This window comes from Homalodisca vitripennis, chromosome 6 (assembly GCF_021130785.1).
Source record: "Homalodisca vitripennis isolate AUS2020 chromosome 6, UT_GWSS_2.1, whole genome shotgun sequence".
Taxonomy (NCBI): domain Eukaryota; kingdom Metazoa; phylum Arthropoda; class Insecta; order Hemiptera; family Cicadellidae; genus Homalodisca; species Homalodisca vitripennis.
Window position 1 is genome coordinate 141,655,152 of NC_060212.1, and position 72,089 is coordinate 141,727,240.

Genomic DNA, 72,089 nt, shown 5'->3' on the forward strand with positions numbered 1-72,089 from the left:
GCATTATTAAAATCTACCATTGCAACGTCTCACTGACTCACCCATTATTGTGCAAAACATTCTGACGCCAGTAACTTTTCCATGAATATTTACATACACTATGATTCATTCAGACCAATGAACTGTAATCAACAAGTTATTCGATTCCGCACGAATTAAACAAGCCGGACAATGTAGTTAACATGCTTAATGTGTGTTACAGTCGTCTTTCAAAATACAAATATCAAAGGAAACAATCTAAAACGGCTCTAAGTCTCATTCGGTCATGCTTAGATCTAAGATTATTTATATACGGTGACCATAAATTACTCTATCTAACACCATCCTATGCTTTGACAAATAAATAATATGAAATATGTAAGAAATGTAATATAAAGTAACATTCCTTTATTGCTAAGTTTACCGCTTGTCTATGTTTTTAGTAATAGAATATATCTTAGAGTTAAATAAATGTATAGCCTATAATTCCAACTTTGCAACATTTGTAATCCAATTAACATCTGTTTCAAGTTAGTACAGAGAAGTATCTGTGATTGGAAACTGGTGAGGAATACAAGATTGCTAATCTGTAACAGCTCAAAAACAGGAAATTTGTGAGGGATTTATGAGAATATTAAAATTTCAATTTAATTTCGTTACGGCAAACAGTAATGGAGTAATACAGGTGTTACATATAGTGTCATGTGCCATTTAAAATAGACTAATCGAGTTATTAATGTGTTTTAACTGCTGATACAATGAACAGAGAGCTGAAATTATTAGCTCATTGTTGTGTGGTATGGATGGACACCCTGTATTTGTTTATATGTCAAAAACCGCACGGAAAATGGTCAACAATGAGACAGGAAAAATATTGATAGAAATGGTGCTGGCAGTGTAAACAGTACTGATAGTCTGATAGTTTTTTAATTTACTGAGTTTTTAAAACGACGGTTGAGTGTATTGAATGGCTGATCCTGTAAAAGTTCCGGCAGCTCTGATGTATAGTTTCTTCAGAGAATAATGTCTGTACGGTCGAGACAAAAGACCTGAGCCTACTAAGAACCCGGCTTGGAAGTGACTAATTTCCGTCCCAAGTGATGGTGCATGAACAATAAAAAACTGTATACTTGACGTGAAAATTGCACTTCAGAGATAAAATCACAAATAAGTTTTCGTCATGATATTTAGCCACGTTATATTGATATTTGGCCATGTTATCCTGATATTTAGTTACGTTATTGTGATATTTATCAGCATCATCCTGATATTTTATTGCGTCAATTTGATAATTTGTCCACGCAGTTCCTGATATTTACCTGCGTCAATTTTATATTTATCTACGCAATCCTGATATTTTGCTGAGTCATTGTGATATTCTGATATATATTAGGATATTCACATCATCCTAAACATTTAACCGCGTAATTTTGTTATTTAGTCACGAAATCCTGATATATTCGACATTCTGACATGTCAAGTTATTCTGATACCTGTTGTCTTCTTGACGCCCAGAACCCTCCTCGTAGAATCACCATCCACTCACGACCAGAGTATCAATAAAATAATGGTACTTGCACTGTTTTATTGTAGTACATATTATGTAGGCCTTATCGGGTTAACGGCGATCTTTGTCAGCTTAGAACAATTGCTATGCTGTAATTGTCAAGTCGCCGTAGGCAAAACAAGTAGCATATTTTGATCACCATACGTTATTAAAGGCGTTGTAATTAAATTGTTAGAATAAATTCCACAAATACAAAATGTTTCAATTAAACCGTGTAATTAAACCTGTCCAGGTAACGGAATCCTAAGCTGAGGCAAGCAATTAAGTTTTAGATACATATATCGCGTTTCCTTTCGATTTCGCTCTTAGAAAAATGAGCACCTATTAAGCTCATCTATCCGATGTATTTATAATGTGATATTTTTCCGACCGGGCATCTGCTTTATCACCCGGTTATACAACACAGACGAGGAACAACTACCGTTATTATTCCACCACTAGCGGTTTCTCCTCTCCCAAGATGCAGTAAATGTGCGGTAAGAGTCTCACACCTTGCCGGAAGTAATTCACCCAAGGTACAAGTTTAGCCTCTTTACGCCGCGCTCATTAAGTGCGTAATTCATTGAGTCCCGAGCATCGCCTTTGTCACGAGGTCGTTAAACCCATAGGCCCTACCTTAGACCTCGCAACATTAAAGTGATGTACGTGTTGCAAATTGGAGCCTAGCAATTTTTGTTTTCTTTCGCCGTTGAAAAGAATCATGATGCTAGCTATTTTGATTTGGTTAACAAGTTTAAAAACATTACAGGAATTTTGTGTGTGCATGAATTTGCTTTTTAATGCACTAGATTTCCTACAAGATAAATCTTATTAAAATATGCTAAAGGCCAAAGCTCTTCTTTATTGGGGTTCATCGACTTGGCAAAATGCTTTTGACTCCTTAGATAGACACATTTTGGTTAAAAAATCTTGAATTAATTGGTGTCAAGAGACCAACGCGCTGAAGTGGTTTAAAAGTTATTTATGTAATAGGCGGCAAATTGTTGGAAATTAAACGGTATTAAAAATGCGAATCCAAGCAAAATAAATTTTGGGGTTATCCAGGGGAGTACACTTGGAACCTTTGCTTATCTTAATCTATACAAATGATATAGGAAAGATCATTCTTAATAATGGTACGTCTATACTTGTACGCAGACGATACTGTAGCGGTTATTTGATGGTCATCTGTTGAGGAAGTCTATAGGAATGCTGATCGAGGACTCCACACCATTAAACAGTGGTTTGACAGTAATCGACTGACTGTAAATATATGAAAGAAGAAGCACTATGGCTGTGTCCCTGCGCGCAACGCGCGACCCAGTGGGTCTACAGCTGAAGATGCACAGTGGGCAGTGCGGGTGGCCGCCTGATACCCTGTCAGTGTAAGAGTATCGAACGTGTTAGTACTTTCAAATATCTTGGAGTAAAGTCTAATGGTTTGATAATAGACTCGCTTGGGCAGCCCATGTTAGCTATATCAATAGGCAAAAACTACGGAAATGCATTTATATGTTCGTTACAATTATCACGGGTGCTAAATTTCCGCCATATCAAAATTGTTTATTTAGCATATGTTCAATCGAATTCCCCCTTTTCAGTATGGAATCATGGCGTGGGGAGGGGCTTCTAATACAGTAATAAAACCATTACAAATTTACTCAAATGTCTATTATGAAAGCTGGTCTCAAAAAACCAAGGTGGTTCCCATCAGATAAATTTGTTTCGTTTATTTATGATTCTTGTTATTAGTACAACTATTCCTTAAAAAGTTTTGATTTTGTACGGTTTCAAACATAAATTTTTTTTATTTTTAGAGGAACAGTGGAACATGCATTACAACACAAGGCATAGATTGAATATTGGTATCGCCACAGCACGTTATACTAAGTCTATAAAATAAACAAATTCTTTCTACGTTCTACACATAATCTACCAAAATGTACCATTTGGAACTGGAGAGAAGATTGGTACATTAAAGTCTGAAGCGTACAAAAAGAAGATTAATGAACTGGTTAATTGCAATCTGGGGAGGAGTGGTGCAAACGCTATACTCACTTCTATTCTACTCTGAGTGATCTGTTCGTGCCGAGTGATAATTACTGCGATGATATTCTTTATATAGTTGTGAATTTACCTTGGTGACGGACGATGTGCGAGCATTCTTAATTTATCTCTCTCTCTCTCTCTGTGTGTGTGTGTGTGTGTGTGTGTGTGTGTGTGATTGTGTTTGTGTGTGTGTGTGTGAGTGTGCGTGTGTGTGTAGTGCGCGTGCGTGTTGTTGTGCGCGCGCGTGTGTGAGATGTCGTGCGCGGCGGCCGTGTGTGCGCGCGCGTCGTGTGTGTGCGCGTGGTGCGACCGTGTGTGTGGTTCGTGTGTGTCGAACAACAATTAAAATGATTCGTTTCTGTTTAATCTTTTTGTTTTTCTTTTCTTTTCCCTTTTTAATAGGTCTTTAAATAAGGTTTCTTGGGCACTCTTTAAGCATATCCCGTCTACTGTTGTCTTACTTCTTATAGCCATAAAACTTCATTATACTAGAATTTGTTGCATCTTTGTCATGTCGTTCCATTATCATAACTGATTGAAATTATTACCTTTTTACACTGCTTGAATTTAGTTAATATGCATCCAAACAGAGTATGTTTACTATTTGAGTTATCTTTAAAATCATAACAATTGTAATTTTGTTCTAATATTTACATTTATATATTAGCATTATTGTGATTGCAAAAACTCGAGTGAAGATGGACTCGGTTCTCACACACAGGCTTTTGCCCCATGTGGGTACCGTACTCTTGTAATATTATTATCACTTATTTGTATTATTTGTAAATGAGATAAATATAAATGTAAAAATGAAATGAAATGAAAATGATACTAAAGTATTTGTAAAAAATTATAAAGTTTAGGTATGTTTGTTCCTGTTGAATGATTTCATTGATTTATTGCAGTATGAATGGAGCGTGTACTCACTCACGTCTTAGCAACGAAAGCCGGGAAACTTGACATTGTGGTTAATTATGAATGAGCTGGCATTACCGTGATAGCTGCGATTGTTGCCATTGAAAATAGGTGCTCTCTGTTTGAAGTGAATGTGCTGAGTCCCACGTAACATCTCAGCAAACGGAAAGCCGGTGAGACTTGAAATTGTGTAATTATGAATGAGCTGGCATACTGTGATAAGCCGTTAGTAGACTTGAAATAGTGACTCCACTGTTTGATGGAATGTGCTGTGCCACGTAACGTCTCAGCAACGAACCCCCCCCCCCCCCCACCCCCCCCCCCCCCCACCCCCCCCCCCCCCCACCCCCCCCCCCCCCCACCCCCCCCCCCCCCCACCCCCCCCCCCCCCCACCCCATTATAATGTCACGTTTTAAAATAGGACTTAGTTGCCATGGCTCATGTAACACTTTTACAAGAGTTAATCTAAGCGTATATATATTACATGATAACCCTTGTCTAAAATGATATTTTTAAACACCCTGAGGCTCGGTTATGCCTAAGTGGACGATGCGTGCGTACGGCCGACAGTTACATTACTCTTCAGGGGAGCATGTAATAGTGCCGAATCGGATTAGCGCCGAAACGTATTTTCCTCAATTAGCGCCTAAAATCGCTTGAACGACGTTTAAAGTGTTTTTTCATAACAAATTTTAAGAGTACACACCGACAAGTTGTGTAAGTCATATACCAGTTTTATTTTAAACAATATGTATTTGTATTCATGGGATACTTGCAACTTCCAAGAGTCCTTGCTGTGGGAAAGCGTTATAAAAAAATAAGCTACTAAATAGATTCTGTTCGTAGGAGTAGCTAATAATAAGAAAAAGTTTTCGTGCTTTACATTTTAATGAAAAAGTCAACCATTCCTCACTTTTGTTTTCAGTTATTGTAGTGATACTTGTAGGTGTACCAACATCACTGCTTTTAATGTTTTGCTACGTATTTTAAATGGTGTTTTAAAGCTTCACAAAGTACTAATCCTCATTCCTACTTGTATCATTTAATTCACCTATTATAGCCTAATATTGGGGCTTGTGCCTTGTGAATAAACTAAAGCATGCCTGTTTAGTGAAGTCAGGTTTATTCATGAATATGACAAATGATACGTCTAAGTTTCTAATTCACTAAATACGAGTGTTACTTAATATTGGCCTGACTGTGAAATTATACCGTGTTAAGCATTTACTTCAGGAGGATTATGAGTCTATACGAATCTGTACATTTCTATTATGAAGCTCTTAAGTAAAGTGTTTAGTTAGGGTACACAAGAAGGTTCTACAAGACATATTTCTTATTTAATTTTAAAGGCTAGACATTATCAAAATAGTAAATTCTGTACATAAGGGGGGAGACCTCCACTTCGACATAATCTTGTACGTTATTATATCAAAGTGTATTAAACGCATATACAGGGTGTCCCACGAGTAACCCGACAAACTTCTCAGGCGGGTTTCCTCTCATCGAAATAATGAAAAAGTTCATATGAACATATGTCCGAAAACGCTTTGTTACCGAGCTCCGAGTAGCAAAAGATTCGCCCGATTTTTTTAAGAAAGGACGGAAATAAAGCGAAACTTATGTTTTTATGGCGTAAAGATAGTTTGTTAAATTTATTGGAGTTTTTATGTAAAATGAAGTGAAAAAATTGTATAAAATTCGTTCCAGACCTGTTAGACCACCCATTTCTGAGATATCAGACAAAATATGCAAAAGTCGGTCACGAAAAACGCCCTTTGTTTGGATTAGAAGTACATTAATTTCATGAAATGGGTAATAAACACGAGTCTTAAGACAATTTTCATTGATCTTATCACCACATATTCAAACAATTGTAAACATTTTTTCTTCTATATATATATATCTATATATATAAATGAATGTTTGTATGTTTTGTCCTTTATGGAATCGTGAACTATTGGACCGATCATGATGAAAATTTGTATGTATATGTATTTTTCCACGTAGAAGGTTTATATGCTATGCCCATTGATGTAACTCACCACCAGGAGGCGCTGCAAAATATATAAGTTATAAAAGCGCCTGCACATTGTAAACTACAATTACAAGATAGTTGTGTATAATAACCACACATTATGTGAAGGCGCTAAGTTTTTATGGGTCTTTCAAAAAATTTCTGTTTGGCCTTATAGCTTGAATGTTAGACCACTTTATTATTAAGTACATGTACGTGTACAATGGCTATAAACATACACTTTTGGCAGATTTTCTTGATAGTGTCAACAAGGTAAACTCTACATCGGCGTTGGCAATATAATTCACTTGAACCAGAAGTGCTCATACACGAGCAAAGCTTACAAAAAGCGTGCGAAGCCGCGGGGGAACAGCTAGTAGTCTATAAAATTTAAAAGCGTATCTTTAAATCGGCTTCGAAATGGCAAAAAATGAATCTCTTTACCTTGAGCACCTTGAATATGTAAACTTAATCTGTTTATTATTTATTACCGATCATTTTTATGAAACAGGACTACAATTGTGTACACCAAATATTATAAAAAAATTACGATCCTTAAAGGATTGTGTGGTGAAACTGTAGCTCTTTCTGGATTTCCGCTTCGTAAGTCCTTTGTCTTGTATATGCCCACTTGTGAAGACAATATAGGAGGCTACAAACAAGACCAGGCACCTGAGACACAAAGACACTTGCGGGAACAATGCGGACTGCTAGGTCAAGTGCGGTGACTGGCTACTGGCGAGTGAGTGAGGCGGTCCTTGGACAGTAGTACCACCGTGGTAAAACAATTACACGCCGCGCCGTTTGTGGCTACTGTTATATATGCCTCTATTAGAACAAAAGTTAATAGTCGAGTAATCTATGTAGGCACCTTGTTATTCGTTTATTTGTCTTGTGCTATTGGTGTTAAATTTGATTAAATTATTTGGTAATCTTACGAAATACAGTAATTTTAATTTGGGTCGACTAAACTGCTTTAATTTGTTGCAATTGAATGCAATTTTTTCTGCTCGTGAATCGAGGATTTGTTTTTTCTTAGACGATTGGTGAGGGAGCAGTCCTCCCCCCCTCCCCAACAACAAATACGCCGCTGTGACGCGAGGAAGGTGCGCTAAAAACCGACAGGAAGGCCTGGTGGGCGTCTCCTTCCGGTATCGTGGTCATATTCTACAGCTCACGTTGGCCTATACCGGTACAATACCCTCGCCTCGCGGTACCCTGGCTCCCTGGACACAACTCTGCATGCACGAAGCAAGCAGGGAAAGTTGTTTTGAATGCAGTGATATTTTTCCGGGAATAAGTTTTATAGATCTAATTAGTGCCACTTACACAAGTGTCTAGAGGCACTTCGACTTTGAATAATTTTTATAAGTGGCTTACCGTCAATTGGACAGTATTATTTATGCAACTTAGGCCCATATCAAAAATTTTCTGGCTCTAGGACAGACCACTTAACCACAGAAACAAAAGTTTTTGTTTTTGCGTATATTGTAATAAACTTCAAATATAGGTAACATCCATCTTTATGGAAGGCTTCTTGCAAAAAAGATGAGACAATTTTGGAACTTTTTCTTTTATTGAAAATAAGACGGATTTTGCAATTAAAAGTATATAAGATTCAGCGATTTATATCACTGTAACCGGTAGTATTGGTCGGTCCAGCGCAAGGACCAACTTTGTAGGTTTTGGCTCCAGGACAAATTTTAGCTCTTTCCTCCCTTCTCCTTACTAAGCGCTTTCTGTAACACACACAAAGAGCAACTGAGCGTTAGTTGCTGTTATATAGAAAGAACTATTTAATACAAATTATTTACTTACATAGATTTTGTGCTGGAAAACAATGAAACTTTTGGTGATCATTGTGATTGAATAAGAATAATCATGTTAAAGCGGTTACTGCACGATCTAAGGCGTTCGAATGTGATTGCTTTCTTCAGGTACAAATCCTGTCTTTTACCGAATCACTTATCAGTACTGATATCGACTCTTGTCCTGATAAGAACCTGAAGCCCTTTGCACATTACACAATTTTGCTTGTCCCGGAAAAAACCGGAAAAGCAATTTTTCTTATTGTCTGTAGGAGACTTTTACGCATTGTACGGTTACAACAGAAATGTGTGTGTGTGAAACTCAACAGAACACGATTTAAAACAGTCTGGACATTTCCTGTCTAGGTGGAATTGTGCAGTGTGAAATCAACAGAACACGATTTAAAACAGTCCGGATATTTCCTGTCTAGGTGGAATTGTGCAGTGTGAAACTCAACAGAACACGATTTAAAACAGTCCGGATATTTCCTGTCTAGGTGGAATTGTGCAGTGTGAAACTCAACAGAACACGATTTAAAACAGTCCGGATTTTTTCTTGTCTAGGTGGAATTGTGCAGTGTGAAACTCAACAGAACACGATTTAAAAACAGTCCGGATATTTCCTGTCTAGGTGGAATTGTGCAGTGTGAAACTCAACAGAACACGATTTAAAACAGTCCGGATATTTCCTGTCTAGGTGGAATTGTGCTGTATGAAACTCAACAGAACACGAGTTAAAACAGTCCGGATATTTCCTGTCTAGGTGGAATTGTGCAGTGTGAAAATCAACAGAACACGATTTAAAACAGTCCGGATATTTCCTGTCTAGGTGGAATTGTGCAGTGTGAAAATCAACAGAACACGATTTAAAACAGTCCGGATATTTCCTGTCTAGGTGGAATTGTGCAGTGTGAAAATCAACAGAACACGATTTAAAACAGTCCAGATATTTCCTGTCTAGGTGGAATTGTGCCGTGTGAAACTCGACAGAACACTATTTAAAACAGTCCGGATATTTCCTGTCTAGGTGGAATTGTGCAGTGTGAAACTCAACAGAACACGTTTTAAACAGTCCGGATATTTCCTGTCTAGGTCGAATTGTGCAGTGTGAAAGTCAACAGAACACGATTTAAAACGGTCCGGATATTTCCTGTCTAGGTGGAATTGTGCAGTGTGAAAGTCAACAGAACACGATTTAAAACGGTCTGGATATTTCCTGTCTAGGTGGAATTGTGCAGTGTGAAACTCAACAGAACACGAGTTAAAACAGTCCGGATATTTCCTGTCTAGGTCGAATTGTGCAGTGTGAAAGTCAACAGAACACGATTTAAAACGGTCCGGATATTTCCTGTCTAGGTGGAATTGTGCAGTGTGAAAGTCAACAGAACACGATTTAAAACGGTCCGGATATTTCCTGTCTAGGTGGAATTGTGCAGTGTGAAACTCAACAGAACACGAGTTAAAACAGTCCGGATATTTCCTGTCTAGGTGGAATTGTGCAGTGTGAAAATCAACAGAACACGACTTAAAACAGTCCGGACATTTCCTGTCTAGGTGGAATTGTGCAGTGTGAAAGTCAACAGAACACGATTTGAAACGGTCCGGATATTTCCTGTCTAGGTGGAATTGTGCAGTGTGAAACTCAACAGAACACGATTTAAAACAGTCCGGATATTTCCTGTCTAGGTGGAATTGTGCCGTGTGAAACTCAACAGAACACGATTTAAAACGGTCCGGATATTTCCTGTCTAGGTGGAATTGTGCAGTGTGAAAATCAACAGAACACGATTTAAAACAGTCCAGATATTTCCTGTCTAGGTGGAATTGTGCAGTGTGAAAATCAACAGAACACGATTTAAAACAGTCTGGATATTTCCTGTCTAGGTGGAATTGTGCAGTGTGAAAATCAACAGAACACGATTTAAAACAGTCCGGATATTTCCTGTCTAGGTGGAATTGTGCCGTGTGAAACTCAACAGAACACTATTTAAAAACAGTCCGGATATTTCCTGTCTAGGTGGAATTGTACAGTGTGAAACTCAACAGAACACGATTTAAGACAGTCCGGATATTTCCTGTCTAGGTCGAATTGTGCAGTGTGAAAGTCAACAGAACACGATTTAAAACGGTCCGGATATTTCCTGTCAAGGTGGAATTGTTGCAGTGTGAAAGTCAACAGAACACGATTTAAAACGGTCCGGATATTTCCTGTCTAGGTGGAATTATGCGGTGTGAAACTCAACAGAACACTATTTAAAGCAGTCCGGATATTTCCTGTCTAGGTGGAATTGTAATTTAAAAACAGTCCGGATATCTTCTTGTCTAGGTGGAATTGTGCGGTGTGAAACTCAACAGAACACGATTTAAAAACAGTCCGGATATTTCCTGTCTAGGTGGAATTGTGCAGTGTGAAACTCAACAGAACACGATTTAAAACAGTCTGGATATTTCCTGTCTAGGTGGAATTGTGCAGTGTGAAAATCAACAGAACACGATTTAAAACAGTCCCGGATATTTCCTGTCTAGGTGGAATTGTGCCGTGTGAAACTCAACAGAACACTATTTAAAACAGTCCGGATATTTCCTGTCTACTTGTAGGTGGAATTGTACAGTGTGAAACTCAACAGAACACGATTTAAGACAGTTCGGATATTTCCTGTCTAGGTCGAATTGTGCAGTGTGAAAGTCAACAGAACACGATTTAAAACGGTCCGGATATTTCCTGTCAAGGTGGAATTGTGCAGTGTGAAAGTCAACAGAACACGAAGAAGAAGAAGAAGAAGAAGAATGATTTTATTTCTTGAGAACACATTTTTACAACAAATACAAAATACAGCACTGATCAAGAATTAGTTACATTTGAGTATTTAACTACACACTAATAACAATGTATACTTATAAACTACTAATACGTATTTTTTAAAAACACTGCAATTTTTCTCAAGAAAATATAGGGCCTCTAAGGCAGAGCCTGATTAGAGGTTCCTTCTGCTCACATTAAACATTGAAAATTGAGCGTTCAGAAAGCAATAGTTTACAATGTTGTCGGTTTTTCAAAAAAGCCTCTAATTACTAAAGATATGGCAATAATATGTGTTCTTTACTTAAACTAACTTTAGCTTGAACAAACTGTTGCATTTGTGTGTAAGAAAAACTTTGAGCTAAATTGGTTTTATTAAATAAATTGTGACCAAAATATTAACTAGGACAAACCTATTGTTGAATTGCAAATAGAAAACTTATATCTTCTAATTTAATAAGCCATTTTTTTAATCTGAACTGAAAAAAAATACTTGTTTTTTGCAACCTTAATTTTTTTAGGTAGCAAATTGAACATTCTAGGCGCAAGAAAACTGTAGGTTTTAGTAAAAAAGACATTTCTAGGTTTAGGTACTATGAAAGTATCAACATTTCTTAGTTTTTGTTTATAAGCATTGTCGTTTTGGGGCATGTTCCCACTTTTTTAAATAAAACAGTTTAAGAACTTTATATACAAACAAATACTTAAGAGGCAATATTCTTAGGGATACAAACAAAGGTTGTGTGTGTGTTCAAATTTAGACTTGTACAAAATTAATCTTACTATATGTTTTTGTTGAATTAAAATTGGGTTTTAGATATGTGTTAAATGTGTTACCCCCATAGTATAATTCCGTACTCTAACCTACTTTGCACCAAAGCAAAATACAAAGTTCGTAAAACATCACTCTTACTTAAATGTTTCAAGAAATAAAAGTACCTTAAAATATTATTGATTTTACCCTTAAGTTTATTCAAATGAATTTTCCAAGAAACCTCCTTGTCCACAAAAACCCCTAGGTACTTGATTTCATTGGTTCTACTTATGTATGTACATTTATTATTCACACAAACACCTTGTTGATCGAGGCAATCAGCACATGAGTATTTTACTTGTTCAAAAGCGTTAAAACTACCCTTAAGACTAAATAAAATGAACTTAGTTTTTTCTGCGCTCAGCAGCATATGGTTTGTGGTAAACCACCACTGCAAAGCCCGAAGGTCGTTTGTCATATCTGACTGCACTAAGTCCCAGTTGGATTTATCATAGCAGAAAGCAGTATCATCTGCAAAGGAAGTTAACTTTCCTTTAAGCCTAGCATTACACAAATCGTTAATGTATATGATAAACAAAATGGCTCCCAAGACCGAGCCCTGGGGCACGCCACTCTGTATATCACCCACCTCACTAAAAACTGAGCCTATTTTAACGCATTGCTTTCTTCCTACTAAATAACTTTGAAACCACTTAAATACATTGCCTCTGATCCCACAACTATACAACTTATCTAGTAAAACTTTATGATTGACGGTATCAAACGCTTTCTTGATATCGAGAAACAGACCCGCAACACATTTACCTTCATTCAATCCAACAAATACATTAGTCATGAAATTTATCAATGCATTTTCTGTATTCATCCCAGATCGAAATCCAAATTGTTTATTCACTAAAAAAGTTTGTGCTATGTAAAAATTTAAGGAGCCTAATGTTTCATAAGTTTTTCAAAAACCTTCGAAAAACATGACAGTAAAGAAATTGGTCTATAGTTATTGCAAAGGCTTTTGGATCCATTTTTATGAATAGGTATTACAACAGCAACCTTAAGTTTTGCAGGAAAAAACTCCACTTTTAAAACTTAAATTAATAATGTAAAGAAGGACGCCAATTATTTTCAAATAAACTCTTTTAACTAACTGCGTACTGATACCATCAATGCCTGGGGCTGTGTTACTCTTTAAACTATTTACTACAGCAATAAGTTCTTCAGATAAAACTGGCTCAAGAAAAATTGATTTTCTTTCTAATTTTACAGAAAAATTGGTTTTATACTGCAATTCTAAAAACTGATTTGTAACATTACTGCCTAAGTTTAAACTATTTACTATACCTAAGAAAAAAGTTATTTAGCTCATTGGCTACTTCTTTATGATCAGAAATTATGGTATTATTAACCTCTATTTTGACTTGACTATCTACTTCTCTAGTCTGACCTGTTTAAGTCATTAATCAATTTCCACATAGTCCTTGAATTACCACTACATTGTTCAAACCTTCTTTTGTAATAGTCTTCTTTTAACTGAGCGATACTTTTCTGTAATTTATTTCTGTATGAGTTGTAATAATTTCTTAAATTTATATTAGCTGGGTGTTTTTTTACAGTTTTAAATAAATTATTCCTTCTTTTAATTTTCTTACATATAAAATCATTAATCCAAGGTTTGAGATGTTTGAATGTGCAATCGTTTTCAGTGATCAATGTCTTGCTCCGTTCAATCAAGTTTAAAAATATTTCAAAGAAAGTGTCGAAAGCAGACGACGCGTCATTATTTCTATAAACAGCTGTCCAGTCAGCCGTATCTATCAGCTGTTCCAACAATGTATAGTCTGTGCGGAAGCGCGGAGTGGGAGGGGGAGGGCACCCACCCTTCCCCCCATCCACACGCTCCACGACACCGACTGTGATTTGACAAAGACTATGATCCGTTATACCCAGATGCCTTACATGTGCATTTAACGATACGCAACTTCTATTTGCTACTCTAGCAAACACATGGTCAATACATGTTTCAGACTGCTCTGTTATTCTAGTTGGCTCGTTAATCATACTTTCCAACCCATAGCTTGCCATTAAAGATTTATACTCGTCAATTGTGGTATTATTTCCATCTAAAATATTAAGATTTATGTCTCCATAAAAAGAAAATTTGGTGTATTCCCGAAAAACTCTTTCCTTAAATAATTTACTTATTTCATTATTAAATAAATTACCAGAGTGTGAATGTAACCTGTATAAGGCCAATAAACTAAATTTGTGTCCGAATTTTTCAAAAAATATATGAAGTACGTCTGCGGTTTCAAATTGCAAACCTTTGTTTTCAACATTATTCAATGTGTTTTTGACGAAAACACAAATTCCACCACTCCTCTGGTCTGAATTACATTTAAAAAACAAATTAAAATCTGGTATTTTATAGAAATTTACTTCGTCTGTATCTATCCAGATCTCAGACAATATAATGATATCAGGATTAATTTGAATTGTTTCTAGTTCAATCAAAAATGCATCAAAATTTGATCTGAGACTCCTTATGTTTTGATGAATTATATGTAATTCTTTAGCCATTACATTACTTTTGTACTTAAATTTTGTAGCCTTTTTACACACGGAAAGCATCTAAGTGATAAAACAAAAACCAAACAATTATTTTCGATACATGCTATTTCAAATTTACAAACTTGCAAAATCAGCTTTGCAGGTCACCTGGATTGATGTAGATTCTTCGTCTTTGCGCATGAAAATCTTGCCTCCACGAACCCACAGGAACTTGTACATCTTCTCCTTTTTGAGTTGCCGAGCCTCTGCAAACAGCCTCCTCTTTGCCGGTGACAGCGCCTCATTTATGTAGACAGGTTGGTCGGTCCCCATGTTCATGTGTCTTGTTGAGAGGTTATTCTTGACTCGTCGTTTCTTGAGAAGTTCCTCCTTGTCCAGGCGTCTGACGAATTTCACGATGATTCCTGGGGGTGGTCTGTTTGGGTCGGTTCTCCTCCCTAGTCGGTGACAGGCGTCAATCATGGTGTCGGAGATCGTCATGTCGAGCGCCTTCCCCACTTCCTTAACGATGCTGATAACATCTTCATTTTTCTCCTCAGGGATTCCATGAATTTCCACTGCATTGAGCCTAGAATATTGCTCCATGTCGTCTACTCTTTTCTCAAGCTCATCAACTTTTTTCTGAAGTTGTATGTTTTTTTTGTGTGAGATCATCAATAATTTTCAAACATCTTTCTATAGAACTGTTTTGATCAGTTACAGCTTTCGTGTTTTCGTCTAGTTTTTCACTGAGAGACTCGTAGCTTTTGTTAAAGCTAGCGTCCTGCACTTTCTGGGCTTCAGACATTTCGGTTATTTTTTTCATGATATCAGCCAATGTAATCTTACCCTCCTCCACGCCAGATTCGAACTGCATACTCTTTCTTCTTGTATCTTGACAGGGTTTACATCTCCACGACAGTCCATCCGCAGTGACACAATCCACATCAGCTTTCGTCATTTTGCAGCATGACGCGTGAAACTCACGGGCACAATCACTACACACTAACTTCAGTTGATTGGATTTAATTACTTTAACACATACACCACAACTAGCCATCTTCGTATTATATTAAATGATTTTCGAGTACAAAAATACAGAAAAACAACAAGCTTAGATTGCCACAACTATAACTGCTTTGAATACGCAGGCATAAACAGGCGAGTTTAAACTACTAGCATAACCGGTGCACAGCTCTCTTATCAGTAAGGTCCGTCTTCTCTGAGCGCTGACTCATGACGATTTAAAACGGTCCGGATATTTCCTGTCTAGGTGGAATTATGCGGTGTGAAACTCAACAGAACACTATTTAAAGCAGTCCGGATATTTCCTGTTTAGGTGGAATTGTGCAGTGTGAAATTCAACAGAACACGATTTTAAAACAGTCCGGATATCTCTTGTCTAGGTGGAATTGTGCGGTGTGAAACTCAACAGAACACGATTTAAAACAGTCCGGATATTTCCTGTCTAGGTGGAATTGTGCAGTGTGAAACTCAACAGAACACGATTTAAAACGGTCCGGATATTTCCTGTCTAGGTGGAATTGTGCCGAGTGAAGCTCAACAGAACACTATTTAAAACAGTCCGGATATTTCCTGTCTTCTGTAGGTGGAATTGTGCAGTGTGAAACTCAACAGAACACGATTTAAAACAGTCCGGATATTTCCTGTCTAGGTGGAATTGTGCAGTGTGAAAATCAACAGAACACGATTTAAAACAGTCCGGATATTTCCTGTCTAGGTGGAATTGTGCAGTGTGAAAATCAACAGAACACGATTTAAAACAGTCCGGACATTTCCTGTCTAGGTGGAATTGTGCAGTGTGAAAATCAACAGTACACGATTTAAAACAGTCCGGATATTTCCTGTCTAGGTGGAATTGTGCAGTGTGAAACTCAACAGTACACGATTTAAAACAGTCCGGATTGTTTTCCGGACGGGTAGAATCGTGTAATGTACAAAGGGCCTGGCAGTGCCTTCTTCAAATCGTGACGTAGTCGGTCCGTCTGTCCGTCTTTGCAATATGTTTTTTGTTACTATCTTAGTGTTCCTTCGGTACTCCGTTTTTCTGGTATGTTCGGTAAATAAAATCATAGCACTGGCCAATGGCCAAGCCCCAAAACTAAGGCTAAATAGGATTAGTTCCTTCTTTGCAAATAGATTAAAGTAGTGAGACGGCTTGGGTAGACTAAAGATGAAGTCGTCATCAATAACTTATTGACTTTCCTGATAAATAATGAGAATCTAAGGAAGATGTAAGTTTCTAAATCAAGTTTACCGTAAGTTTAGTTTTATAATTTTTTCAACCAACTCGATTATTTTAAATTTTTTGTATGTTTATTTTTACAATGTGTAAGCTATATTATTCTATTAATTAATGCAAGATTAATATGATTATTTATCAACATAAGTTAGACAGAGCTGTGTCCTCGTAATCTCGAAGTGAAGCCCACTTGTGACGGTGGAAGTATAAAGACATGAAACCCGACTTAAGAGTTTCCATCAAATAAAGCAGCCCCTGTTAAACAAAATCCCTTATTCATACCATAAACCGCAACCTCATTCCGACTTCATTTCGCGACTTGCCCGGTTTTCTGGCACTGATTTGCATTCTTTTTATTGGCAAAGTACTTTTCATCAGGCTTTGGACAATAAGCTGTGTTATTGTGAGTTTTCATGATTAACTTGGACTTAGTTCTCTGGTTGTAAAAGGATTATGATTTTCACGGCATTGTGATACGTTTTAAAGATGTAAAACCGACCATATTCGAGAATTCTCTACCACATGAATATACAAGGTCATGCGTTAAAATAGCGCTAATGATGTAATGATGTGATTTTGTCTTTGGAAATCTATTAAAAGTAACTTTTTGATTGAATTCCTGTAGGTTTCTCCAAAACATAGGTTTGACCTTATTCTGTGTAACTGACTAATAACACACATCTATGTTTTTGGTACTTCATATTCTTCTTTTGTGAGTGCTTTAAAATTTTATTGGTAATTCATTAATAATCCTTGAAGTGAAGTATACTGAAATACATTTGACTAAACTAACCACTTCTTTGTGTAAATTTTGTTTATTGATGATGGATGATTTGGAAGGATGGTAGGATTTAGGACATTTGCCGTTGTTGAAGATTGAAATCTTCTCTCTTCTTCCGGTGTAATAAACCACAATACAGTAAAAAAAACTTATAGCCTACTAAAAAGTGCACTATAAACACAGTGTTCTACCTTCTGTAGTTTGAGTGTTACATGTTTGTGCCCTTGACTCTTGTACAATTTCATCGCTGGGGTTCATTCTCTCGAGTCTGGACTTCATCCATTCAAGTACCAGTCAGGTATCACTTAACTATTCCTATACCATTGTCACAATTTGTAATTTATATATTTTTTTTTAATGTACTATGTGTTTTTACACCTGAAGGAGAGGGTAGATTCAGTTCACGAAAGTGTGAACAGCAGTTTAGTAGTGGAATACTTTTTAGTAACTTTCGCATTGATGAGAAATGTCCGAAATCTTACTATCCTTTCAAACTAATCTCGTTAATATTCACTAATATTTTATTAAAAAATATTGTGGGTTTCGACAAAATGTCATAACACTTTGTCATTTGATGGTATAAAACCTCGTCACACACGGCGATGTATGGTGTGCACCTTGTCTTGGCTGTAAGGGACAGGAGATTATTACCGGACTCTGATGTATGGCTGGGTGGAGCTGTTCTGGCCTGGATGAAGTGCAGGAACATAGCTCAATCAAGCTTTTTGTGGTCGCTTTTTTGTCAACGCTGTCAGTGACATTGTGTTTTTGTCACTACTGTTTTGTGTACAAAATTAAAACCCTTTGTTCGTAGGCGTCTGTGAAACTTTTTCACCAAGTTGTGTTACTATGTAAAGTAATAAAGTAAGCCCTTTTTAGATATATTTGAACTTAAATAACACAGTATATTATGTAATATACAGTGTTGTGGTTGAGTGGAAGAGGTGGCTAAAACCAGCCCTAACCTTAGCAATACAGATATTTCACTTCATTTAATCCATAGATTAGTTTTATAAACAAATCTTGGAGACTAAATATCATAAACGACCTTTGAATAGATTCTAATGTGTTTGCAAAAACATGTTTTCAATATCGTTTGTAAAGTAATCAGTAGTTTACTAAAGTAAAATTAAAAGATTTATTCAGTTTTCAATATTAATTTTATATTTATATCTTTATTATCTAAAGTAAAATATTCTCTTCTAATTAGTAATGTAATAATGATTAATTGGAACAACTAGTCTAGAAGCCAATAGCCAATTTGCAATATATAAGCACAAACCTGGTTATTCGTAAAATCAATGGGGAATATCTCGTAAAAAACCATTGGTAATCTGCCTTAATGGTTTTGGTAGGAGTCAAAATGTAAGGGTATTAAAATGTAAAAAATGTTAAATGATATATTTTCTTAAATCGTATTTTCTTAGGTTAACTCACAACCAATCAGTACACCACTAGATAAAAGCTAAACGTAACCTGATGCTGATATAACATTTATCAATGTGTCTAAAGGTTGTCTTTTAAATGTGTCAAGTAAGAAAAAAAAATCTTAATTCATATTTTAACCCTTTTGAAAACCTCTAATTTCGAACCCCCCACTGAAAATAGTTTGGTTTATGATCAGTTTTTTTTTTTTTTTTTTTTTGTAGAAAAAACTCTCTTTTAATTGCAAGAATGAAAAGATTGTTTGCTCTCGGTTCTTCTACTAAACAGGGTCATCCAACAAACACAGCTATAACATTGACTGGAATCATCCAGTATCAGTATGCACAACTACAACAGTTGTCTATTCAGAGGCAGGAGGGGGTCTCCATGACAGAGAAAGTAGTAAAATCCTCAGATACACTATACTTTAATTAATATCTTTGGTATGAAATTACATATTTCATGAAGGTTTATTCTTGAACCCAAATAAACTTAGAAACATTTATTTATTTTGATACATTTGTATTTCATACTTCCCCCTAACCTTAAGATTTGACAAATCCCTGGTTCGATCATCGGTGTATTTGTAGTTTTATTTGGATATATTAGAAGCTGCATGATTGTGATCATAATGTAAATTCTTGTATTTAATTATATGCTTCCCTTTCATTTTGTTATTAACATGTCTACAAATACTGTAGGAAACTGGAAACAAGAATAGGCATTAATTAAATCAGGCACTCATTACCCATTGTCTGCTTGATCAGTATATCTTTTTCACTTTAATTTGTATTGTATCTTACTTTCTGTTATTATTGGGAATCTAAATACAAAAATTGTTGTTATAAAATCCAAACTCAGAAAATATACATTTTGTAAGATGTGGGTACATATTATATTTGTCATATGTGGAACAAATAATCATGAAACCAAGCTTAGGATGTAAGATAATTTGGATTTAAAACGATTGTTTGTGCAGATCAAACCTCTTATTATAGCCAAATATCCCTTCAGAGTGTTCCTTTCATTGCCATTGATTTGTGTTGTTGGTCGTGTAAGCCCTCTTAGCACTAGCCTCCTCTGCTCTCTGTTAGAATTGTTTAATTACAGGGATTTACCTCAGCCCTATTGTAATGATAATTTATGTATACAAAGGGAATTAATATTTAAAACTTCAAACCTATTATAATTAAGTTAAATGAGACAGGACAAAGTAATGTTCATCTAAATCATCTCCTTTAATGATTATCTGGATGACATTTGATTTAACTAACAAAATTTGTTAATTTTCCAGTACTTGTTATTACCCCAAAATAAACTGTGTGGTGTTATAAAGATTATTTGTCCTTTGTCCTTTGAAATAAACAATTTTGGAAATTGTGTGTACCTTAAAAACATGCTTCATGTTTGCTTTTTTTAGTAACAAAAACTCTTGAAGAGTACTGTAGAGGTTAGGATGAATAGTTTAACTGATGTTATGGTATTGTAGGGCACCAAGTTATGGATCATCATGGAGTACCTGGGAGGGGGCTCTGCCCTGGACCTAATGAAGGCTGGCAGTTTCGAGGAGATGCATATCGCCATTATCCTTCGAGAAGTGCTGAAGGGGTTGGACTATCTTCACAGTGAGCGTAAACTCCATCGTGATATCAAAGGTAAGTTTTTTAAAAATAGTTTAAATCTTTTGAAACTAGTTAAATAAAGATTTATTAGTAAATGCAAAGTTAAATAAAGATTTATTAGTAATAAAAATGATTCGTTTCTGTTTATCTTTTTATTTTTCTATTCTTTTCCTTTTTTATAGCTTTTAAAATAATGTTTCTTGGGCACTCTTTAAGCATATCCCGTATGTTGTCTTACTTCTTATAGCCATAAAACTTCATATACTAGAATTTGTTGCATCTTTGTCATGTCATTCCATTATCATAACTGATTAAATTATTACTTTTTACACTGCTTGAATTTAGTTAATATGCATCCAAACAGAGTATGTTTACTATTAGTTATTTTTAGTTATCTTTAAATCATACAATTTTAATTTTGTTCTAATATTTACATTATATATTAGTATTATTGTGATTGCAAACTCGAGTGAAGATGGACTCGGTTCTCACACACAGGCTTTTGCCCATGTGGGTACCTTCTCGTGTATATTATTATCATATGTTTGTATTATATGTAAATGAGATAAATAAATGAAAAATGAATGAATGAATGAATGAGTAATGCAGATCTGTAATTTAGAAGGCTTGAAAGATTTTAAATAACATATATATATATATATATTTATATATTGTATATATATATATATATATTGTATATATGTATTTATCTTGGGACATTATGTAATAAAAAATGTCTTTTGTTAAGCCAAGTACAGCTTTGAATATAAATTTTGTAACTTTAGTTTTAGTTTGTGTCATATATTATAACTTTTATATGATAACGTTTTACCATATTGAGTTTTGTAATATCTAATATGTACATGATTGATGAGGTATATTGTACAGAGTAGTTTTAAAAATCCATTTGTTCAACACCTAGAAAATGTTTTTGGTGCGTTATCAGAAACAGAGTTATTTCCTAAGTAAATTACCATTTTAGTACCGTAACTGTAAATAAGATAAAACTTCTAGAAAGTGTTAACTTTTATGAGGTTCTAAAATAAGTGTTGCTATTAGTCTAAAGTAAATTCAAGTTATTCTAGCATATGTAGTAATAATGTTTTTTTGTTTTCATTCATTAAGTTAAAGTTATTGCAATTGTTTAATTTTTTACTATTGCTAAGACTAGTCCATTTGAGTAATGAACTGATACAATAAGGTAAGAAAGGACCCACAAAACGTAATGAAGTTCAAATGTTCCTTCTTTAATTGTAATTCAAGAAAAGAAAGCTGGAAAAATGAGATAGGAGATTTAATTTTCTAACCTTTATGAAAGTGAAAACCTTAGTTTAGATGGCGATAAATTTTATTCTCTGCATTTGTAGATATTGGGCTTCCACTTAATTTGAATAAACGTACAAGTTTTTAGTAGTATTATTGCTACTATAAATACTTCCAGTTACTTTGAAAGTTGTATATATATATACAGTTATATATACATATTAATTTTACTGTGGAGAAGACTTTAATCACTTTTGACTGTGAAATTGAGATGGCTTTTAAATAAACAAGCTGTGGGCCTAGAGCAATCTTCTGACATAATATTGTAGCGTAGATTTCGCTGAGAATCAATTTTAGCCCAGTAACAATGTGGCTTCTCCCTGCCACTTGATTGCAATCTCAGCCCATTCTGTAGGCAAACAGTTTTTTTTTACCAGAATGCCAAGAAGGCAGTGATTTTTATTGTTTATAAATAACTAATGGTTGTGTTCATCATACTCTGAATCAGATAAAATATGTACACTTTTTAATGTTTATTACTACTACTATTATTCTGCAACTACAACTACGACGTAAATTCTGCAAATATGTTATTAGTTACATGTTCGCTACCACAACTTTAGTAACAGGCTATTGTAATAGGCCACTGTTAACTATTGTATACAGAAGGCATTCACTATCACAGCTTACAGTAGCTACTGTTGTAACACATGATTATATGTGCCACTTGGTAATCAAAGTATTAATCAGCCTTGAGCTACAATCTCTTGTACGTACATCAGTAAACAAAAATAATCAGTAAACAAAGTGTCATCAGTTCTAAACAGTAACTTTAATTCAAAACATTGAAGTCGTTCAGTTTTAAACATTTACAAAACAACTTCTGTTGAAGTAAATATTAATGCAGACAAAATTTATTAAATTAATTCTTGAATAATCATTGGTGTACACTAAAAAATCTGCATTAAAATTGATTATTCAGTTATTTACTTGTGTAAGCGAAAATGTTTAGTTATATACTAAAAACCAAAAGTAAATTTAAATTCATAAAATGTAAGTATACTTAATAGTTTTAATTAATTTTAAATTGTTATTAGGGAGAAAGATTTCATTTTTAGTCCTAAAGTATAGTAAATGATTAAACATTGTAAGTACTTCTTTTTTTATTTAATCTAATTCAATATTATTTGATAGTAAAGTTGCTAGTTAAATTAAAACATTTACACGCACACAGACTTCAAATTAAAAAATATTTCTTTCTATTGCCACTGCGACTGAAAGGTTTTATTTCATTTAATGTAATGGACTTTATTGTCAAAGGGATCGCTTTTAGGGCATTATAAAGGGAAGCTATTTAATATTATTTACTGTACAATACGTCCTAAAATTAAGTTGAAAAACTCTGATCTCTATGAACGTCATTTGTTGTAGAAAGTGCTTGAAGTGAATTTCTAGTGGATATTGTTCATTAAGGAAAGGTCTAATTAGTTTAACCGAAAAGGTTTTCCTTTTTCGTCTGCATGAGATGTTTTTTCCCTTTATTACTTTGTCAACTTGTGTGTCTGAAGTGGTTATTCTTTCCACAGCAAATGAAACTTTTCTCGCCTTTTTGAGAATTAGCCAACTTTGTTTGAAACTTCAAAGAAGTCTGTGAAATATGTTTTTCAGTTTCCCTTCGGCAACTTTACATTCAGCTTTGTATGGCTTTTAACATAAAATAAGAAATAAGCGCTTATCATCTCTTGTTTTAAAATATTTTAACAGTGCATTTATTTTTATGAATAAAATTGACACTGTACAAAGTAAAGGCGTGTTGATAGTTTTTTGAGTTGCTTGCATTTTTTTTATAACATACATACACTCTAGGGAACTAAATATTAATTATAGGTTAAACCCAACAAACCTATCACTTACTATTACAGAATGGTTCTGGAACTCCTATCATGGTATAATTTCTAAATACATAGATACAGAGTGATTCAAATATATTTTTCAGCCTTACTGTGGCCAAATCTTGACATTATTAATGCATGCAAATTGATTAAACACGATTATGTCTCCCATCCATGTATGCAAGTATGTGAAAAATTAAAATCTCAATACAAATTTGTCATCATTTATGTTTTGTACTATAAATTGTTGACTTTTTTGTAACAGTAGTAATGTTTAGTTACTACGCTTAAGTGGTTGGTGAAATAATTACAATCTAAATTTTCCGGTTCACACCATGTTGAAACATTGCTTACACCATGTTGAAACATTGCTTACACAATTAAATTCTTAATCAAGCAAGATATATTGTGATTAGGAATGATTTGAAGCGGTCTGAAGTAGAAAATTTACGTTAGTTACATTACGTAATACGTTAGTTATATTGATGTTTTATTTTGTAAAACCTTTAATCTTATGTTTGGATATTTTTTGACAGATCTTATTTTTGTATTATGATTTGTGAATTAAGTATTGGTGAATAAATGCTTATTTTTCTAGACATTTGCCATTGTTCAGTGATACAAAAATCATTATCAACTGTAAAATAATATCACTAAACAATGTGGCAAATATCAGGAAAAATCCTGTTTCCTTTACAATCCTTCCATCGTTGAAAACAAATTTCAAAGAAATGCTTGTTGTTGTGGTTGTGTTAGGTGAGTAATATCTTTTTAAATGGAAATTGCTGTACTTAACTCTGTGTAAGGCTTATTAACACTCTAATGTTTGATAGTCGTGAGATTACTTAATTAGTTTAAGTTTCCTATGATTACATATAATCTGTGTAAAAAAATGTAAAATTTGTAATAATTTAACGCAGTACAATTGTTGCACATGAATAAGAATGTTACAAAAAAATTAATCAGCAAATGCAAAAACTTTTGTTTTTGTTTATAAAATACAACTTACTCTAAACATTGATGAAAGAGTTAATTAATTATTAATTGCTTTATATAATACGTATTTTGAGAAGTTTCGGTTGATCACTTTAATACCTAAATATTGACCATATTGAAATTGTAAACACAATTTAGTTAAAATGTATTAATCGTTATTGTTGCTTAGAAGAAAGCAAATAGGTGTCTTGAAGGAGAATGAAATGTTCTAGTGTGTATTTAGACATGCTTTGCACAATGATCAATGCCGACACATCCTAAACAATTCTGATACTCTGTCTCAGCAACTAATCCCCAACAACTCTGATACTCTGTCTCAGCAACTAATCCCCGTGTCAAAGCTGAACATATCTGCCATAACACAGCACTAATGATGATAACAAAATCATTATATCTATACATATAGACTAATGATGGTGGGACATAATGGAGTTGTGTTTGTTGTCGTTGTCATTGCTGTGCAGGTAAATGTTGACAGGCTCTAGATGTTTGCTTTCTGTTGGCACTGTCTAATGAGGCAAACAAACAAACAAACATCACTACGTCTTACAAACTTTGATTGTTTGCCTACCATTTACAATATAAAATGTTGGTGGAAAAGGAAAAGGAGCTAAATTTGTGGATTTGAAGATTTTATAAGTAGTATTGTGGTTTTGTTTAAGTTTAAGTAGCCCATTAAAGCACAAAATAGAAAATATAACAAGAAATGGACACAAACAGGTGTTTTTTTAACCTCCAAATTAGGATAAAATCTTTTTCATTTCATTAATTTTGTAGAAGACTTGAAACATATGCTCTTCAGTGCAGTGTCTGAATATACCAATGTTTTTATTATGACCGTTTGATAACTAAAATGTTTTATTTGCTGTATCTGCTACTAAAAATCTTTTAAAAAATAAATCTGTGTATACTTCAGTTAAATTTGTATTAACTTAGTAAAAAAGAATGAAACTGGAATAGGTTCAGTTTTTATTTAAACATATTTTAGAACAGTATTAGCAAAACTATCTATTGTTTAGAGGTATATTCCAAAATTTTAAAACTTATGCATCATACTGACCACATTTTGTTAATGTGTTTTTACAGTGTAATAATATGTGAAATTTTAAGTTGTCAGTAGGAAAAGTTAAAGAAACATATATTGAACAATAACATGTTTAATGACACAACTTACAAATTATGCCCAGTGGATGGACTCCTACAAAACAACCATGTCGCATAGCACTGGTAGCAGTGTTGCTTCTATGTAGATATTAAATTAATATCTATATTATAGTTTTCTTTATTTATAAAATCAATGGAATCATGGTTATGTTTTAAAATTTAAATACATTTTAACAAACATAACCATAAATAATACCCAAGTCTAGAAGGTCTGGGGAAAAACAATTTGATAGAGAAGAAGAAATATTATAATACCACCTAATTATGTTTATCAACAATATTGTAATAAACTATATTTTTTACAATCATAACTATATTATCTTTCATTAATGTTTTTTTTTATAAACAAGCAAAAATTACCTAACCATAACTTTTTACAAATCCTACATCTACTTAGAACAAAGTACCTAAGTGTGGTTGATATAATGCATAAATAAGTACCAAAACTTCATATAATTTTATATTTTGTATTAAAAATTTAACTTATTTAATATAAAAGATGTTGATTTTCTGTCAATACTCTTATTCAAATATAAAATATTGTAGGTATGAATAAAGAGTAAGGCATTTGCTAAGAGTTTTGGACTAATGTCTGTCCTTTCATGAGCTGAGAGTGCGTTAAGTGTCCACAAGCAGCTATTCTCTATGATTGGCCGCCCTCATTGGTTTGCAGGTGAATGGGGAGTGTGTGTCTTTCACATATCGTCATCAGTTTGTAATGTTACATCAAATAAATCCTGGTTATAATAATTATCCTCTCTCTCCTCACTCACCTTAGAGGTTAGGTGGAAGAGAGGACTTTGAAATCCTAACTTTGCCTCTACAATAAAAATATTTTTCATTTCACATGTATATTAGATTAGTAAGTTTCCAAGCTGCTAGTTCATTTAGGCAGGCCTCATCACAGATTTATTATCTTTTTCGAGTGGAGTGGTCCATGTGTACTGTTTGTTTAAATATGGCATTGGTGATGTAAAGTAGTTTTTGTGGTTTTAATTAGCTGTAATATCAGGATTCTAGATAACTGTTCCCTTGTAATTGGTGTCCATAGTAATAAAAACAATCATAAACCAGTTATAGCATAAAACAAGGAAAGAGTAACTCTAGTACTGGTACTGCTTATGAAAATTAACACTGGTACACCACAAAAAGCTAATGTTAAGCGTTTGGTTATTGTTGATTTTAAGAGTCCTCAGCTTGCTTTAAACCTCATAAAAACAATGTTAAACCTCTTAAGACTTTTGTAATGTCTTTAGTTTTGATAGTTGAATGATGAGAGATGTCTCATTTTCACGATATAGTTATTACACATTCAAACGCCTTTTAGTTTTTTTTTATAGTTTGGTTGGTCTATCCAGAATGTTAAACTTTCTTATCTTTATTGTTTAAATTCATAAAAAATATAAACATTACAAGAAAAGTTAAAAAGATTTGGATGAAGATAGATGAAATGAGACATCTCCTATAGCTCTATGGCCAAAAATAAGGGCATAACATTATTTCAGGTTTAAACACTGTTCTTATGGAGTATAACTCTAGGTTGTTTTCAATACAGCTGGTCTTATCTGCTTAAGAAGCCCTGTTGTATTGGTGGTCATCTTGATGTTAGCACCCCAAAAGAAGAATATTTTTGCACACCTCGAAACATATTTACACTCTCATTTTTGGTTTGAAACTTATGTGTGATGTATTTTTCAAAGATATAATGATTAGCATCCAAACGTTTTTTCAATATATTTATTAGTTATCTAAAACACATGCTTACTTCTGTTTCTAAACCACATAGACCCGCTAAAATAGTTTAGGCCTTTTTTTTTACTGAAATCGTAGATACGTTCAATCAAATATAGTATGTTATAGAGAAATTGAGACTTATTTCATGGGTACTTATAAAAACTGTTTCACTCTTCGACTTCAGGGTCCCAAAACACTGTTTTTTAAACTTAAATCTAAAATGGCTCTAGACATTTAAATATCTTTGAGTGACTGTGATTTATCTCAGGAATGTAATTTTGGATTATCTTTGAGTGACTGGGACTTATCTCAGGAATGTAATTTTGGATTATCTTTGAGTGACTGTGACTTATCTCAGGAATGTGATTTAAAAAGAAATGCCCATGGTTTTCTTGTTTTACAACATCAAATTGCATGCAAAGCCGCGGGTAAACTGCTGGTTTATAAATAAAATATCAGATTATTTTGTATTTCATATTTTCAGTGCTGAATTTACAGAGAATAACAAAAACTCATTTGGATATGTATTAGTCATTTTTATAAATGAAACATCTATAATTTTACATAGAAATTATTAAGTGTTTAAAATTTTTAAGTTTTATCATTTGTAAGAAACAAGGTCATTTTGATGCAACTAGATCTTAAAAATGTACTTAACTTAATGTAATAAATCTAAAAGTCAGTCACAATGTTATATATCACATCTGAATTTTAGTATTCTAATTAATTAACTAGTAGTGGAAGAGGATATATTGTCATAGTTTGATTTTGTGTGTTGCCAATCAAAGAACTTGAAAATGCATTTGAACAACCCACCAAAAACAACACCAGCACTTCTTGTGTTGTGAGTTCTGGTGGGTCAGATTTTCTCTTCAAGAACATGGTTGGGGTCCAATCTTTTTCTTTAGTTTTGGATGGATGATCTTATTTGTTATACTATATTAATTATACATGCAATACCAATTGTAAATGTTTAGGGAAACCTCAGCATGTGTTACCCTCAAATGATTTTGAGAATATGAAGTGGTAGTTTTAGTACTAAGAAATTACTTAGAATTTATGGTTTTTACAAGAAAACAAGCTTTCATTTAGTGTTATTGGGCATTTTATAGTGTAGCCAAGGAGTATGTTAATCTTATATAGTTTGGTATTATATATATATAATTATATAAGTTTTGAAAATCTTAAAAATATTTTCTAGAAATTAAAGATTGTCACTTTCTGGGGGTTACACATTCAATTTTGAATAAAATTACAACATACAATTTTTGTTTGTGCTTAAGCTACTACTTTTTTATCTAGATGTGTGGTGGTGGTAGACTCTAATCCTTCAGTTGATCTCGCATATTTTTATAAACTTGATATCACGTTTTATAGCGGCGAATGTGTTGCTGAGTGAGATGGGTGATGTGAAGCTAGCGGACTTTGGAGTAGCGGGACAGCTGACCAACACCACCAGCAAGCGGAACACCTTCGTTGGCACCCCTTTCTGGATGGCCCCTGAGGTCATTAAACAATCGGCTTACGACTCGAAGGTGAGCCTGTTAATCTTCCCTGAGCCCTTGGTGATGTTGGGTTGACAAGTAACATATCAGTAGTTAAATGCTTTTTCTGAGCAGTTTCAGGTTTTCTTCAGTAAGTGTTTTATATTCGTAATGATTTAGACCAAATTATGAACTAATTTTATATGATTCAATTCAATACAATTTGATTTTAGAGAATTAATATTTAAATAATAATTATTGCTACTGATTGCTGTATATATATAGTGCTTGATTTGAGACAAATCGCATGCAAATACAGTCTGATATCCCTCTTTGAAGAAATAAGTAAGTGGTTTGCCCACTAAACAAAAAAAAAACCCCTTCTCTTCAGAAATTTAAAAAAAAAAAACACTGTTTAAAAGACCTAATTTTTTTCAAAAATTTCTGGAGAGAACCCCAAACTCCTTGGAGGTTCCACTTCTACTTTTCAGTCCCTTCACTTCTACTTCTACATATCAAGCACTGTATATACTTGTTATGTGATCTAAATAATCTTCAAACTAATAAAAGTAAACCAGTGCCTTTCTTGATTCTCTGTATTATATCATATATTCAGCATATTAACCATCTCTCTTCATTCAAAACTTTAAAAGTCGCAATTGATGGTTGAAACTAAATTTCCTCTTTTTTGTTGTAATGCAGGAAATAAGCATATCTCCACTAGGAAGCTTAATTGTCTTAGAAATTTATGTTGCCAAGCAGCGGGTGAGTCACTTATATTTTTCCTCCCCATTTACTGTATAGTCGCTCCCAGAAGTGGGTCTCCAACAGCAGTTGGTTCTTTCATTACTGTCACCCATATTGGTTTAATATGTTCGTATTGTTGGAGATATTTTACTTTTGAGGCTTCTGGATGACTCTCCAGCTTTGTAAAGAATTTTCTCCACTTTGGTTTATATAATTCTTTAGTATTCACCAAATCTAGACTTTTTCACCTGGTACCTGAGGAAGAGGATGCTCAATGAACAATTAGTACTTCCACCAGGATATTTATGTAATTCTTCAAATACCCAAAATAGAATCTTTTAATCACTATTATGTATTATACATTTGGAATTTAATTTGAAATTGTTAGTATATATCTTAACAGAAGTCATATATGTTTAAAAGCTACAAAAGAATACCATCTCCTATTTAATAGCATAATAAATACTATTATGCCAAGGGAGAGACCCCAACTCAGAGCGCTGCACCCCATGAGGGGTCTTGTTCCTCATTTCTAAGAGTAACCCCGTGTAGCTTGTAATTTGCAAGTAGAGTTGACAATTTTTTGATGTTACAGGCTGACATTTGGTCACTGGGTATCACAGCCATAGAACTGGCCAAGGGAGAACCCCCCAACTCGGAGCTGCACCCCATGAGGGTCTTGTTCCTCATCCCCAAGAATAATCCCCCCCAGCTCACCGGCAACTACACCAAGCAGTTCAAGGAGTTTGTGGAGGCATGTCTGAACAAGGACCCCGAGAATGTAAGTTCTGATACTGAGTACTTCAAATTGCATCCATTGTTTTTGGAAGTGGTTTACCCTAAATAAAGTATTGTTAATGCCTGTCTTGTAATTGGGCTTATAAATAGATATAAGAGTTGCAAAGAAATAAATATAGGAGTGATATTAAACCAACAAAACATGTTAGTTAACTGAGAGACTATGTTTATTCTCAGCATCTTTACAGTCTAATTTTGTGTTTAAAAACTGCTATACTGCTATAAGTGTGAGGCTAACCACCCATGTGGTGGTATGTACAGCTGTTGCAAAAACTAAGTTTAACATTTTTTATTCTAGTTTTCTCCTAATTCGTCCTCACAGAATTCAATGAAATTATTTTCAACTTTGTAAAATCCCCCCAAAAAGGTCCCAGTTTGGGTTTAGGGGTTCTTTTTGAAGAATTTTCTTATGTAAATGTAGGTTTTGTGATACATTAATTTGCACTAAAACTTTTGGCGGAAAACAAAGTTAACCATCTTCAACCATATTTATACGGTGTAACAAAATGTTTTAAAATAGCAATTAAAATTAAGTACTCCTTACTAAATATGGAACATCACCAAATTGTTTTCCAAGCATCTCAGTTTTTTTTTTTTAGATAAAAAATAATAATTATGTTCACAATGTGCTGAATTTAGGATGTATCACTTCAGTGAATTAGTTTTTGTTTACACATAATTACTGAAATATGTTTTAAAACGCGTTTTCTTGAGATGTTATGAATCTATGAAACAAGTTTGTTATGAGACAAACAATGCAATATTTTCAACTAACTTAATGTTTTGAGGTGTTTGAGTCTATTTAATTTTCAGAGGCCGACAGCTAAAGAATTGCTCAAGTTCCCATTCATTAGGAAAGCAAAGAAGAACTCGTATCTAATCGACCTTATAGACAGGTACAAGAAGTGGAAGTCCCAGCGGAGTGAGGAGAGTGAGACGGAAATCCGAGAACTCTGACTCGTGAGTACAATACTGTTGTATTTTGCGAGATAAGTAACAAAAATGGTTTCATTAAGCTAGTTATTATTCTACATGGTTTACTGGTTATACATCCACTTAATTTAATATTGTCTCATTTGTTGGCTGAGTGTTAGTGAAGCCTTTCAGTCGAGTGGCTGGCAAAGTTTCAAGCTTAATTTCTACTACACAGGCAATACTGAGTCCGATTATGGTACATGTCACTCCATAAGATGGCTGAGCGTTAGCGAATATTTTTACATTGGCCTACTGGGTAACCATGATGGCAACAATAAAATAAGCGGAATAAATAAATTTGTAAACAAACTGAGTACAGTCGTTAAAAGATTTCAAAATGTGACTTTTATATATTTTGTAAAAAAAATAATAGAGTAGAAAGTCAATGTTAAAAGTTGAAGACAAGATTTCATTACACTATTGCATTGCAGTAATCATCCTACGTCACCAAAACTTTTCCTTAGGAATAGTTAAAAAAAAAATCACTGCATGTCTATAAAAAAGTTAATTGTAACCCACTTGCTTTATGAAAGTAGTTATCCAAATAAATTAAAATAATTTGAAGCTTATGATATATGTAATTTTTATGTAATATTTATGTCATGGTCTTATTTTCCATTACTCGTAATCAAGCATTGGTAACATATAAGTAGAATAAAGTAAAGGAATTTAATAAAGATTTCTATTTTTATGGCATTCATGGGAACAATAGTGTCCCGGCAAAGAGTATTGCACATGATAATCTCTGGTAGTTATCCCTTGTTTAATTTTTCCCACTGTTTGCAAAAAGGAAAAATAAAGCATAATAGTTGCATCGTCATGCTTTGCTTTTCAATTAGCGATCATGCTTGACCTTTCAGATTAGTCCATTGTTGAACAGCATTTATGCCTTGAAAGTTAGTTCCATGGCTGGGTTGAATCACCTGGTCAGGTAGAAATTAAAGGCCGGTATCGACAAGTGCGAGGCCTGCTCGCTCTGCACATGCCTCTTGGCGAATGCTCGGCTTTGCCACGGACTGTGGATACCGGGGTTCACTCGCTATAAGGCGTTCGTGTCTCACAATGTAAGGCGAGCCGTGTGCTTGTCGGATTTAGAGCCGTGCTCAAAGGTGCCTTCGCTCCGATTTAGTGCGTCAAGTGGATACCTGCGCTGTCTGCCTCAAGACTACAATTCTGCACTTGCAAACCAACAAACCTCTACAACTAAACTGTCATCATATATAATCATGAAATGACCAGACAATTAGTGAAGTGTTATGGAAACAAAACGTTTACTGTGGGATTCGAAACACCCTGAATAATATAATAAAAACAAGAGAGAAGACTTGTGGCGCTAAATATCGCAGTCAATTATAACCGATTTCGCTAAATTTTTTTTACCCACCCACGGTTTAACGTTGCTTTTTTCTGGTTGTTTTTTTCCTGCTAATACGTCGCCATCAACAATAAAATCAGTGGCAGCCAATTGCGCATTTCTAGGAAAAAAAACATTGTCCCGACTCCTCTTCACTACGAATGCGGGTGGTTCACGTGCTCGCAGTGAGCATTCGTTGTTACAAACTACTTGTCTAGCTTAAGATCTCACCCTGAGGCCAGATGGCACTAGGCATTCGCAGCTAGCAGCCACGCACTGTCGATACCAGGCCAATAAATATCGCATGTTTCTGCTCCTCCCATTTTCAAAGGTCTCCGATTTGCATTCTCAGGTCTTGGTGTGTATTACCAGCTCAGCTTCCTTTCCAAAGTGTGGTGGTCGATTGGATTGACCTCGTGCCACACACTTTCATACAACTTTCTTGAGTACTCGCACTCAACAGAAAATTCTAATTTAAGATTCAATATCTAACTAAAAAATTATAATGCCTCCACTCGTAGTAAACTTGTTAACAACATTTTTCAAATCGTCAACAAACAATATAAACAATATAAAACCAACCAACAATAAGTATTTTCCTATTTCCGCAAATTTAATTTGTCCAATATTAAATTGTACAAAAAATCTGTGTCCCTTCCATTTATTTACCAAAGGTGCTCTTTCTTTTTAAATAATTGTTATAATAGCAAATGTCAAACTATAGCAAAACTATGTTTCCCAGTGAGGAGAGATGGGGCAAGCCAGACAGTGATCTCGAAGAGCCATCGTGGTATCATGACCGTGAAGGGTCCAGCCATGGAGTCAAGCCCATTGTCCCCGGAGGAGAACCACGTCAAGAAGGTCCAGAAACGGCACGGGTCCACCCACCCAAGACCATTCAGGAATCCCCTCTAATCCTCAAACCACTACAAAGGAAGTGACAGGCGTCAGGAGCGACCCGATAATAACGCCTTTCGGTAACAGTCGCCACTATTGCTTATGGTGTAAATAGCTTCCTAAGTGAACCACAATTGTGAGGTTGAGAATAGTTTCCCCCTAATTGATACCCCCCACCCCCCCCCCCCCCCACCCCCCCCCCCCCCCACCCCCCCCCCCCCCCACCCCCCCCCCCCCCCACCCCCCCCCCCCCCCACCCCCCCCCCCCCAAATTCAAGACTATAATGTTTGTTATATTTTACTGTTATATGATTGTTTTTGAATTAGACTGTGCTTGAAAAACAATTGGATTAAAAAACTTAACCAGCAGAGAACTCAGATCTGAAATAACTTGGCACTCACTTAACCCTGCAACTGGCTTTTAAGCGATTATCGACGCATTAACTACAGTTTCAAAAATGGCACTAAGCTATTTTCGACGCATTAACTATGTCGTAATATGATCTCTCACAGCAAGCCTATTTTTACTTTGTTTGAAGTAAAACATACGTAAATCTAAAGATAAAGATCCAAGGTTTCATATTAAAAACATTCTAAAGTTACGTTAAATCTTTCATTAATAAAATTCTAAACTTGGATGTTCACATTTCCGATTGCCATTCGTTTGCGTAATTTCCGAACACGCTAAAATTACCGCATGTTTGTCAAAATTCCCTATCGTGAGTTTACGTTCTACACGATCGTACGTGTCGTCATTGAAAACAGTGTATTCTTGGCTTTCAGAAACATCTTTTCAATAGCCAGTAGGAAAATAAATGTTTATAAAATAAGCGTTTGAAAAGCTCGTGTTTTGTAAAATTCCAAAATGCCTAATGCGTCGAAAATAGCTTCATTACATTTTATTATTTTTTTTACGTTATCGTTGTCTGGAAATAGTGAAAATCATATCAAAACAAAGAAGACGAATTGCTCTAAGCAACAGTATCGTCAACGAAGACTATGAACTAGTATTATTATTTTTGTTCTGTTGCACAATCCACCGACTCAGCCAGTAGATAAGAACAACGCATCGCTTGGTTGCCATGTTGATTTCTCTGTTGTTATTACGCCATTTGCCGGTATTAGTGTATTGCTTGCTATTTATTTGGATATTTTAGACTTTTCGTTATTTAGTGTGTATAAATATTATTTTTATAAGTTTGTTTAGTGTTTTTTTTTAGTGAAGTGAAAAATGTAAAGGTTAGGTTAAGTTTTAGTTATACGCTTCAGGTTCAGTGTTTTATTATTTTGTAGACAATTTATAGTTATTTCATAATGAGTGTTAATTTAAACATAATGTATTTATTATAAAAGCATATTCATGTATTTTAGACAGTATTTTTATTACTTTTTCTGAAGGTATTAGCGTTTTATTTCTATGACCATCGCTTGTTTTATTTTTTTAACAAAAAATAATAGAGATAAAAATACATTGTTGTACATTTTTGTAAACTTCAATAAATTTACTATCTATATCAATATTTTTGGATGAAAAGAAAATTGTTAGCTAAAAATGTTAGGCATTTATTTCACAATTTTGACTTTTGTAAAAATAAAAAAGTTTGTTGCCATATAAAAATATCTTATACAATGTAAACTTCTATAAATATCATATTTTTTCTTCTACATATATTTATTTATAAAGCATATTCATGTATTTTAGACAGTATTTTTATTACTTTTTCTGAAGGTATTAGCGTTTTATTTCTATGACCATCGCTTGTTTTATTTTTTTTAACAAAAAATAATAGAGATAAAAATACATTGTTGTACAGTTTTGTAAACTTCAATAAATGTACTATCTATATAAATAATTTCTGGATGAAAAGAAAATTGGTTAGCTATATAATGTATGGCTTCTTATTTCTCAATTTTGTCTTTTGTAAAAATATAAAACAAAAAGGTAAGTTGCCATATAAAAAATTCTCTATACAATGTAAAACTCCTATAAATATCATATTTTTCTCTTCTATCATATATTTATCTCCCTTAGAAAAAAAATATTTGTTCATCCAATAGATTCCAAAATGACACATTGGTATTCATTAATAGTGCTATACCAATCTTTTTTTCAGATTTTGTAGTTTTTTTCTTCAATTGATATATTATTCGAAAGTACCAATAAACTTCTTGTACCTTAATATTTTTTTGTAATTTGTATTTCAGATATATTAAGCTAAACTTTTGTTTATTTTTGAATTATTCTAAACAAGTTTTCACATTACCTGAGAGGGTGCTATATCATTTGAGATAAACATTTTTTCTTTTCTATTTATTTTTATGTTTTTCAAGTATATTATATATATAATATACATTGAAATGATTTCCTGAAGTTTTATATATTGTTTTTTTTTGTATTTATTTGGTTGTTTTCTTTTCTCTCTTTTTCCTAAAGACATTGATTGCTTTTTAAAATGGTTGTTATCTTAAAAAAAAATAGACGAAGCAGTGATTTTAAAACACAAAAACCTTAAAAAATCACCAAAAAAGTTGCCTTGCACTTTTTGGGAAAAATGATGGCCAGTTCCTGGGTTTAAATGCTAATATTCCTGCCATCCATTTTTCAACCAAAAAATTACTAATTTTTAAAATAAAACACATCACAGTACTTGTTAAAAAAATAACTTTTTTATTAGAAACTTGATATATTGATGTTTTATGAAGACAATACAATACAAATTGAGAAGTTAAAGAACGTTGGAGTGTCGTTCGCTCGGCTCTCTCCAGCTTGGCACTTGAGCCCATAATACTGGCAACACAACATGTCCACCCTACAATGACCAAAACCAAAAATATATAGTACCATCTCATCTCTTACAGTATGTACACTTCTAAAAAAATACGCTTTTGTTTTCAGACCGAAACTTAGGGACACATAAGTCCTAACAATACATATAACATATATATACAAGCTTATAGGCCTGGTTTCTACAGTATGTATAAGTTACGGAGTCAGGTAAGTACATCTCGGGCCAAGACAAACATAACAACTAACCGACAAATAACAGTAATCAATAACAATGTCATAAACAGCGTTGGAGAACAGCGCAGATCAATTGTCCGAGGGACCAACAACCAACACTACAGTCTCACCTCACGTCATACAGGTTAGGGAGTACTGAATATAACTAAGTCGGAAACACAACGTTAAACTAAATTTTTAATAATAAATCACAACATTTACACCAGTAATTATGTTAAAAAAAAGTTAAGAAAATGCTTAAATTCCAATTATACACAAAACCCATGCATTTTTTAACAACAAAAACACCACCGAATAAATACAACCTACTTGAGAAATCACCAGGAGTTAAGAAATAAGAGGAAAACAATTGGAAATGCGCTGCCCTCTTGTATAACAGAGCTATAGCTAACTAATATCACCAGGTGGTTGGACCTAGAGCCGCAATAGCTTATCTTAGGAGTTACCATGACCATCGCTAGGCTACAACTATCAGGTATACTGTACCAAACACTTGACAGTCTGGTTATAGTCCTTTCAAAATTTTATCAACGTTTAATCGAGGTTCACTAAAGTCTCATTTATAGCTTAAACTTACAGATCAGTGCTGGATAAATACAATTAAATTCAATCAAACAATCATGAAAAAACAAGCATTTGAAATATAACAAAATCTTAGGATGCAATAGAGGCCTTATACAAACAAATTTCAAGAATTACTTATATCAGTTTTATGTGTGAATTTGTCTCACGTTAGACACTTTTATATTCTAGTTGAAATACAAACAATAATTTAAGCTCAAGAACATTTAACTGCATTATCAATTTGTGTTGCAAACTTATTTTTTGTAAACAACCAGCTACTTATTAATTTATACTTTTCTCACACATCTGTTAAAAATTAGAACTATAAATAAAAAAGCTAACAAACCAAATCAGAAAAAAAAATATGTAAAATAAAAATATAAATTGGTACAATAATAACAAAACATGCAATAACACAACAGTTTAGATTTAACATTTAAAATTCTTTGAACAATTTAAATATTGTTTATAAATTGTTTAATCAAATAAAATTTAACCAGTACATGAAAATATATTTTAGTATAACAAACAAAAACTGTTTATTTTTTATAGTTTGGAAAATCATACAAGATGACAAAGCTAAAAAATTAAACTTCTTGTTTCATTCCAATCAAAATATAAAATATTAATGGTACTATTATTTTAAATTAAAAAATCTTGAACATATTGTTATAACATAACCACTATGGTTTGCATTTATAAAATAACTGCTTATATTAAAATTATGTCTAAACTATAAAAATATAACTCGCCTTATACAATATTATATTTATTTCTATTGATACCAGTAACAAACAAAATTTCATTCAAAATACATTTATATAAATAGATTTTTATCTTTCCATTTAAACAATATTCGTCACTACTTTTTATATTCATTTAAAATATTCATGAATTTTATAACTTAAAACTAAATATTTAAATAAATAATAGAAATTTTCTTTGTTGTACACGCTAAAGTTTACGGAGTGCTTTACAGTTATCTGACCACAAAGTGAAGAATTCGGTCTTTATTTAAAATTTATTTTACTGCATATAATAACAACTATATAAATTCAATCCAAACCAGAAATAAACCTAACAACATGTAAAAATTAGGAGATGGCATAAATATACATGATTTATTGCAAAAAAAAATATAAAACTAGTCACAATATTGATCAATATAACAATAATAATCGATCCATAACGGTTTGTAAACAATGATCATTTGAAGAAATAAACCAGTACTGTAATGAACTGCCAACCAATTGTATACCCTGTAGAAGATCAAGTTTACAGGTGGCACACGTACTGTATACGACTTTACATGAAATATGTAACATAAATATAAAACAATAATGTTTAGAATGTTTATTATACTCTCATGGATTTGTTTACATTTGTACATCAACAAGAAACACTTAAGTGACGACGTTCGGATAAGTCGTGTCAAGGCTTGTTAGTCAGCAACCCAGGCCAACAATCAGGCGGACCGCGGCTACGGGCTGACCCACGACAGGCGGGGCAGTGGCGGGACAACCTACGATGGATCTCTGGAACAATTACTTCACAATAAGTGTATTTCCGACTGCAACATGAGAAACTCTATAAATATACAAATTATTCCAATAATCATATATGTCATGGTGACATTTCATTGCCCGCACCACAGCCTCATACATGCAGTTTCACGTTGTGATGGTGTTTTTTGTAGTATTTGTAAATGTGATATTTATTTATTTGGTTTGTTTCTGTGTCATGTTATTTTAACTTTATGACAAAGCTATCTACCACCACAAATACAAAATGTTGACGATTACGGAATAATAAACCTATTGAAATAGATCATCAAAATACAAGATCATTAGATACTTAGACGGTAGGGCCATAAACCCTGATTTTCTAGTCATTACAAACAAGTCCTAGACATATCCACAGTGAGTTCACAATAAAGAATACAGATTTATTTTTTGTGAATCTTTGATACGGGAACCACAACTGCATTGAAAACATGAATAAAATGGTTCTGCAATACTTTTCCATCCAACAGTTTCTTCCTTCACAATGCAACGATGAGCCAATGTTGGTACTCCAACAGTGGTTTCTAAGCCAGTTATTAGATCTAAGGTTCCATCATCTACTATTCATTATTATTGCATTACATGCTTAAACATCATAGAGAATTTGTGTCCTTAAAATAATGTAATAACTGTAACTCATGAAATAGTGTAATCTTGAGTGTTTGGATATGATTAATGGCATTTTTATGTACTATAATTAGAGTACCCAACAACCATGGATTAGTCCCGCCATAGATAAAATGGGAAAACAAAAAGGGAAAAAAAGGGAAAAACCCCAAAATAGGAGCCTTTGAATGCTTTTAGTATTTGAAATGCTTAAGTACAAAAAAGAGTGGCAAAATGTTGTGTCCTTTATATGGTCTTTGCTTTTAACAGTTTTCCAAGGCAGAGGTAAGCTGCTAATATGGGGGGGGTGCTTTGTGACAAATTGTTTTTGGTATTAGGGACAAAGAACCAATAAAAATTATTTTAAATTGATTGATAGTCTAGGTAGCTTTTGGAAGACATTGGCTGCTAAACTCCAAATTTATCTGGTCTACGTATAGGAATTGTAACATTTCTGTTATTGTGCAAATTTAGAATACAACCCAAAAAGGCAAAGTTAAGACCAAGCCCCATGACCCTATTTCTCACTCTTTATTACTATATTATAATTAAACAGAAACTATTTTTAATAATAAACCATTTAATCTCACAACAATTGTAACGCTTACTCACCAAAAACCCAGCCAAGCAAGGCCCGAGATCTAGGCGCACCAGCCGCGAGTCATTCGCTCCATGAAATACCGTTTTAATCACGCCACAAACCAGGGGTTGGCTGGATATTGAGGTTATTTGAAATACAGGCAGGCGAATTTTTAAGTCAGCAAGCAGGATAATGTAAATGTTTATTCTTACACAAAAGTTCTGATGGTAGTAGACATATGCAGGGAATGAGGACCACGATCTTCACCCGCTAGCACTTCTTTTTGAGCTAAAAAAACAAAATCGTCAGATAAATATTTTGGCGTTGTTGTGTTTGATAACAGGATGAGACAAAGAAAGAATTTTTATACATCTCTGATCAGCTAGCTGTTGATCGGATAAAGTATGGAGTTATTTACTTATCTCTTGGTTTGTCAACCGGTTAATTTTGAGTACTTTTGCAGTCTTTCAACAAGTAATACCAGTCCATTTCAATATGACAGATGTTGCTATTATAAGTAAAGAAGGGGAGTATTAGCAATTTCTCCAGAATTAGTTTGGTCCTAGGCTGGTAAAAAGTTTTGAAGTATTTTCAAGCTAGTGCTTTCCTGCAAACTTTCTTGTAGACGTCAAGACAGTAGTGTTCCATGTGAATGTTGTGTTGACTAGTTTACCCAAGACTCTTGTACTTTGGTTCAGCTGCAGCACAAATTATCAATTTACATTTTTATATTTTTAATGTTTTTCAACTATTTGTTGTATTTTGTAAGCCGTAAATTACTATTAATTTTTGGTTTGTGTCTTATTACTACTTAAATTTAACACCATTACTAAATTTTTACCATTTCCATTATATTTGAATTGTCTAAATTAATGATTTGATTGCATTGGTTTGTACTTGGACTTAAATTTGATGTATATTTTAAGATTGTCAGCATACATGTGATATTTACAGTGAACAATACTTGAAGTTATATCTTTCACATAAAGTTGTGAACAAAAGAGGTAGGAAATTCAATGGATTGTCGGCGAATCGGGAACTGGAAAAATTTGTCATGCTTGCACTCATAGTGGACTTCATGGACAGAGTTGTTGCATGCCAGCGCTGTAGAGGAGGCCTCATGCATGACAATTTTCATACATGACATCGTAACAATTTCTACAAATTGCTATTTTACATGAGAAAAAAGACATGAGGCGAATAATTTTCGAAATTAAGCAAGTTTTAATACAGAGACTTGAAATCAACCATACTATGATATAAATATGAGCAATAATGAATATGCATAATCAAAATTTTTACTCATCTTATTAGCCCTTACCACAGTTTACCATTGCCAACTAAGACCCTCAGTCCCATATACATCAGTTAACTTTCACAAAACATTTATTGAGATCAAATCTTTACAATGGTGTTACGACAAGGTATCATCTACTAACAATAAAATGCAGAAAAAAACATTTATAGATAATCTTTAAGCATGTATTGAATGTCAGCTGTTTACCTTGTGATCCTGTCCATAATGGTCTTGAGGCGTGGCTCGGATGTGGCCGGCAGTAGCTTCTGCACCATCTCTCGCACAAACTGGTCGCTGATGCCAGGACTTGCTCTCTCAGCGAGTTCAAACGCGTTCTTCAGCTCTTCGATCGGGTCTGACTTGTGACCACCTCAACACGCCCACTGTACTGATGCCTCCTCTGCAACTGTAAAACAGCGTATGATCTCAGAAAATAAAATCAATGATGAACATTGAGATACAAGATTTGTCCAAAAAGTAATAGGATTGATTTTCTTTTGCCGCGACTGTACTTCAGGACGCGTGCACGCACTGATTGGATTCGGTAGAGGGCGTTTCTAGCTAAGGAACAAGCGGATAGTCAGTTGTCTACGAGCACCTGTAGAGTCAGGACAGGGATTTTCGCGTGACGTGTTTCTGTGAGTGGTACAAGCCGAAAATGCAGCGTTCGTTAGAGCAGAGGTACGCAATTAAATTCAGTGTGAAACTCAGTAAATCTGCGACAGAGAAAACTTGATACGATCAAGCAGGCTTACCCAGATGTTGCTTTAGCAAGAAATGGTGTGTTTCGGTGGCACCAGGCCTTTTTGGAGGGCCGGGAAAGGTCGCTGATGAAGACCCCCCCCCCCCCACCCCCCCCCCCCCCCACCCCCCCCCCCCCCCACCCCCCCCCCCCCCCACCCCCCCCCCCCCCCACCCCCCCCCCCCCCCACCCCCCCCATATTAAAAAGGTCCTTTGGCAAGAAATAAAAATTTCAGTCAAATATATCAAACTAAAAAATCAGAGCTCTCTTCTGAAATAAAATAATAAAGTTTTCAAATAAAAATCAAATGCCACTTGGAAATAAACTAAAATAAAAATGTTCACTTCTAACTAAGTTCAATCAAAATTCAAAAATCAAACTTCTCTTTCCACTAGTTGTACCCTAACTTTCAAGTCTTTGCAATTCAGATACAACTCTCTCAAACAATTATTAAATTTCAATTAATTTCCAATAAAAAATTCACAATAAAACAGTTCAAATTAAATATTAATATAATTACTAAATTCCCAAAATTCTATCCAAAGTTTATTAACAAAGTTCAATTTTAATTCACTTTTCTTGCAAGTTTGAAACCAAATGTAACTTGTTTGATTTTAATTGTGCTTTTATCTGTTCATCAAGAAATCAGTTATGCAGCTTGCTCTGAAGTTTCTATAAATTTAATTTAAGTTTTTAATAAAAAAATCAACCAACGTAGCTTTAAAAACGCTACACTATTGAATTCGATTTATATTGTTAGTATAGTTCTCCAAGCTATATTGGAAAGATGGAACAGATAAATGCACCTTATGAATGTTAATTGTGCAATAAAGATGATTTATGACTAAAATTTATGTTCAGTTTCAGTTAATTGATACAAATGTGTGTTGATGATGATTTCTATGTGTAGGTTCCAATACGGAGAGTTCATTTGTTTCACGGATCATACAGTTTGCTTGTCTTGTCATGCTTTGGCTCATCAAGTCATTCAGCCAAACGTCAATACTCTTTCCTCTTATGGTAAGATTATTTGTATGATAACATGCAAAATATTATTTTGTTACACAATTTCATAATAATGAACACAATTGAGGTTAAGTAAACTTCCAAAATAATTGTGTTTATACATGTATTACTACAATAATAGATATTATATCTAAATAAAAAATATTACTTTTGTGATGAGTACATAAAGTTTGTTGTATTTTCAACTGTTTTTTTTTGTGCATTCATGTTATTTGTTGATATGTATTAGAATGAAAACAACATTTTGCATCAATAATTAACGCATGAGAAATTTGTATGTCTACAAAACTAAGTAACATGAAATATTATTGCTTTTATTTCTAAACAAGTAATAACAAGCTCTCAAAATTTATAAAAAAAACTAAATATGATTTCTTTTACACAAGAAAACATGTTCGACATAATTGGGTAAGAAATTTTGTAATTTTGTAATTCAATCCCTCAACCAAAGGGCTAATAGGTTAATTTACAAACTGATAATAGTATAATTACTAAGTTATCAATAAATTAAACAGGGTAGATCAGAATCCATACAATAACTTTTAAATATTTTTAAAATAGTTAAATAACTGTTTATTTTATATCTATTGGTTCAAACTACATATACAAAAAAACCTAAAATCGACCTAAGTTCATATAGAGTAAATATTTTCAAGTAGCCTCAAAGTCATCATCATCAGAACCAGGGTTCCTAATAAACTTTTGGAGTATAATTTACTTTCAGCTATATAACAAAAAATCTGAGGAACTTAATGAAAGGAGTTTTGAAAGAGAATTGGTGTCATTTTATGTTGCAAGATAATATATTTTGGAACTTTCTTTTATTTCACTATTGGTTAGATAAAATAAATGTGAAGAAATTTGACTATAATGTAGGCTATCAATATTATAAGAAAATTAAGTGAGGGAGGGAACTTCCTCTTAAAAACTTGGTCCTGCTACTGGCGCAAGCATGGTGGTCTCAAAAAGTTTCAAAAACAACATTGTGTTCTTGTTTTTGGTTTCTACATAAGACTTTTCTTCTAAACAGCTGGTGGTGATGATTGGTATCAGAAAGTCGTTGGACTTTTGTTATTCACTCAAAGAGAGCTAAAGATCCTGGATGATGTGATGCCAGAGACCATCAAGAGGACAGAGGAAGATGAGCAAGAGTTGGGTCCAGAGGTAAGAAATAAGTTTTCTCTAAATTTATGGATTTTAATATTATTCTTAAAAATCATCCATAGACAGCAAAGGCAAATGCAAGGACCTTGCTTGTGCAGAGAATACGTTTATTACTTCGTTGGTTTTTCTTGTCTCCATTACTCATATAATAATCATAGTAGAAACCTGGTTACAAGAATAACTGATATGTTACTTAAACCCCAATGGATATCCAGGAATCGGCACATCAGTAACCACAAATGTCGAGATATTAGGATAAAAGAGCTGATCAATTGTGTCTAGTTTACAGCAGAAGATGACTGTTATAATGGGTGGAGCTCCCTTGATGTTAAAGGCTTCCTTGAGGAAGTATTATCTCACCCTGTCTCCTCCGTCCACTTTGACTGGAAGAGCCTGGAACAGAGCTAGTCTCCACTTCTTCCAAGGTGTTATGACTAAGATATAGTGCCTGTTGTCTCTCCTCAACAGCAGGTGGTCTGTACCCACTACTTTACCCATCCTGAATATCTTGTGACTCCAGAAGTAGCACAGAGGTCCTTTCAAAACTAAGTGTAATGAGGGGTTTTTTCATATTCTTGTCATAAATGAACATACAAAAATAATTTCTCATAAAGGTGAGCTTCATGTCTAACATTGGAAATTTACAAATAGATATTGGAGAACATCCATTTGATGTATACCTGGTATTTAAATACATAAATCAACATACTTTAGAAGTTAATAACATACACTGTATATTGCATTCATTGTATTTTTTTACCAGTAAAATAAATTATACATAGGTAGAACTCTAAAAGAAAGCTATAACATCTTTTTTTCTTTTCTTTAGAGCTAACTTTGCTGGTAACCCTCTTGATTTTACTCCCATTAGAACAATTTTCACCTCTCAAACATTTTCACACTATTGTTTTTGGCCATTGTCTTTTACCTTCTTTTAAACTGTATTCTTGATAAAGAATACAGTTTAAAAGAAAGAATTTGAATATGTTTTACCCCCAGGCCTTTTTTAAAAACGAGACATTTTTTTAATTCTACAACCAAAGACAACGGCGAAACAGTATTTGGATGTTTTTTATTGTTCTACACATAATGACAAAACGCACACACATACACATCATTGTTCTACATTGTTCATTGTTGATGTTTCACTGTTGTTCTGTTTGTTTAACACCTTTACTACGACACGAGTTATGTATTGATTGGTTATAGAACATGCGGAATAGTAGTAATGTACTTCCACCACAGAATAGAAGAATAAAGAAAAGAATTCATAAGTAAAGAATTTCTGAATACTTTGTAAACTTACGTACAATTCAGTACAGCCAGTTCTTAACCCAATTTGTGGTATTCACCAGCTAAATGGCCAGTGATCATTGACATCTGTCTTATTAGTAAATACGTGCTCACTCTTGTGTTTAATGTAAAGCAAAATATAAACTTAAATGAAGAACAATTAGGAACCTTATACGGTTATGTTAGACATAATTCTTCTTTGTTGACAATGCAATGTCATCAACGTTTGAAATTCGACAAGACTTTTCACATTATTACATTTTTATCTATAGTACTTTTCTTTTTACATTTTTTCACTCAGGAATCAAGAATCAAGAAAGTTTATTGCAACATAACATCCACAGTTATACAACTATACATGTTGTGTGAACAGGTTGCTTGCCAATAATACATACATATAATGGTAAAAACAGTTTGTAACAACATTTCATACATTAACAATGTATTTGTCAAATTCACTAAAACTACACAAGCTGCAGATTGTCCTGCAAGAATTCAGAAATATTATAATAGGCCTTATTAATTAGTAAGCTTTTCACTGATTTTTTAAAACTGAACACTGTTAGCTGCTTTACATGTAGAGAGGTAATTTGTTGTAAAATTTAATTCCCATATAATTTGGAGAGCTTTCAAATAATGTTAATTTTGTGAAGAGGAAATTGCAGATTGTCCTTTAAAACGGGTGCCATACTGATGTTCATGATGAATTATATTTTCTGAATTTAGGCGATTATGAATTCAGGACGAGAAGCTGAGAAAACATCTTATTGCACTTAGCCTTAAAAGGACCTTTGCGGTTGCTTCCAGAGTGACAAGAGTTTTAGGGAGGGTAAGGTCGATGGTAGGGGCTGCTTCATGTCATGATATTAATCGCATAAGCCATTATGAGTGGGCTTTATCTCTCAGTCATGTAAGAAGTGGAGGCAAGCTCAGTTCCAGCATCTCCCAGTCAAAGCAGGTAGTGGAAGTAGCCTTGAACACTAAGGGAGCTCCACCCACTCCAACAGTTCTCCTTCACAGTAAACTGGATCTGATTTTACATAATGTAACTTAAGTAATGTTCTTCAGAAACTAGCTAACATTCACTAGCTAATATCTATCTCAGATTTAGTTTTTTCAAAACTAATAAATCTTAAAGCATATTTTTCTCCAGTTTTTTCATTATTTTCAGTTTATTTCAATATTTAATCATTTACTTTTTTTTTAAAACAAAAATTGTACATTTTTATACCAGTGATATACATATATGTTATGTGTTATTTTATATTTCTATGTTTCGTTATTTAAAAAAAGCATCTTTAGTACAATGCTCAAAAGTGATTCTGCTAATAAAATGGCTGTCAGAAAAGTTTAACCTCTCATGACAGACTTTTCATGCAATTGTCTATTGTATTTCTTACCCTTAACGTAGTTTCATTATTCATTCTATTTACACTAAATTAAGAAGTAATATTAAAGAACGTGGCTCAACTTTTCTTCAAAGCACTAAAGTTTATAAATAAATCAACTCATTTCATCTTTTAATATTTTTTAACTCTCAGAACTGTTCATTTTTATGAACTTCAATTGTTTTAGGAGGAAAAACAAGGGATGGAAGATAATCTACAGATTCCTCTAGCCAATGGAAATATAATGAAGATTCCCCCTCACTTCAATCAACATATCGGAGGAAGTTCCAAAGACTGGGATTTGGAAACAAGTAAACAGCAACAAGAATGAAAGGAAGAGAAGTTCGTAAGTATGAAAAACAATGTAACTTTCATGTAAATAAGTGTATTATGAAAAAAAGCATTAAATAAATTTCTTTTGTAAATTTTTATTAAAAGGCTTTGTTATCTGTCCACAGGTTATAACACTTTTTGAGGACTAGACAAAATTAGGATTTAGAGTATAGACTGTATACTGCAAAAGCATTTGTAGATGCCTTTATATTGGTATACAAATTAGACAAGAGTCACCACTGTGGAAAATTAAAATAATGCATTTTTCATGTAGTTACAGCTGACATAAAAATAGAAGCTATCTCCAATGTTAAAATAACGAAATATTTTGAAAACAACAACGTTTGCACTTAAACTGTTCAATCCAAAATAATTCTCCCAGAGACAATGTAAAGTTTTATAAAAACTTATGCCTGTAAAAGCATGTTAAAATTTAATTTAAAAGTAGGGTAAGCCAATCCTTAGGCAAAAGATCTAATGGTCAAGTATGTAGCCAGTGAGGAAATCCAAGGGATCTGGGCCCTCCAAATTTTCAATCTTTTAAATTACTTTTTTTAGTAAACGATTATTATTATTTAAATAATTCAGTTTTACTGACATGTACTGCTGAAAGATCGTTCTCAACAAAGAAACAGGTCAAGAACTTTTTAAGGAACAAAATAGGGCCTTACTCTCTGTCCACTACAGGAAAATATCAGTTGTCTGAACTCTCCCCAAATTTTTTCCTGGCTACTTTCTTGATAATGGTGTCCTACTATATCTGCTCCGAAGATTCAAAATAATACTTAATGTTTTAAAAATTAAAATAAAGACAAAATAATGTACAGGAAATGAGACACTCCTCTCTTATGTAAATAGGACATATTATTAACATATCACTGTCATTAACATAATTATTTGAATGAACCTTGTTTTCACACTGTGCTTGACATGTGCATTGTCACATATTCTTATGAAATGCCAAGTTCAACATGCACTAAGTCGACAAATATGAATTATAACATCAGACAAAAAGTGAGTCACTGCCTTGATCCAAAGATTGAAGAGTTATAGATTTTTATGTAGAATTCTAAAAATTTTTGCAGGATAAAACTGAAGAAGCGGATGTTGTCGAAGGAGTCATCTACGGACGAAGAGAGGACAAGACTGGCTCCTATGGCCGAGATGGAGGAAGATGATGGTCGAGTGACTATCAAGGTGGGGACTGACCCCTAGCAGACGGACTGTGAGTAGTGAAGTTTTCTTTCCCTAGAGCGCAGCAGCTTCTTGGGCTTGGGCGCCTCGCACTTCTCTCTTCTTGTCTTGTGTCTCTTCCTTCTTCTTTGGTTCAAGTATTCTCACTGGTGGCATTTTATTTTGCTCGTTTTAGTTGCTTTCAACATCAACTCGTGTGTCTCGTGTGGTACTGAAGCAGTAATTTTCTAGGATGTTACCTATATTTCTGCAATTGTTAACACACTGGTGAGCTTGATGTTACAATTTAAAAAATGTGGTGGATGGTAGATTTTTGAAGAGTGGTGAAATATTTCTTTAATTTTGATCTCGCACATTGAAGCTGCACTATCATGTAAAAGTTATAGAGATTGGAAAGTCATTTGCTCAATTTGACCCTGAACTTTTAATTAAGTGCTTCTAAAGGAGAGATTGAATAAATGTTCAAAAAAGGTTATCAAACCAGTAGTATTCTGTTGGACTCCAAAACATGCAAATTGGTTTATCAGCAGTTGATATTTTGTATGTTCAGTTTGATTTTCTCTGTATTTTGTGTAACTTCAACACATTTCTATATTTATCCAAATGTTGGTGTTGATGAAGAAAACAACAGTTCTAGAGTAGTGCAGTTATTCAATAAAATTACTTAAAATAATGCTTGTTTTATTACATGTAGATTTTTAACTATATATCCAGCCATCCTTCATTAACAGAAACATACTATTCTTTAGTGTCTACACTTAGATCTAGTTGATATTTTCTGTTGTTATTTTCTCTGTTCACGGCCACTTTGTATCATACACACTTAGTAGAAGAAAGATTTTATTGAGAAGGATAACATCCTTTCAAGAGACAGAGCAACCTTAAAACAACATGTTTTCAACACAACATATTGTGTTCATTTTTAGAAAAATAATAATAATTTGTATGTTTTAACAGATATTTATATAACGCTTTTATCATCTGAATGCAAATCAGAATTTTAATTTAGTTACATTGCAGTTAATACGGCAACTTTCCAGCTCCCTAATATCTAACATGAGTTGTGTTGGTTACAGGTGGACAAGGCGAAAAACCTGAAAACTCTGGAGCACAGAAGGGACTTCTACTCAGACAACGGAAATGGAAATGAGACCACAGTTTGAGAAGTGATGTGATTCTATGACACCAAACCTTACAAAGTTATATTGTTGTTATTGTAATATAAGATAGGCTGTAATTATTTTAAATGTTGAGTACTATTGATATGATGTTTTAATGTAATATAACTATGAAAACAAAAATCATGGTGTAATTTATTTATTGATGGATGAACATTTTACAAGTTGGTATGATATAGATGGCTGACAGAATAGGAATGAAATAACACTATCGAATCAAACAGCGGCCCTTCAATACTATTTTTATACAGACAAACTCATTCCTTTCTTACATATTGTATGATTACGAAATAAAGTATATAAACAGTTAATACCTACTAACAATTCAATAATAAATTTATCAAATACAAATACCTCTAAAAATTCACAAAATATACAAGCATCAAATGTATAAAATTATAAAATACGCTTCAATAATATTAAACAGATAACAAAGTAATAAATATTAATATACTGTATATTTGACTGATTATTTATATATTATTTTTATTATTTCCTTTAAGAATGAGTAAAATATTTTAATGTTATGTTGGGTGAGATGTTATCCTTTATTTTGACTCAATTGGCTTTCAACTTATGATAAAAATCTGCTTTACCAGATAATGCAGACTGTTATAAGCTGTAGCTGATCACATTATAGATGTTATAGTCTGGTAACCTGTGCTGTACATACTTAGTTATTAATGAAACAATTCTCTACAGACAAATGAAGAATGTAGACCCTCTGGTAGTAGGGACCACCAGAGAGTACAGTTAAGGGAAGAACCTATTTGACTTTGGAGCAGTCAACGAGGACTGAGCGATGTTGCCCGAACTCGTTCCCTGCTGTAACTGAAAGCTACGCAGGTGAAGAGTACTTAAAATACTTAAACCGTTATTGTCGTGTAGAGAAAAGAAATCAAATGAATAAATCAATTATTTGATAATTATTTTTTTTAACATTCAGAGGACCAGTCGTGGTCTCTCCAGCTTCCGACAATTTGAGAATAGGAAATTTCATGGAATATGCCAAAGAAGTCACTCACCAAGAGAAGTTGTCTTTCCCAAGCACCATCACAAGAGGAGTCCCTGGACCAAGCGCACAGAGGGAGACAAGACCAGAGAGAGTTCCAGGAAGGGCTCCAGAGGTCCACACTGACCAATAGTCCACATTCGCAGGAGAACATACACTTTAGTATGCACAACGGGGCATATGAAGGGAAAATAACAGGATGTCCAGCCAACTTCAATAATGAAATTCATCTACAATTCCCGCATTTTTCAAGTACAAAATCTTTAAAATTAACAGAACGATCAAACCAAAAACTCTAGTCCTCAGGAGTTCTATTCCAAGGCTAGATAATGTTTAGTTTCTGCTTTAAAAAATATACCTGGTACATTAAAATGTTTTCTTCTTTTTAAATTATGTTTTGCCTAATATTGATTTAAAAAAATATTTATAAATTATGTCACAATGATATTTTTGTAAATTTAGATTTATTTTTAATGAGTGAGGAATTTTATGAAATAAATTAACTGTCCTGTAACACTTTTTACCAGCACAAATACAAAATAGTAAACGTATTACATTCCATAAAATTATAATAAAAGAGCTATTTATAGTAGTAAAAGAAACAAATAAGTATGATATTTCTTTCAAAGCCAATTATGGCAACCACTGACTGCGCGTTACACAGCCACAAAACTAGACTATATAATGTGTTGGTCCTGAAGAAAATCCTAACTTCAAAAAGAATAATTTACTATATTCTATTACTGATAAAGTCAAATGGTTTTAAAAAGTTTGTTTTATTTATAAATTTATGTAGTGGTCAAAATATGGTCATGAATACTGATCAAAAAACAATAAGTAGCAAGTTTTAAAGTTAGTTAAAAAGCTAATACTTACTTGAACAAAGTTACAAGTAGATTCAGTCAAAGTTTAAATAATGATAGGCCATATATGCAGTAGTATATTGCGGTGTTTGGAATTTACAAACCCGACCCCAGGAAAATGCCAGAACTTGTCTTGAATCTTCTGAATACTCGAAGAAGTATAAAATTTTGATGATTACAAGAGAAAGTGTCTACTGCTGAGGCGTGACTTTCAGTGATCTTCAAAGCAAAAAATGGTAACCTGTTTTGATAACATTACAATAGTAATGTACAAAAGGAACATCTGTACAAAGCAATATTATAGGGCATACTCGCTTATTAAACTGGGAAATATGTGCAGAGATCGCAGAAAACCTTTTTTACAACAATAATATTACCTTACTGTGTGTGTTTGTGTAGTATTCAGTAGCCAAAGCAATTTTAAGACGTAACATTTTAATACTGTTATAGTCAAGACAATTTTGCCTGAAAAAATCAAGAAAAATGTCTGAAATAAAAATATTAGTATTAGTCTGAAATAAAAATAAAATCCAATTTATTAATCTGGTAATCTATCTACGCTTTTTATGCCCAAAAAAGAACAAGCCTTTGGAGTCTTGTTACTAGAGTCTACCTAACAATAAACAATAATAAATGCAATCCCCTTATTGTGCTATCCTGAATAAACTTTGATATGCAATATAGAATATGCAACAAGGCATTCTGGTGTCTGGGGTTTTAGTTTGTTGTTGCATACAATGTTAGACTTCATCCTGCTACTCAAACCCAAAATCTGATCAGATGCTTCGGATATGAAAAACTGACCATCAAGAGATATCTCTCATTCTTTGTGATTCAACTGACTTGTACCTATCTTTAGCTGAAGCCTCAACCATCTCTAAATTGTAAAATTGAAGCTCCTGCGGCCCACAAGTATCTGAGTTAGTTAAGTAAAAGCACACAAGGTTTCCTCGAAAGGTTGGTTCAAAAGTCAATCCTTTTATCTCTTCATAAAGGGATGTTTCTTCATAAATAGACCTCTAATAGCCATCGTCCAGTTATCTCACACCACTTTCCTAAAAACCATAAGCATGCATGTTTCATATCTCCCAATTCCTTACCTTGGAGTCATATCGAGCTCTCTTGGTTGCAGTTCTTGCAATCTCTCCGTAACATCGATTTACATAAGTATGGTTAAATTTAGCAGTAATCTTCAGTTTGGTAGTGTTCAGCTTGAATTCTTTAGAGTCATAAAAGTTTCGTAACATTCACTTCTTCTCAGCTTGATACAAACATTAGGATTTATTGATTACACTATAAATCAATAGCAGGCTAATGAATAATGTGATTTTTTCCATTGTTATTGAACTTAACAGTAGCCTGGATTTCCTTTCCAAGATTCGGGCTGTCTGATTTATCTAAATACACGCTTGTTGGCAAATAAACTCTTATTTTTTTATTTAACAACAAAGGCAAAGATAATCTTGTCGACATCTGATTTTGTTTTAACCTGGCCTAAGTAAGAATGAAAAGCAAAGGTTTACTCTGCCTATTTCACTCAATACCATCCATAATAGGTAATTTTAGTCTATGATTTTATACAGTACCAGATGACAATATTAATTCAATGAAGTTTTAAATTTGTTCTTACGGGGTTAAAACATGAGGTCTCTCCACTATACACGGCTCTTAAGAGAAAACAATAAAAAAATATACTAATAAACATTAAAAACCTAAAACACAAAAGGCAAAAACTATGAATGTGTACCATGCCTGATTTTTTATTTATGTGAAATCAACCTTAAAGCTATGTTTACACTGGTGAGTAAGGTTGAGATAAAACTTGCACAGTTGCTGACACATAATGTGAACACGAATAATCAATTTTTATTCCAAGAACTGTTTCAAGTACTTTTAACAAGCTGCATCATTTGTAACAGGAATATATGCAAAATCTGTTCATAAAAGACAGTGAAATCTTGGTAATGTTTACAACTGAAAATTTTGTCTAACACTGTTTCTCTTATTCTCGTGAACAACTATCAAACACTGACCATGAAGACAGGGATCAGCTTAAAATTAACAGTTTCATCTCTCCGACACTACTTTCAAAAGCATAAAAACTTGCATAATTTTCTTGCTGGTGTAAATGTTAGCTTTATAAAAAAAAATAAGAGGTAAGGTACTGTCCTGCACAGTGTATGTTGTTTCTGATTATTCATTTTTCATCAGAAAAGTACCAGACTGTCTCATTGTTTTCTTGAAATTTGAAAAAATCCAAACAATAATTTCTTATAGGCCTATATAGACAATATCCTTTATTACAATTTCTTCAAGAAATGTTTACAGCGTCAAAATTAAGGTCATATTAGTATATAGATAAATAAGCTTCTTCAGTGTTATGTGGGGTCTCCCCAAGTAAAGAATTCATTTAGGGTGTAGAAAAGCCTTGTCTAGCAGCCATACTCATCTCTGTAGCTTTCCTCTTCATCAGCACAAGGGCCTCCAGCTTTCCCAAGTTGTCTGGTATACATGTTTTTAGCATCTCACTTCACTCCTGCATACAACGGTTTCCTTTCATACATGACTGTTCTGTGACCTGGCAAGCACATAGTTTCCTGCATAATCTGGTGTTGTATTCATGCACGTCACTTTGGTTTAGGGGGCTCTATGGTCACACAGTAAAGGACAGTATCTAGGATGTAGATGGAAGGTGGACCGTCAGGATGTTCCAGGTTCCTGAAAACATCTCTACAGCTTTGTCTTGGACTTAAGCCTGCTATTTAAGACTCTGATTGCCCTTTTCGGCATACCCAGGACGCGTTTGAGATTGCCCATAGTGGATCCACCGCCAGACAGTAATACCATAGGCGTAAATGGCTTTCAAACAATGCACAGTATGCAGTCCCCCTGTTGCCTCAGGGGTACTAGTTGCCTTGATTCGATTTATGGCATAGAGAGCTTGACCCGAGTTTTTAGGCAAAAATTGTCTACTTTTGATTATTCCAGGATAAATTTTCAACAAGTATGACACCTAAATGTTTGATTTTGTCAGGCTGCCTGTCAGGTTGGGCATTTTCAGAATACTGGTAGACTTTTTATTCCCAAATGACAATTTGCTGGGTCTTACTTTCATTGAGAACTAAGTCATTTTTCATACAGTAGTCTTGTGTCATAATTGAAGGCAATAAAAGTGTTCCCTTCTAGTTGATATCTACGTTTCCGTATGCAGTAAGCAGCACAGTGTCCGTCCGCATAATCATTGACCATCTTACTGTAATTCCTCTAGATGTTCTGGAAAATCAAATGATAAACAGCACAAACAGAATTGGCCCTAGGACAGAGCCCTGGGGAACTCCTCTGTTAGTCGGTACCAATTCAGATGCTGACAGAATTTGTAAATCCTCTTGTTGTGTGTTTTTTAGTTCTACCATTTTGGCTTCGGTCCTTTTAGATAACGTGCAAACCATTTTTAGTGCTGTTCGTGTGGAATTCCTAAATTTTGTAGTTTAGCTAGAATAAGATCCACATGTCCCAGGCAGTCAAAAAGCCTTGGCTTTAGGTCAAGATACAGGCAGGTGATAGTGTTTGCAATTTTTCTAATGTATCTCAATTATAATACTCAGCAAGGTCTATCAGTGCAGTTGTGGTTGATTTTCCAGTAACGAAACCCAAGTTGGCTGTTCTGTCAAAGATTGGTTTTGACTAAGATGTTCCTGGAGTCTTACTTTAAACAATCCATCTCAATAAGTTTTGGAGACAGATGAAAGCAGTGAGAAAGGTCGGTAGTATAGAAATGTTTTGTAGGTCCCCATGCTTGTGTTTTGGAAATACCTTGGCTATCTTCAAACTTGGATGGAAAAGTGCCCTCTGCCATGGACATGTTGACGATCTTTCACTAGAGGCGATATTAGCTCATCTGCACATGTTTTCAGGATTTTTGAAGATATTTCATCAATGCCTGAGGATGTGGAGTTCTTTAAAATGATTGAATGGTTCTGCCAATCTCGTCAGGTGTTGTTGGACCGTAAAGAAATAAGAGTATTGTCTGTGGTAGCTGGAAGATTTTGAATTATTTGGTGGTGTGTTATATAATTTGTTTCAGTTTTAGTGTTTTCTCTCAGCTATGATTAACAAACATAATAATTAAAGCGATTTGCTACATCTGTAGGGTCAGTAAAATTTTATTCCAATTGTCATTTAGTTTTTATCTATTGTAAGGATTGTTGTCAAGTTCTTTCCCCCTCCCTTTCCTCTCACTATTGATGGTGTCCCATATGGCGTTGCTTTGTTTTTCGCTTGATCAATGTATGCAGCACATGTTTCCTCCTGCCTTGGCCTTCTTTAATTTTTGGGTCGAAGGATTTCTTTTTTATCTGTGGCTGTCTTCTTGTCATCGGGATGGCCAGGTTAGGAGGAAATCTGTCTTGCGCTTTTAAAAACTCCTTTTTTAAGTGTCATAAATTTCTTCATCATACTTCAGTCGTTTACCCCTTTTTTGTGTAGTTCGAGATCTTTAGTTTTGGACCTGCAATCGTCAAGTGCAAGCTGGAGCGTTTGGTTGAAATTAAAAGTAAACGCCTCTTCCACATCATTTTGCTGTCAAAACAGAATCCCCAGGTAACAAAGGGAGAGTTCATTTTTTTAAAAACAGCAGATTGTTGTAGGTTAAAATTCCGACTTTGAAGTGTATGTCATTTCTGCTTTTCACGATTTTTGGAAAGTCCCGTGTGCAGTATTGTCCTGTGTGGTCTGATAGACCTGTGTGAGAGACCACTACATTAATCCTGTCATGAATGTTTGAAACACACCATATCAATTAATGACACTGAGGTCTCTGAGATTCTTGTGGCTGGGGAGATCAAGTCTTCTTATGTTTGTAAACCAGCCAGTAGCCGCATTTATGGCAACGGATTCTCTAGAGGCCCCTCGTCTAAACTGTCAATGTTTAATATCCCCCATGATAAGTGTGTCATTTCTCTGAGTAGGAAGGCTGTAGAGGGCATCTGCCAGAACTTGTAGTGATGTATCAAAGGCAGCACAAGGAGGTCGATACACTCCCAAGCAGGAACAAGCTCTTCTTATTGTTTATGTGTATTTTTTCTGCTGTTACCTCACATACCAGTTCTTAAGCTGTACTCTTCAGATCTCTAAATTTTTTCAGTTTTGTTGGCTATTTTTGTTATGCCTATAAATAACAACCCCTCCTTTGATATGTACTTATTCCCTTCCATATGCACTGATAAGTGTTTATTCAGCCTACTTGTCATGGTTAATTACATTGCTTTTCAGTCCATGTTTCTGTAAGAATTACAAAGTCCGGGTTAGTGCTATGCAAAAGGTGTTCCAGTCATTCAGTTTTGTTTGTCATCCTGTCCATATTTTGGTGGACAGGAAGTTAAGCTGATTTGAAAGTCCCCAATATAATTGGAAGCTGGATATATACCTGGGTGTCCCAAAATTACAGGACCAAACTTCAACCAAATTGTTCCGAGGTCAAACTGAAACGACAAAATGTTATATAAGTATATAGTCCTAATCTTGCATCGTTTATCTTAGATTGGCCATTTTGTTTTTTTTACATACAATTAATTTTTATTTTTAATACGGTTTTAACCACCGTATTTTGTTGAAACTGCTTTGGCATAAATATTAATAAACATGAACATAATTATGTAAAAAAAAATATTTTTTTTTTAATTTTTGTTTTCAATTCTTATGTGTAATTTCAAAATGGCGGCCATTTAAAATATTAAAACCTAAATAACTTGGAACACCAACCGTTTTTTAATGGCCGCCATTTTGAAAATACACATAAGATTTAAAAAAAATTTTCTCGTACAACATATGTTCATGTTTATAATCTTTATGCCAAGTTTTCAACAAAATTCCGGATAAACCCCGTATTAAAAATAAAATTAATTGTATTTAAAAAACAAAATGGCCGATCTAAGGTAAAACTAAAGCAAGATAGGACTATATATTACATAACATTTTTCGTTCAGCTTTGACGCGTCCTGAACAATATTTGGTGAAGTTTGGTCCTGTAACATTTTGGGACACCCAGATATATAAATACAGGGTGAGTTTTTTAAAGTGAATCCAATAGCTAACTTTTTTAATTACACGACTTAGCACCACACTTTAAATTTGGAACTTGCTCCTCAATTTTAAGTTTCACTCATGGAAACACTTTCAAATTTTTGTTGAAGATGGCCGCCATTTTCCAATATGGCGGTCAACATTTAAAATCTCTTATGGAACACCCTGTAATTTTATGATTGTTTTTAGATTCTACTCAACAAAATAATACAGTATTGCTTTTTGAGAGTTTTTTCAAATATCTCTAATGTTTCAGGAGCTAACGTGGACTGGAAGTTTTCATAATTTTTGGCCATATGGCGGCCGAACTTTAAAATATTATTATGGAACACACCCCTGTATTTTATTTGTTGTTTTTATATTCTACACTACCAAATAATACATTTTTGCATTTTAGGAGTTTTTCTATATCCTCTAATGGTTCAGTAGCTACTTTGTAACTGCAAAGTTTTATCATCAGTCCGAAAAAATCCGAAAACTTGCAGTCCACGGAGCTCCAGAACCATTAGAGATATAGAAAAACTCTAAAATGCAAAAATGTATTATTTTGTAGTGTAGAATATAAAAAACAAACATAAAATACAGGGTGTTCCATAAAATATTTAAAAAGTTGGCCAAATCGCCATTTTGGCAAAAATTATGAAAACTTCCAGTCTCACGTAGCTCATGAACCATTAGAGAGTTATTAAAAAACTCTCAAAAGCAAAAATGTATTTATTTTGTTGAGTAGAATCTAAAAACAACATAAAATACAAGGGTGTTCCATAAAAGATCTTTAAAGTTGACCGCCATATTGGAAAGTGGGCGGCCATCACAAAAATTTTGAAAGTGTAACCCTGAGTGAAACTTAAAATTGAGCGAGTTCCAACCCCCCACCCCCCCCCCCCCCCACCCCCCCCCCCCCCCACCCCCCCCCCCCCCCACCCCCCCCCCCCCCCACCCCCCCCCCCCCCCACCCCCCCCCCCCCATTTGGGTTACTGTAATGGTAATGCTAGAGCTGCTGTAGAAGAATATGAACTACGTTACCCTAATAGGAGGATTCCAGATACCAAAACAATTTCAGGAACTTTTCGTACTCTTTCGGAAACAGATCACTAACCAAGTACTAGAACCAATTATGAACGAGCTGTCCAACTTGATGATGATATTGTTATTAATGCTGTTCATCGCAGTCCAGGTGTAAGTACACGACGTATTTCTAGGCGGATAGGAGTTTCGCCAGTCAACTGTGTGGAGGTCACTTAATCGAAACAAATTTTATCCGTTTCATAAACAAAAGGTTCAACATCTACAGCTAGGGGATGGTCCGCTTCGCTTGGAGTTTTGTAACTTTTTGAATATTAATAATCAACTCTACAAGCGTATTTTTGTTTACGGATGAGGCACAATTCACTCGGGGATGGTGTCAATAACTTGCACAATGAACACTCATGGGCAGAAGAAAATCCACATGAGGTAGTGGAACAGAACTTTCAACACCGATTTAGCGTCAATGTCTGGTGTGGCCTTTTGCACAATCGGGCTGATTGGACCTTTCATATTACCTGGACGCCTAAATGGCTGAGTTCTATTTGCATTTCCTTCAATAAGAGTTGCCGCAGCTGTTTAGAGAAATGTTCCTTTAACATCTCAGACAAAATTTGTACTTCCAGCATGACGGAGCACCTCCCCACTTTTCACGTGCCGTTTCTGCTTAACTTAAAATCATCAATTTCCTGGACACTGGATTGGTCGTCGTGGAGGGCCTCGCCCTTGGCCACCAAGATCACCAGATCTATCTCCATTGGATTATTGCATCTGGGGATGGATGAAAGACATTGTATACAAGACAAAAGTGAATTCTCGTGATGAATTAATTGCCAGTATTATGGATTCGGAAGTGCAGATACAGGGAAGTCCTGAAAAATTAAGAATACAAAAACGTGCTGCAAAATGTATTGATAATGATGGCCTCATTTTCGAACATCTATTATAAAAAGGTGCGTACGGTTGGCCCAATCTGATTAATTTTGCTTAAAACTAGTAATGTATTATACTGAATAAAATCGATTTTTTGGTATTTATTTTCTGTTTTATTTTAGACTTTGATTATATCAATTTTCTCAGAATTAAATTCTCTACAATTAATGTTAGTTGATTTTATGTATTTATTACCAATTTAACAAAGTTATTGTACATCAAACTTAAAAAAACATTGTTTCGTGCCCGAATTTTTTGCATTTAACCCTAAATCCCTCAAAAAACTACTACAGGTAGAGTTCTGAAAACCTATTTTATTAGCTTTATCAGGTAAAAATACATAAGAATCCACGATATTTCTTACTTAATTAACCTTTTCCAAAAAGTTCCAGTATGGCTTTTATTTTACTCTTTACCCAGGAATTCAGGCGAAATCTTTCGCTAGCTGTAACTCGCTAACGAAGCGTTTTCGGACCTATGTTTATATAACATTTTTTTCATTATTTTTACTAGTAAAATGTGCTGTAGAAGTGGGGGGAGAACTTCATGAATCACCCTGTATTTATGGTTGGTGTTTTGAGTTTTTAATGTTTGAAAAATACAAAAGTGTTATAAATAGATAAATTGTAGGTTTTATTTTTAGATCCTGAGTTTAAGATATAAAAGAACTATTAAAACCTGTTGATACGTAAAATGTTCACATTACTATAGGTTCTTATTTGCGTGAGAGAAAAAGAAACCAAAAGTACAAAAGAAATGCCTCTCTTGTCATAGAGGGAAATCCAGAGACGAAAATATTCTCAGCTCCTTTTCACGACGCTTTTTACGTTACATTGGGATTACGTAGGAGTATTTTGAACATCTTCACTTTCCCTCTGCAGAGTCACAGAGGTCCCACAGGAAAAGCTTGAGTGCTCTAGGAATAAATTTGTAATCTGTTAAGCTCGTGACTAAATACCTTATCATTTGACTAAAAGAAGACACCAAAAAATGTGTTTTTAGTAAATAGTGTTACCAATGAGCTCACCGACGTTGAGCTATAACAGAATATTGTCCAAGTGCTATAATATATTCTGGTAGCGAGCTAGTTTTAAGTTTATTAAAGCATTTCTAAATATACCCGATATTCACTTAGTTTATTTCAATTCAATTTTAATATAAATTCGATTTGGATTTGTTCTTACTTCAGTTAACAGCAATATAACATATTTTATATAAGAATTAATTCTTACAATTTAAATACAGTTAGCCGAACTCGAACAAACTCAAAAGACATGTTTATAACATTTAGAATTACCAGATAGAGTGGAAATATTGAGAGAGAATTTTGAGAAAAATGAATGTGAGAGACTCGTAAGAGTAAATGCAGTACGAAAGTATGAGTGCGGATGGATGTTAAAATCTAGAGAGGAAACTACTTTAAGTACAATGGATGTATAAAGTTTGGCTCTTGAGATTTGATCACGACCTTCTCAGAACGGTTAGACATCTGCGTGCCATTCTCAGACATATTGGGACAAACTAGAGAAGTTTGTTCGGGATGGATAATGGCTATCATGCAGCCACTGCTGGAGTATTTCGAGTCGGGTAGCTAGTCATTACATTCATACCAAGTCACGTTAAACTGTAACAGTCCAGTTTCACTTAATCACTTAATTATCAACTAGGAAATGTCAGGCTTTAAAAGTAACAAGACTCATTTAGTCAAGTGATGTAATTTACTTGCCAAGAAATACTGTTTGTCATCTTAAAGGAGAATTAAACATACAAAGAAAAATATTAATCTAGAACAAAAACACCATTTAACCTTATTTAGATTAAGATTAACAATATTACTAGCAAGATTTGATTTCCGTTACAATCATGGCTTTCCATGAAAAACGATAACTTTTTAAAGATAACTAAATATGATTAATTTGACACTGACTTAAAAAAATTATGTGTTGGTAGCAGTGGATTTTGAAATATGCTGTTATTAGTGAATATATGCTGTTATCAGTGAAAATATGCTGTTATCAGTGAAAATATTCTGTTATCAGTGGCTATCAGTTGTACTAATTATACTTGTTTCTTTACTTAAGAGCTGTTTGGATAGCCAAACGTTGTATTAAAACAAGCCGTGACTAGATTCCAAGATGATAAACCATATTGTACCTTTGATTATTTTCGTACTCATTAACCAGTTAATAACGAGCAACGTCATTTTATTATAAATACTAACAAAGAAACGTTCAACAATCACTCTATTCGTATTAAAATTATAAACGAATTTTGAGAGAAATGATTGTGTGAGACATGTATGAGGAAGTATTAGTGTGTAAGGCAGGTAAGCAATATTTTAATTAAATGGGCAAGAAAAATATATTTACGTATCCCAAAATAAATAGAGTTTTCAAGATAGTTAGTTATAGCAGAGAGTTTGCAATGTCAGAGAGTAAGCGTAAAAAATCAACACTTAAACATTACTAAATAAACTCTTTCCTTTTGAGTGCAGGAAGAATAATATATGAAAACCCTTAAAACAATTTAAATTTTGCAATTAATATCATATTTAAAGATGTGGGTGAAAGTAGAGAAATATGTCGGAATTAGGAAATTTTACAATCTACGTTTTTACATCAAGCAAGTGTAAAAAACATTGGTCAACATGATATTTTGTAACATCAATCACCACAAATAGATATGTCATAAATCTTTCCTTAAAAATATAATTATAGATGGAATAATTTACTTTGAGATGTTAAAATTATTAGGCATTCTATAATTATAGCGTAAAAAACGTAGAAAAACGTGTAAAAACATAGTGAAACACTCCTTGTAAAATAATAGATGAAAAGGAATGGATACAAAAAATGTCGATATTTGAAGAAGAGCCGTTGTTTTAAATTAATAACACAACTTGGTATTAAATTTGTCATATCTTCATGTATTGTACGGAGAGTTAAATAAAACAAAAATATTTGGTTTTAACATACACTATATTAATAATACTTTATAATAATAATATATTTATAAAAAATGGAATGCGTATGCTTGAGCACCAAAGAACAAATAGACACTTTTGAAGTACAAAATGTCTGTCAAGTAACAGAAATACAAATATTTGCCTTATTTGTGTATTGCAACCAACAGAAAGGCGTCTCGAAATCAATTATATCTTCTATTCTTCAGGCTCCAAGCATTCTAAAGTTTGTTGATGAAAATGCATTGCATGACGCTGAATTTATGATCTCTTTGCAAGCTCAATATAATGTTTAAGGCCTAAATACCAGAATAAAACAGATAAAACTTCTTGAAGAATAGTGTTTCTGACGATGGAAAATATAATTCGTAATCCTTTAATCCTTTTGAAAAATAATTATATGGATTACAATCCGTTGACGTAATTAATTCGTAAGGCAAGTTTCCTACCACAAACAGTGCAATGACACTTTTGAAAATGCTATGCTGTATGGAAGCAACCTTTCCAGTTTATTTTAATTTCGTATCTTTAGTAACAGTTTTGCGACACATGTTTGGCAGAACTGAAGTGTCGTCTTGCCAAGAAGTCCGGTCACTACAGTTTATTACCTGTTTACCTTAGAGCTTGACAGCTCCGCATTAAGTTATATTTGGAGCAAACTAGTCTGTGACACAAACTGCTAAACTGAATAAAAACTTCTGAGTTACATTGAAAACTGTCATATCGTACGATCGTCCGTTATCTAATTCTCAGCAGGACTCACGGTAACTAGAACTAGACGGTAGGGCTCACGCGCATCGGGCTGTGACGTCATCTGCACCAAGCCTGCCGCGATGGTGCAGTTACCTGTCAACGGTAACTAAAAAAGCTGACAGCACTAGAGCGTTGTTTCTGTGCAGGGCGGTCGGTCTGCGTGACGTCATCTGCCCGGCGAGCCACTGCGCATCCTCCTCGTGAGCACTACCGTCTTGTTCTAGTTACCGTGGCAGGACTAACCAGATATCTACCTCGAGAAGTTTTGGGAGCTTAAAACAAATAAAGTACACAAGTTTGGTTATTAATTAACGTATTGAAAATTTATTGTACATTATTTGTATACGATAATTAAATATGGTCAAATATGGATTACGGCAACCAATAAAAACATACTGGACAAACAATTTACCAAGACGTATGCGTATACTTGCTTTTGTGTATTTACTTCTATAAAACATAATGCCACCTTCATAAGTTAATTCACGATTTCAGTTAGCTGAAAATCATTATAGAGGAAACGCCTCAACCACGCAATAGACAAATTTACCAGTAGTTTTAAAAATGACATTGTTGCTTTTAGAGTGTTTAAAGTTAGCCTTTATTAAGGAGACACTAAAAACTGTATGTATTTTAACTTCCAGTTATATTTAAGAATTAGAAAATCTACTTGAGAAGCTAAGCAAGTATAAATGAAAGCGAGTAATGGATTTATATCATAAGAAGTTTATTAAACTCACAAGATTGAATTATTATTAATTTTATTTCCAACTCCTCCAACTTTTTATTACTTACAGTTTAGTTATTGAATTTTCTAACCAAGATTAGGACAATTAATGCAGAATTTAGAAAATGTCAATCTATAGCGTTTTTACTGGCAATCATAATATCCTATTGTGGTACTTAAAAAACTGGGTAAACTGTGCAATATACCATTTCAGTTTTGTTGATAATTAATTATTAGTATAGCTAGTGAAGTAACTCAATTATTCTTTTAAATGAAAACTTATATTTTGTTATAATAAGCAATGCTTCAATGAGAGCCGCTGGCCGAACTTTCTACCGGCCGAACCTGTTTTTACTATTATTATTACACATCATATATTTTATCATATTTGCACATATTCTTACACTGTATCCAACTATCTATACAAATATGATGAAAAATACATTTCTTTTACTGTTTATTATGGTATTTAAGAAGGTTTCCAGCTCTTTTCCATCCTCAGAACGAATAATGGAATGTTGAAGATTCTCTGGATAATCGGAGACAAAAAGAATAATTGGAAATATTGAAATGTTTGCTTAATTTAGAACAAAATTACAATACTATAAAGTCTGATAATCTTGTTAAAATATCAATGGCACTGTCAAATAATTATTTTTAAACAGTTTAATCAACTGATGGATTAGTGTTATAGTGTTTAAGTCCAGGATTGAAGCAAAGCAACGCTGTCTGAAGACAGCGTTGCTTTGAGGAATGCTATCTACCATATTCTTTTTCATGCAACTTTAACGCTGGTGCTCACTGACCTTCTCCCTGGTATCCTCCTGGAGGGCTCCAGTGTTACACATGTGATCTAGCAGGAGGTCCGAGACCTGTTCCAGGGTGACAGCTTCCATGTCGAGCACCACGGAGCCGTTGAGTAGCAGACTGCGGAGCTCGAACAAGGAGTGGAGACTGAGAGTGGCCACGTGCGGTTTGGACCATCTGTTACCTCCTTCTTCCACATCCTCCTCGAACTTTATCCATCTGAACATCAAAGCATCAAAATCACCCGGAGTTTATATATTTTAAGAGGAAGAGCCCGAGAAGAAGGTTTACTTACATATTATATGGGTTTGAGTTTTAGGAATGAAAAGATTTTTGTTGCATTTTATATTACTTTAAAAAGCTCCAGTGTAATAGCTTTCAAAAATACGTAAAAACTAAAAATGCTGGTAAATGTAAGTTACATGAATTAAAAAAGCTTCTCTATCACTCCAAACAATATTCCAGCATCAAACTAATGAATCCATTAAACTCAAGTAGTTTTAAAGATGGGTTCAAGTGTGACTGTTTGCTGCTCTGTCAGAACAACCAGGTTACCTAGAACATTTTTTTTTAGAACATTTTTTCTATGAAAACTTCAATAAAGTATTAATTAACATGCGCAAAATAGTTGTAGTGCACTATGAAATGTCTTAGATATATTGAACCTGGTAATAAATCAAATATACATTTAAGATTTGGAAAATTTGCGATTAATATATTTTGTATGCTAAAAATTACTGTAGTATATTATTTAATGCTGTATTCGATATAAATCTATACTGTTATATAACAATCTAATAGTAACAGTCTGTATGTTCACGAGCACGCACGCACTCGTGCGCTTGTGAGCGTGTTTCTCGATCACGTAAAACTACTGGATCGATTGTACTGCAATTTTACAAGAAGGGCTATTCTTATTTTGAAAATCCCTCCAGTTTATTATGCCCCACTGTCTCTAAAGTTTCCAAAAAATCTCTTCTAGGTCTCTAAAGTTACATAAAATACTATCGAATAGAGTAAGCTTGATAGTAAAAATACTTTTTATTTCAATCTGTTCTGCAACTGCTGTTGAGCACCGAATAAGAAAATATTCATACAGGAAAATTAAAGTTTTAGTATAAATATAATTTAACTGTGCATTTTAGCAAATATTAATTTATGCAGTGCTTAGTCGGTACTGTAATACAGATATAAAATATAATGTTACTATCTAACTTGTGCTTTAAATTTAAAGCTGGTATAATCTTGTTTTTTGACAGAAGTAGGCTTCTCAGACTTTTGTATATATATATATTGTCTTAATCGGGGAAACAAGGCAAAACCTATAATTCATGGCACAAAAATACTACGACCGGAGTACGCTACAATGGCCATAATATACACTTTTTGTCAACAAGACAAACTTAACCTTGGTGTCGGAAACATAATTCACTAGAATCAAACGTGTTCATACACATGAAAAGCCAAAGAATTTAAGCGCGAAGCCTTAATTTTGTGGTGTGTAGTTTGTAGGGTAACTTTTAGTATAGTATAAAGCAGAGGAGAATATTTTATCGAGTACTTCAGTCGATTTAGAACACCAACTCGACTGAAAAGTGAAGAGAAAACTTTACTTCCATTGAGATGGAGAAAAATCAAGTCTCTATAGATCAGAAAAAGACAAAATAGTGTCAGACTTTGAGACGGTGCAAGTCATAGAATCCTTATGCAATGAGTGCTTTTGAAACTCTTTCAAGTAAAAAGTACACATTTCAAAACTTCCTCTAGAACAACTTTTATAAATATAAGGATTTTGTGTAATATTATGCAAACAATTCTTGAATAGCAGTTATGATATAGAAAAGGTTTATGCAATTTACTCTTAAACTATATAGTGCATAGTTTCTGTTGTCATTATTTGAACGTTGTAAGATTTAAAGAAAGCATAGTAATTTAAAATGGTTTAAATAGGTTAATGATCTGATTATTTGCTCGCAATGGTTTAAATTCGCCATGCATACAAAGTGACAGGAGTAACAGCTGTGCTATTTCTTGATCTTTATGAAAAAAAAAACTAGTTTTTGCTGAGCGTTAGCGAAACCTACCACTTAAAGGACTGCAGAAGATTCATTTCCCTCTGTCTGTCGATATCTAGAGAATGAGTAAAGAATATTGTATATAAACAACATCGAGTTCGATTATGGTGCATGACACTCCATAGAATTTGGCTGAGCGTTTGCCAACAGTTTTACATTGGTTAATTGGGTAACCATGATGGCAAAGAAAGATTGTCAAAATATATGTTTGGAAACAAACTGAGTACAATCATATGGAGTTTTAAAATCTGACATGGTAATAACACACGTAGTGTAATGTAATAAGCTATAAAAATGTTCATGCAAATCTGGCGTAGCGTACTCGTTTCTTATTTAGTAAATATAAACAAGTTTCTGCGTTAAATCCTTGTTTGAAGTAAAAAGTTTTAAAAGTAAAAGTATTTTTACTATTATAAAGCGTTTAATGTACTCGTAAAGACTTTAAACTTTATAAGAACTTTACGTTTCAGGGCGTCATCGCTAGTAGATGCGTAATGCAACTTAATTAGCAACGTGCGCAAAAAATGTATTATCAGTTACAGTAAAATTTAGAAATAATGTAGAGTCTGGAAAGTAATTAGGAATAAAAAATATTATGTGGGAAAATAAAACAGTAAATTTATGAACTGTAAACCATAACTTTCCGGTTTATCGTTTATTATTGTGGTGTCTTATACAACGAAATCGCTTTTAAGTTAAACAAATCGTGGAAGTAATAAGATGTCGTCTGTTATACAATATAAACTACTAAAATATTTTTGACTGACATTATACCTATGAAAAAGTCAATACAATGTTTCATTAAATAAATTATTTATAAAATGTTTACATAAATGATTATTTAATGTATGAATGACATATAGGCCTACGATAAATGCTTATATTATATATATAAAATTTCAATAAACATTGAATCACAAAAAGTACTTGCTCCGCCGGGAGTCGAACCCGGATCTCTCACGTTTATTAAAATTAAATAAGGCTATAATTGCCATTTATACAATTTAACGTAAATAAAAGTCGTTTTACAGGTGTTTGGTCTTCCGATAATATGTTAGTTTAAACTTATTTAAACGCATATCTGACAGATACGGCTAAATAAAAAATAATTGAATCGGAAAAAGTAAGCGCTCTGTGGTGTAATGGTAGCACATTCAGCCGGCAAGTGAGAGATCCGGGTTCGACTCCCGGCGGAGCAAGTACTTTTTGTGATTCAATGTTTATTGAAATTAAATAAGGCTATTGCCATTTATACAATTTAACGTGTATATATATATATATATATATATATATATATATATATATATATTGCATTTGAAATGCCTAAATGTTCATTTTGTACTCAATACGGAATGCATTATGTATAAAATTGTATAAAGGCGACTAAATTAACTCCTATATTGTCTTGAAATAGCCCTCTCTTACAATAATTATGAAATATCAGACTATTATCCTTTATACTAGTACGGTCTTGGAGACGAAACTGCTCTCAGCTCAGTTTCAGAAGTGCTTAGAAGTCAAATGTTTATAATTCTGTTTGAACGAGAAAGCACATAGACTTTTAGATCAAAAGGTTGCAGTTGAACTCGTTTGCATAGGACCTTAAAAGCCCGAACGATAGTACCTTAACTGAATGTTCTTTTCACTTCACTAATGGAGCTCAGAATTCTAAAGATAGTCAGTATGCATTCATGGTTTCTTCAATAATGGTGATATTTTTTAATTAATAACATGCATTACTCGTCATAATCATGCAGGTATTATAAATATGTTAGTTTAATCCCATTATGTTAAGAAAATCAAGTAAAATAGTTTTAATTTAGCACGTGAAGGTAGATCCATAACAATATTTGGACCTAACCATTGCTCTCTAAACGTTCATGACAAATGGCTGGAATAAAAATGACTTCTAAACTAGCAAATATGGTCATGAAGGTTTTCTGTTTGCAAGACAATTACTTGCTAATTGTTAAACACCCAAGAAAGGAGGATGACTGGGTTATAGAAGACTTTAAATACTGAAAATAAATTTTTACAGTGATTTTATTTTAATTAAATGTTGTTACTGATATTCAGCGTTCAACATTCTTCATTTTATCCCATCTCAAATAAAACATACAGCATCATTTGTAGCAAACGCACGATTGTAGCACAAAAAATGAAAACCATAGAAGAATTTTTAGTTCTGTGATAAACCTTTCTTTAACTGTTTGAGGCGGAAAGGATATGAGAGTAGAAAATTACAGGGCTAAATGTAAATAATAAGAAAATTTGTAGTTCAATGTCTCACTGATTTGTTGTATTGGGCAGTGTCTTGCTGTGATAAAAAAATCTTGTGTCCAAATGTTCTAGATTGTTTCATTGATTTGTTTCTTGTATTTTAAATATTATATACTTACTCGAGACCTTTGTAACAGATATCGAAATGCCTTTGTAAAATGTTGCGTTGAAAAAACTTGTAGCGACTGTCAATCGAAATTGGTAATGAAACGAAATGGCGTACCAAAGCTGGCCAACGAATGTAGTCAAGGTATGTAAAAGGTCAATTGCTGTACCCAGTTTGAATTTGTTTCAGCATTCCTATCACCAGTTCATGGTAACAGAAAATTGTTTTTAAAGGATTTACATGTAATCAATATCTCAGAAATCGTTAAAGATACCAACATTTCTGATTACAACAGTTCTAGTAGATCTTATAAGTATTCCAGTAATTCTTGTTCTCTGGGTTCATAAATAATGTAGTTGTGAATAACGTTTTAACGGTCGTTATATTGAAACGGAATGACTTATTAAACTGGGTTACGAACTTAGCTTGGGCTTGTATAAGATCAATTTTTGTACCAAATCCAACTCTTTGAGACGTTTTAGGGATAGTTATTCCACAACCCTCGTGAGGGTGATTCCAATAGGCTGATTCTATAAAATCGACCTAAAACCTGTAATATTGTCATAATGCAAAAACTGATGTCACTTAATCTAAAATACCCAAAGGATATCAAGCCATGGGATCCTGACAGTAGTCGGCCGTAATCCTCCCTTACACATTTACAAATCGTGTTACTTTAGAAGTTGCGAAAAAACCTATGTAATTAAAGTACAAGTGTGTTCGAGTGTTTCATAATAAGTCCCACAAAAAATAACCTTATGGGTTGGGTATCTTTTCCTCTATTATAAAGAGAAATAATTAACCACAAAAATATATCTGCGTACCTCTTTTCTACACTTTTACCACAAGACAGCTGATAAACGTTCCGTAGTCAACAGCTGAGTATAAATTCTGTATCCCATACTGGCATTTACATAGCATCCAGCGCTCATTAATAATACAACACTATTAAATAGTTGTGGACTAATTATACGCACTACCATTCAGGAGCAAAATAAAACTGCAGAACATAATTCAGCTCAACGTCAGTGTTCCTCTAAAACGTTACGTGGCTTTGACTAGACTGATTGTGAGTGTCTTATTTAGCTGAGAAACGATAATTGTAGGCTTAGTGAAATCCAACTAAATTCTTACCTACACTAATAAAAAATCATGCTTGGCTGTTTTGGCTATCTGATAAGTTTTTTTTTTTCTCTTAGGACAAGAAGCTTAGTCATGTAAGAACCTTTGCGCTGCTTCCGGAGTGACAGGATATTCAGGATAGGCAAGGTTAGGGAGTAGGGGATGCCTCCTGTTGAGATCCATGAGGAAGAATTAGGGCACTACATCTCAAAATCATGTCTCCCCGGAAGAAGGGGAGGCCAGCTCTGAACCAGCCTCTCCAGTCTAAGTAGGCAGGGGGTGGCACACCCTAGTTGAGGTTAAAAGGAATCTCTGAGGTTAGGGAACAAACCCACCAACTCCAACAGTCATCTCCCACAGTAGACTAGACCTTTCGAATTGCCCATGAACCCCAGAATCCCAACATTTGCGGTTAGTGATGTGCCGCTACTGGACATCCATAAGGTTGCCCAGATTGAAGTGGCACATCGGTTTTTGCTGTGCCCAGTGGTAGGTTCAACTGATAGGTATAAACCATCCATAAGTGATCCCTGCTGGGTTATCTGATAAGTTTTTGCATCTGCCTATAAAGGGTTTACTACGGAAATACATAAAAAGAAACAAGCTACAACACGAAAAGAATTACTTTATTTGCATAATTTCGTGTTCACCATCCAAAGTATTATTTTAATTATTATCTTGAAGCATTGAAATGTTTCAATGGTATTCATTAGTTTAAGTGTTTTATTGTTATTCAGTACTATATAAAAAGAAAAATACATATAAAAAATTACACATTATTTAAAATTCTTAATTAAATTTGAGTAAATCTCTTTACTGAAGGACATGTAGAAAACTAACTTTTACTATCGTAAAATGTATCTGTCCTTTGGTTACAATAAGTCAATTTTGATATGCCAAGTAGTCAATCATTCTGTCATTATATGCATTGTTTTTATTTAACATTTAAGATAGCACGCGTAGTGAAAAACATTTGGTTGGTGAAAACTTTCTACATCATTATGAATTTTAATTTAATTGCCGATGCAGTGTAATATTTTATTCCAAAGTGTATCAATAAGTTTTTGAGAAACATCAAAGGTGCCGGTGGTGCTCTTGGGTGTAATGCTATAGAGTAGTCAAGGTGAAGCTAGTATCGATGAAATGAAGCTTACCTGGCGGTTTCCCGCCACTCCAAGCAGTCCTCATCCCGGAAGAGCTCCTCCATCTCCGAGAAGAGCGGGTGTATTTCGTGCGTGTTGTCGTCAGCATCTTCCCCGAGAATGAACTGTACTCGTTGTGCGGGCGGGGTGACTGCAAAATGCGGTCTGGTCAGATTCGTTGTTAACATTCAGATACTATATTGTTACTAACACTGAACACGTTGAAACAATACAGATTGCATCTAAATGTGACAAATATAACATGTAATTTGAGTAGTTGGGTAGTTTTGAAATAAATTTAAAATTTACGACAAAAGATTTGAAAGAATTGTAAGATTTTGAAAGTTTTTCATCGTTATATATATATATTAAAAAATACAAAAAACTTCGTTTCAATAATTGAAACCCACCCTATTCCTCAGGTAT

At 33.8% G+C, this 72,089-nt stretch overlaps 4 protein-coding genes and 1 long non-coding RNA gene across 7 annotated transcripts in view; 2 read left to right on the forward strand and 3 right to left on the reverse strand.

The window, feature by feature from the left end:
• Positions 1-14,563: 14,563 nt before the first annotated feature.
• LOC124365578 lies at positions 14,564-15,034 on the reverse strand. The gene has a single exon (XM_046821571.1). The coding sequence runs from the start codon at positions 15,032-15,034 to the stop codon at positions 14,564-14,566; it is 471 nt and encodes a 156-aa protein (XP_046677527.1).
• Positions 15,035-20,363: 5,329 nt separating this feature from the next.
• LOC124364952 (serine/threonine-protein kinase 25-like) lies at positions 20,364-31,579 on the forward strand. Its single transcript, XM_046820799.1, has 4 exons — positions 20,364-20,552; positions 28,946-29,103; positions 30,395-30,580; positions 31,411-31,579. Exons 1-4 carry the CDS (start codon positions 20,408-20,410, stop codon positions 31,552-31,554), a joined length of 633 nt encoding a protein of 210 aa, XP_046676755.1. The 5' UTR covers positions 20,364-20,407; the 3' UTR covers positions 31,555-31,579.
• Positions 31,580-38,162: 6,583 nt separating this feature from the next.
• On the reverse strand, positions 38,163-42,257 carry LOC124364954. The gene is made up of 2 exons (XR_006922680.1): positions 41,662-42,257; positions 38,163-38,944 (listed from the first exon to the last, which is right to left on the reverse strand). It is a non-coding gene; the product is annotated as an uncharacterized LOC124364954 (long non-coding RNA).
• An 818-nt stretch (positions 42,258-43,075) lies between these two features.
• Positions 43,076-49,896, forward strand: LOC124364955. Of its 3 annotated transcripts, none has more exons than XR_006922681.1 (5): positions 43,076-43,217; positions 44,254-44,387; positions 47,256-47,414; positions 48,487-48,626; positions 49,672-49,896. XR_006922681.1 is itself a non-coding variant. In XM_046820801.1 (5 exons), the coding sequence occupies exons 4-5, from the start codon at positions 48,506-48,508 to the stop codon at positions 49,756-49,758; spliced, it is 180 nt and encodes a 59-aa protein (XP_046676757.1). In that variant the 5' UTR covers positions 43,077-43,217; positions 44,254-44,387; positions 47,256-47,414; positions 48,487-48,505; the 3' UTR covers positions 49,759-49,896. The 3 variants fall into 3 exon arrangements, 1 of the variants encoding a protein (XP_046676757.1); XR_006922682.1 differs by having other exon boundaries at positions 48,487-48,598; XM_046820801.1 differs by having other exon boundaries at positions 43,077-43,217; positions 48,487-48,598.
• A 15,005-nt stretch (positions 49,897-64,901) lies between these two features.
• The window catches only part of LOC124364956 (sodium-driven chloride bicarbonate exchanger-like), a 290,283-nt gene continuing 283,095 nt past the window's right edge, over positions 64,902-72,089 (reverse strand). The window contains exons 5-6 of the mRNA XM_046820802.1: positions 71,676-71,814; positions 64,902-65,157 (exon numbers count right to left, since the gene is read on the reverse strand). Of these exons, the coding sequence (XP_046676758.1) occupies positions 64,917-65,157; positions 71,676-71,814 (380 nt within the window). The 3' untranslated portion in view covers positions 64,902-64,916. The remainder of the gene's footprint in view (positions 65,158-71,675; positions 71,815-72,089) is intronic.

Bases quoted from the DNA above. Each gene is read 5' to 3' on its own strand.
- LOC124365578 (XM_046821571.1), bottom strand. From the start codon at position 15,034: ATGGAGCAATATTCTAGGCTCAATGCAGTGGAAATTCATGGAATCCCT.
- LOC124364952 (XM_046820799.1), top strand. From the start codon at position 20,408: ATGGAGTACCTGGGAGGGGGCTCTGCCCTGGACCTAATGAAGGCTGGC. The intron at 20,553-28,945 runs GTAAGTTTTTTA...CACGTTTTATAG, and splicing joins ACTCCATCGTGATATCAAAG to CGGCGAATGTGTTGCTGAGT. The intron at 29,104-30,394 runs GTGAGCCTGTTA...TTGATGTTACAG, and splicing joins AATCGGCTTACGACTCGAAG to GCTGACATTTGGTCACTGGG.
- LOC124364955 (XM_046820801.1), top strand. From the start codon at position 48,506: ATGTTGTCGAAGGAGTCATCTACGGACGAAGAGAGGACAAGACTGGCT. The intron at 48,599-49,671 runs GTGGGGACTGAC...TGTTGGTTACAG, and splicing joins ATGGTCGAGTGACTATCAAG to GTGGACAAGGCGAAAAACCT.